A 70,400-nucleotide genomic window follows, 5' to 3' on the forward strand; every position below is an offset into this window, starting at 1 on the left:
TCCACAGACGCGAGCACCCCCACCGAGCTCTTCTCTGAGTTCCGCAGAGATAAGCATGTTTACAAGCTTTTGAAAAGAGTGTCGCTGCGCGCGCATTGGTTGAATCATCAGTTCAACGAACATGACTGGTAGAAAACACAATATATAATAAGCCAAAATTAAGCCGTCAAATTAAAAAGAGAAGCTCATGTATATGCTCAGATGTAAATATTAATTATGCAAGAACCTTACCTTAGTGTGTGTGTCTTTCTTTAATCAAGAATATATAGGAATTCGCGTAAAAATTTTGCTTCCTTGCATGCAAACATGTCTAGAGAATGGGAGTGTCTCCCACAATTAACAATAATTTTTAATCAATAAATTATTAATGATTATTAGTTTACATGGACTAAGATGGGCACAGGGGAGAATCCCCCGATGCTGATTCCTCACCCTTTAAATAAGGACCTTGCTGTAAGCATTAGCTATTCTTGCAATTAATTGGGTAGGTAATGGGTATACTTGCATGATTTCCATTTTAATTTCTTGGGTCGCCATGTTCTTTACACATCCCTTAATTATTGAGCTATTTCCTTTTTGTTTATTCCGGTGGGACTTGGAGTTTTGATTATGAATTTGATTGGATTTTGAGAGACTAGGTTGTTAGGAATGGATATAATTGTGACGGCAAATAATTCATTTATGTTAAAAAAATTAAATTAATTTTAAATTTTAAATTATTAGATAAAGTTATAAAATATAATTTATATTATTTTTTAATATATTTTTTTAATGGAAGGATCTTTAAGCTTGAAATTTATATACATACATAATATTATATATTTAAATTTTATCAAATAAATAAAAATAGTGAGATGTTAACTATTGATCACTTGATTATTAAGATTTTGATTTCTTGTTAAAAAATTAATTTAATTTTAAATTATCAAATAAAATTTTAAAATATAATTTATATTTTTTTATGGTATAATAATAATAGCAGGACTTATTTTTATTTTTTAAGAAAAAAAATACGAGAGAGGCACCTAATTAAATTGCTTATGACTGTACGTGGAACTGATAGATCATCCAGGTGAGTGCCCATGATTGCCACAGCTGTGAGTCCCAATCTTGAAATCAAGGCTTTGCCGAATTATTCATCCGATATTTATAAATAAAAATGACAGGACAAAAAATTAGGTCAGGTGTTATAAGAACTCGCTAGGAAAAAAAATTAAAACATTGATCAACAACTAATTTCTAGATGTCTTGAATTATTAATCTCATAAACTCTGCTAAATTCTGTTCGACTCGCCTAATACGTTTGGCACAACCAGAACATTATTCATGGTAGCTACATTTAATTAATACCTGAAGAATAACATCAAAATAAATAAATAAAAATTATCAATAAGTAATTATTAAAAAATAATATAAATTATATTTTAAAACTCTGTCTAATAATTTAAGTTATTGGATTAAGATGATTATTTGATATAATATTAAAGTCTTGATGACTGAGTAATTACGAGTTCGAATTTCACTATCTTTATTTATTTAATAAAAAAATCAAACACAAAATAATATAAATTTGATCAAGTTTTAAGTTTAAAAAACTTTCACCTGAGGAGGTGTGTTAAAAAATAATATAAATCATATATTCGGAACTTACCTAACAACTTAAGTTATTGAGTTGAGATAATTTATTGAAGGATGAGAAAAAACTCAAAAACCAATTAGATTGAGAAGACAAAAAAAAATAAGAAAACTGAACCATAAAAAAAAATTTGATTAAACCGATTAAAATATTTTAAAAAATATCTAGTTTGGTTTCGGCTTCCTAAACCAATAACCGAAATACTGGAACGAACCTGAAAAATAAACCATACCAAAAAAAATCTAACAAAACTAGAAAAAAAAATAAACCAAACTAAAACCAAATTTATTAAAAAAATCCAAAAACACCAAAAAAATAATATAATTTTTTGTTTATAATATAAAATAATAGAATCAAACCAGTTGCTTTGAACCAGTTATTGTTTTTTTATATTTTATAAAATTTTGGTTTAGTTGGTTTTTATAGCTAAAAATCAAACCAAACCGAAAATGATTATTCATGAGTTATTTGACAATAAAAATATATTTTAATATTTTTATATTATTTTAATACATTAATATCAAAAATATATTATTAAAAATAAAAAATTATTTTAATATATTTTTAAATAAAAATACTTTAAAAATTAACTATACACGGGAGATGCTCAACTCTCCCTTGTTAATAACCCTTCTAATTAATTAGTTTCGTTAGCTGTGGCAAAGAAGAAGAAGGAGGAGGAGGAGGAGGAGGTGGTGTAAACCAGGTGATGGATTCTTTCAATTAATCGAACCTCCCAATTATACGAAGAAAATAAACATAAACATAAAAATAATGATTTGTTAGTTGTTGATGCTGTTTCCGCAATCTAAACACTAACAACTACTATATGCAAATAAATTAATAACTGCCAATTATAAGGAATGACAGCCTATGGTGGTTATGTGTGGTGGAGTCCAAAGAATTTAAAGAAGAAAACAGGACGAGTTATAAAAGTAACTTCAATGCCCTATATATGTACGGACGCGTATACATGGCATGTGTTCACGTGCTTTACACATATGTTCTTCAAGTTGAATCTGTAGCTGGACAGCCAATCCCATCAGTTTTAGCTATTCCTGGCCCCTTCTCGTTCAAAATAAAAACAAGCATCGACTCCAGTCCTCACAAGACACCTGTCCTGGCCAGGAAAAAAAAACTAAATAATAAAAAGAAATGATTGGAAGAAAATGAGTTTAGATGGAATGGAATTGATCGTGAACTGTATGGCAGCTAAAATGTTGTTTTTAAAAAATTTAAAATTGTTTGTTTAAAATTATTTTTTTAATATTTTTATATTATGCTAATATCCAAAGATAAATTTTAAAACTAATAATAAGATATTATTTTTTTGTATCTCTAAACACATATATTTTTAAACACTTCTTTTTTTTTCCTTGACGAATATCTCCTCTACCTAGAATTTGGATAATCTTCATTTGGAATAGCTCTACAACTTGGAATCTTTAGTTGTATAAGTGTCAATGAATTATTCCAATTTACTAATTTAAGATATTAAATAAAATATTAAGATATAATTAATATTATTTTCTAACATACTCTTTTAAATAAAAAATCTTTAAATTTAAAAATTATACAAACTCATACTATTTTGTGTTTAATTTTTATTAAATGAATAAAAATTATAAAATTTAAATTTATAGTCACTTAATTATCAAGATTTTAATACTATATAAAAAATTTATATTAATTCAATAATTTAAATTATTATTCAAAAATTTAAAATATAATTTATATTATTACATCACAATGATGCTGCAATGTCAACGTTGGTGGAAAAACCCAACCCTTGTCGACACCAACATGACACCGGGTGTCCCAATTAACATTTGTAGGTCCTAAATGACATGAGCGGAGAATAGCTTCTTTTTTTTTTCGGCCGTTGTTCTGACATAGATTAGTATGTTCATGGTAAACATTAAAATTGTATATTTTGAGTTTTTTTTTGGTACTTTATATACACAAAAATAGCAATTGACGTGTTATTTATCTTGTATATGTTTTAGTGACAAGAGATCGTTGAGAGGCTAACTGTGATGTTTTAAATAAAAAAAAAATTAATCATATTTTAACCTGAAAAAAAAAACCTTGAATATTTTATAAAACACATTCATGGCCTCACGCAATCAAAAAATCAATCCAAAATCTCACAATTAACTTGAAATCAAACTATTTTTAGGCTTAGCTTTGCCAAACTAGATAAGGTAAAGAGAAAAATAAATAGGATAAACTTTACCATTAAAAGAAATTTATTGATACTAAAATTATTTTTTTTCATCGTTAAAATTAGTATAAACAATTGATTTTTTATTTTTAATATTAGAATTAAAAAACATTTACCCCATTTTTCTTGTAGATGATTATTAGAAACAAAGAAATTGTATTAAAAGGCTTGGAGTGTTACAAAATTTCTTCTTATTTTATATGGTGGTTCTACTTTGCTTTTTTTTTTTTTTCTTTCCTTCGCAGATGCTAACGAGTTTATCATGAAAATGGGTACAGAATGTTGCAATTGGAAAAAAAAAAAAAAGGTGAAAGAAATTTATAATTATTGTAAATTAAATTTTTTTTTTCATCGCTAAAATTAGTGTAAATAATTGATTTTTTCTTTTTAATATTAGAATTAAAAAATATTTACCCCATTTTTCTTGTAGATGATTATTAGAAACAAAGAAATTGTATTAAAAGGCTCAAAGTGTTACAAAATTTCTTCTTATTTTATACGGTGGTTCTACTTTGCTTTTTTTTTTCTTTCCTTCACAAATGCTAACAAGTTTATCATGAAAATGGGTACAGAAGGTGAAAGAAATTTATAATTATTGTAAATTGCTACAGTGAAATACCTAATATTTTAATGTATATATAGTTATAATCATATTTAGAAGCTTGTGTGTCTTTTATTATTTCTAGTTAAATACCGTTTTTTTTTTTGCTAACATGTTTTAAAGTTCATATAGCCTCAAATGCACCTCAAATAAGTTTCCTTGGATAAACATAAAGCTATTAAAATAAAATTGAATAAAGAAGCCAATAAATAAATAAAACATGGTCAACTAGACTTGCTAGTAAAAATCAACAAATTAGAAAAAGAAAACTAATATAGATTGAAAAAAAATCTTTTGGAAACTCTAATTCAAAAATTTTGTGCCGAATTTTTTCACAGCCCTTTAACATGTTGTCTGAAACCAATTCTTTAAATTAATTAAATCTAATTATAATGTTTAATTTGAATTCAATTATTAAATAAATTGAATTCAAATATTTAAAAATGATATAATTTATTTTTTTATATTACCCTCATCACACCGATCATATTCTTTCAAAGGTCCCTTGGAATAAGAGATGAGTAGACGAGTGTTTTAAAAAAAAAAATTAATTTTTTTTATTTGGTGTAGTCAATCAAAGATGCTAGCATTTGATTTACTTCTGTATTGTTTTTAGAGATTAAGTTTGATTTAGAATTCGATTCTCAATGCTCAAAACAACTTCAAACATGAGGTTTTATTTTTAAAAAATAAATTTGATTATATTTAGAGGGTTTCAAATAGGCTATAAATAAATCTAAACAAACCAGAAAACCTATGCTTTATCATCTCTGTTTTTTTTTTTCCTGTCGACATTTAAGATAGGAATTCTGTCCTGTGAAACTTAATTGAAAGAATTTAACAATGGAAGTAAAATATAATTTTAATTATATTCTATAATAGATTTCTAAACAATTAAGGGATGACTCAACATTGGATCCATTTTTTCTTGCCTTTTGTTTTTTGGTATTGATCTTTTAAAACAAAAGAAGCTTATATATCAAGGAAACCTTTTGACACGGGCTATCAAGTCTCAATTGGTTGGAGCAGACACAAGTTGTATGAATTCTCACTCAAACTTTGTCTTTTATGTAAATGTGTGTTTAGAAATTTAATGATAATTACTTTTTTAAAAATTATTTTGATATTAGTATATTAAAAAAATATTTAAATATTTATTTAAAAAAATTATTTTTTTAAAAATGTTTTTAAAATACAAAAATTAAAAACTCCCACACATGTTTCAAGTAAATATCCGTATATTCGATGATTACGAATAATTCGAGGTCTCGAAAGCAAAAGTACAGGACAATGTCATCGTCTGCAACATCTAGCTGAATCTGGAAAACGAAGGTGTCCACTTGCTCGGTGGGACCTGACATCAAGGTAAGCCACGTGGAGACAGGCGATGGATCATGGTGACGTGTGACGAGAAATGGGGAAGGCGCCGAGCTTGTAGGAAGTAGGACCAGTCCTCCACCAGGAGGGATTGGGGGCCTGATGCGGCGGGGTCCAAGGGGAAGAGCCTTTAAGACAAACCCATCTGGCTGCTATCCATATTCATGTGCATTCATTAATCAATGTGAGTGCAATAAAAAGCAAAGCGAAGCCCGTAAAGAAGAGCATTATTCCCGTGCCTTGCGAGAGAAGAGTCACTTTCTCCTCCTTACAAGTACGCTTCAGCAACTCCTCCTCGCTCTCCATATAATTACCATCAAACATCTGCCATCTTTCTTATCACTTTTGGTTTGATTATGTGATACGTTGTTGTAAAATATTTTTTATTTAAAAATATATTTAAATAATATTTTTTAATTTCTTAAAATATTTTTAATATCGGTGCACAAAAATAATTTAAAAATATAAAAAAAATACTATTTTAAAAAAAATTAAACAAATTAATTTTTTTTTCAAAAATACTTTTAGAATTTAAAAACAAATAAAGATACATGTGATCCCATCTGTAAACAGGACATATTATATCAAACACAAATTATCATGTTTACCTATCACGTGTATATATGGATTTAGATGATGTTTTTTTTTTTTTTCATACGATGAAAGTGATTTAAGTAAATCGAGATACTTTGAAGGAGTAAAACCAAAAACAATAACGTTTGGTGGCAAGAAAAATGTAAGTGGCTTCCTCATATTCAATTAAACATGGCTGAAAATTATCATAAATGATGGATTGATGTCGCGGAGAGGGAAATTATCACAAGTGCAGCAACGAACTAGTGCTCCGATCATTATTTTTGCATTACAGAAACAAGAAACGAACCAAATACTGAGTATTGAGCGTTCTAATATGAACATAGAGGACAGAGAGAGATGAAGATTGGAAGAGCCAGGAAGCTCCGGCATGGTCGATCTTGCCGATTGCTCTGTAACCACTGCAACTGACCACTTTCTCAGGCATTAGTTAAAAGAATCCTATGGTAAGTCTGCAATATGGTACCGCTGTAGATACTGTGAAGACCGACACCTATTTGGTCCATTTTGGCAGGTACAAAATAAAGTCATTGAACCGGAAAATAAAAATAATAATAAAAAAGCTCTTCCTGAGTTTTCTTCAGGACAAGAGGGCAAATGGGTACATCGAAGGAGAACAAAAATAAATAACTGTAGAGTTTTTACACCATCTTTTACTTTACTTGCTTACCTTTCGGGGCAATTTGCTGGCTTCTTATCCTTTCTTTCAACGCCCCTGTAGTCGAACCCGAGGACCCGTGATGGGTGACCGTCTATACCCTGTAACAATCATGAACATCACCGTCTACACCCAGTTGACAATTTTCCTTTATAGGATTATCGGTGTGAATTATAATTTTACACAGTAATTTTTTTAAAACATATTTAAATATTACATCATAATCATATAAAATCACTATTTAATATTAATTTAATATTTTAATTAAACTAAACATAATTTAGAAAATCCAAACATAACAATAAACACACTATGCTTAACAAATATTTAAAACTTGTTTTATATTGTAGTAATGTTATTTTTTAAAGTATTTTTTTGTTAATAATATTTTTTTTATTTTAAAATTTATTTTAATATTAATATATTAAAAATAATTTAAAAATAAAAAAAATAATTTTAAAAAATAGAAGATAAAATAATTTTTTTCATGAATAATTTTTTTTTAAAACTATTAAAGTACGAGAGCCTTGTGTGGGATAAAATAATTTTTTTCATGAATACTTTTTTTTTTTAAACTATTAAAGTACGAGAGCCTTGTGTGGTACGCTGAGATCTTTCTGTATTGGATTTAAATAAATTTCATATTTATAATTTTATTAAAAATTAAGTTCATGATTTCTTTGATAATATTAAAAAGACCACAACTATTTAAGCTAAAAATCCATTGAAGTGACATTAATGGTTGACAAATTTCAGATTAAAAATTCGTTATAAAGTTGTTTTTTTTTTTAAATAAATAGGGTAATGCATAGAGTGTTACAGGCCACATAGCCATAATGAAGAGAGAGAGAATGTAATGGTGGGGTGCCAGCTATGAAGTTGAAGGATCAAAGCTTTCTCTGAGGTCAAAGCTGGCAAAATATTTTTTTCTTTTCCTTGAAGGACAGGCCAGGGCCTCTCCCTCTCCCTCTCTCTCTATCTCTCAGCTATAAACCAGCTGAGCTTCTCTATCTTATTTTACAATACTCTTGATTCTTGAAACACAAAAAAGATTTTAAATCCAAAGATCAACCCTCCCTCTCTCTCTCCACTTTGTTCCCATTTTCCCTCTCTATTTCTTTCCCTTGCTATATATATCTCCTCTTCTTATTTCACAACCAAAAAAAAAATATTTGTGCTTTGAGAGAGAGAGCCTGAGTTAGAAAGAGAGAGGGAGTTGTTGATGGCTGATTCTTCTTCTTCAGCTAGAAAAATAACGACCATGACCACGTCTACTTCTCCTTGTCTTAGTGGGAATGAAAAGAAGCACTGGTGGCTTAGCAACCGAAAGGTAATGGTTAACATCCTGACTCTTGATCAAGAGGATCTCTGTTTGACATTGTAATTGGATTTACATTTCATTTATTTCGCTTCATTTGATCTCTTTCCCATATGGGTTCTTCTCATTTGAGGTCTTTTTTCCCCCTTCATCGTATATATTCCTCATGTGAAAGTTAATGTTGTAATGCGTGTACTTTGGTGTGGTAATACAGATTGTGGACAAGTACGTTAAGGATGCAAGAAACCTGATTGCAAGCCAAGAAAAGAGCGAGATTGCGTCCGCTCTTAACCTTCTAGACGCGGCACTTGCACTGTCTCCTCGCTTTGAAGTGGCTCTAGAGCTCAAAGCAAGATCTTTGCTTTATCTTGGGCGATTCAAGGACGTGGCTGATATGCTTCAGGACTACATTCCTAGCCTTAAAACGGCAAACGACGATTCGGGCTCAATTTCTGCTTCTGATAGCTCTTCCCAACAGCTTTCAAGAGAGCGAGTTAACTTGTTGCCTTCTGAGAAAACTGATCCAAGTTTCAAGTGTTTTTCTGTTTCCGACTTGAAGAAGAAAGTGATGGCCGGACTCTGTAAAAACTGCGATAAAGAAGGGCAGTGGAGGTAAATTCCTCGGTTTCTGTTTCGTTTTTAACATTGCGGTGTCCGGTTCAACTCTTAATGACGTTATTTATTGTCTAGATCGGTGAATGTGTTTCTATTTGGTTCGAGTAAATGCACAGGCAGCCATGTTTTTGTCTTCCCTATCTTTGTTTCTTCCAGGACACGGAGGTGGTAGCCATAATTGAACTTGTTTTAACTTTTAACCTCCTTAACAAAGGTGTTTTCTTTTTCTCGGAACTTGACTGATTCTCCAAGAAAATGCTATCTTTTTTCATAAAGGCTAATGTAATGAATAGCACACGGCTTGCCATGTTTTAACATGATTTGGTCATCTTGTGAGGTCAAAAGTAGAAAGAAATAGCTGTGCATTTGCCTAAATCATTATAGTATTTTATTCTATTCTATTTTACTAGGTTGTAGTCGATTGCAATTAATTAGTATTTTCTTTTATAATTGACTGATTAAAAAGCCAGAGTTTAATTATAACTTGAGGTCTGGGTTAGTTTGGTAAAAAACTCCAAAATCTATCTGTCAAACAGGTTAATAACCGGAAAATGAAAAAAAATACTAACTCGATCATTATCCAATATTGTTACAGGTACTCGGTTTTAGGTCAAGCTTGTTGCCATCTAGGTCTAATGGAGGATGCCATGGTGCTACTCCAGACCGGAAAACGCCTGACAACTGCTGCATTCCGCCGTGAAAGCATTTCCTGGTCAGAGGACAGCTTCTCTTTCTCCAACTTCCCAGTCTCTAGTGATATATCCACATCCACAGGCCCACCGACCCCACCGAGAAATTTAACCGAATCCGAAAGCATCCCACAACTCCTTGCCCACATTAAGCTCCTCCTTCGCCGCCGCACAGCCGCTTTGGCAGCCCTGCGCGCTGGCCTTTTCTCTGAGGCTATCCGCCACTTCACCAAGATCGTGGAAGGCCGACGTGTGGCTCCACAGGGATTCCTTGCTGAATGCTATATGCATAGAGCTTTTGCATATAAAGCATCAGGAAGAATTGCAGAGTCCATTGCTGATTGCAACAAGACTTTAGCTTTAGACCCCACCTGCATTCATGCACTTGATACAAGAGCTTCTCTTCTAGAAACAATACGCTGCTTGCCTGATTGTTTACATGATCTGGAGCACTTGAAACTATTGTATAATTCAATCCTGCGGGACAGGAAGCTACCAGGTCCTGCTTGGAAGCGGCATAATGTTGGATACAGGGAGATTCCAGGGAAACTTTGTGTATTGTCTACCAAGATTCAAGAATTGAAGCAGAGAGTTGCTTCTGGGGAGACTGGAAATGTTGATTATTATGCTTTGATTGGATTGAGGCGTGGGTGTTCAAGATCCGAATTAGAGAGAGCTCATTTATTATTGAGTTTGAGGCACAAGCCTGACAAATCTATAAATTTTATTGAGAGGTGCGAGTTTGCAGATGATAGGGATCTTGATTCAGTAAAAGACCGTGCAAAAATGTCTGCCTTGTTGCTCTATAGATTGCTTCAAAGGGGTTATTCTAACGTGATGTCGACAATCATGGATGAAGAGGTTGGAGAGAAGCAAAGAAAGAAAGCTGCAGCTGCTTTGCAAGCAGCTCAAGCAGCAGCAATTCAAGCCCAACAAACAACACAAAATGCCAAAATGCAATCGAACCCATCTGCAGTGGAGATTTCTGGTTCTGATAGGATCAATTGGAATGACAATATAGTGTCATCTGCATCTGCAGGGAGCACCGCTGCACCTGTCTTTCAAGGGGTGTTTTGCCGCGACCTTGCGGCAGTTGGGAATTTGCTATCACAAGCTGGGTTTAGCCGTCCAATCCCAATGAAATTCGAGGCATTGAGCTGCTAAATAATTGGTTTCTATAAACAAGTTTCTTGAGATGTTACCGGTGGTGGAAATCTCTGGTTCGTTTTGTACAAACATATATAAATTTAGGCTGCCGGAAAATTTTGTCCCCCTTGTATTCGTTCTTAATTTCGCCCTCTTCTACTACCTCTACTTGTACAGAATTTCCAGTACCGAATTTTCTATTTATGGATCTAAATGCTTTACTGCTTAGGTTAAGTTTGGAATTGCATTAGTACTGGTGTTTTCTCATTCACTCTTGTTTCAACTCTTTTGAATGCGGAAAAGATGGGTTTGGTACCCACGTGTAGCCTTGGATGCTGAGAAGCTGGCTTTGGCTTCTCTCTGGTGTCTGATCTGTTGCATTTAATTTTCCCTTGTTAGTTTATCCATAAACTGACACCTCTGACATTGCACTAGATTTCATTAACTTGCTAATGCCACAAAAGGTTTTCCTTTATCCATTGGGTTGGTGAAAAAAAAAAAACCCTGTAACCAAGGAGTGTGTGCTATAATCCTATTGGTTTTGGAGCACCCTTTGTGAGTTTTATGGCTTTTAATGCTTCTTATTATAAAGTCATGGCCCTATCCTGATGGTGGAAACTGCAGCAGAAAAGGGGCCATGTCAAGTATCTCCTAACGGAAAAGGGTCTGTCAGGTTTTTTTCAGGACTGGCTGACGCAACAAAAGAGAGGGCTCATCAACACTCAAGGGAAGAAAAACAAGTTGGCTTGGAAAGGATATGTCAATTCAACGTACACTTTGCATAATTCCTGCCTTGGGCTCTGGTTTCCACGCATTTGTATCAAAAGTATACAAATAATGACTGGCTGAAGCAAAATGTGGAGCGATGATGGTGATTCGCCCTTTATGTCTCTGCGAGGTGTGGACTTTTAAGATGGTTGCTGTCAGTTAAATTTAAGGCATGTTGGCTAAGCTCTTTTCAATTATAAAAAAATATCAAATTAATAATTTTTATGTTTCGATTATATGCTATGAACAAGCCTTGGATCATGTCAAGAGTAACTTGTTGATCTGCTGAAATGGCTTGAGATTTATGTTACATGAAAATGGGGCATCATTATGTTTGGATTCCTATTTCGTCCAAAGAAATACAGTAATTTCTCGCCATACCAGCTCAATAACTGTTTTTTTCTTACTAAACTAGCGCATGAGGGAAGAAAATTCCCAAAGAAATACTGGGTTAAAACATTTCTCGTAGCTGTTACTGCCATTCAAGTACTTATTGCCACTACTATAGGTTGTTCTTAAAGTGGGAAATATTTAAGATTAAGAAAACAGATTAGCAATATTATTATTTGAACTGACAACTAAATAATCAAATATCTTTCTAATCTCGTTCATACCAAAGATGAGTGAAGTTTAAGATTAGGAAAGACTGTCCGCTCTAAATTTGAACGACGATTGCCCTAAATTATTGACGAAGAAATATTTCATGGCCAAATCATGACCAAGAAAAGAGAGAGGAACAAAATTAAACATCATATTAGCTGGATGACCATATTAATTTAATGTCTGCCTTGTTAACCATGAACACAAATGGCAGAAGTCAGCGCATTATATCTGTGATATTCCCTCTGTTCACTTTCTAGCAGAAGAAAAAAAGAGCTCCCAAACCTGCCAAAGCACTCAAATAGTCTAACTTGTTAAAAGTGCTCTCTGTCTTTCCTTGCAAGTGATCTGAGAACTTCTTTTATCCTGACAAATTGGCTTTGCCCTTTCGTCCTTCCACGCTACTCAACAACTTTAATCCTCCCACCCTTACAAAGTTAACCCCTCGTCCAAAATAATCGCTATGATTTCAACCACTGCAATATGTAATCAATTAGTCAAATCCGATTTAAATCCAGCATTGCTGGCTACTTCTCTTTCGCTCATAAACTCTTAGTGAAGTCTCAATTATTTCATGCATGTTATTGCATGGGATGTGCAGAACGTGCTCTGAACCTACAGTATATGATGTATCCAAATGAATTTCATGACACTTCTTCTACCTGTAATTAAAATGGATGATAGCAAAAAGGGTGTGATTATTCAGTATCAGTAAAGCTCCTTCGCGTGACTTACACATAAACGCCATGTGTACAAATGGTGGCTAGAACTATGAAGGTAGCTAGGGCAGCGAAGGCAGGGAAATGGCCATTAATTGGCAGGTTCTTTTTTTTTTTTTTTTTTTTTTTTTTTGCATTAGCACGGTTCTCAGAAATTTGGCAGAAAACCATGTTCCAAAAAAGTATCTAGGTAAGTCGCAAACCTTATCTTCCACTCATAAAAAAAATGGTGGTGATAGTGTTTTCCACTCTCTCACAAAGAAAACCAACTTAACAATAATCACAATTTATAAACATAATTTACTATTTATCTTTTCAACACAATTCATATTTTATAATTAAATATAATAAAAACTAACCTAACATTTTATTAAATTTGTAATTTTGTCTAAAACATTAAAGTATACAATTTAACAATATCTAAAAATCATCACATCTCCTAAAAATATCTGAGCACTCATAAACGAGATTGCACTACCCTAACATGTCTAACTTAAAAACAAGCATGCATCACATATATAATAGTCAGCATCAGAACTGCCCTAGCTTGTAAACGAGTTTAAAATACTATTGGATGAGTTTATCTCTCTAACTTTATATCTTTATTCATTATAAATGATCTCATCGTTCGCTAACGCTCTTTACAAATGACCGATCTTCTAAAGCTTAACACGACACGAATCTAGCTTATTAATGGTTAGGATATATGTTATTTCATCAACACCTTCACAAGATAACAGATATTGCTCCCCGAGCTTCCCGTAATAAAAAATAAATCTAACAAATTTTTAGTAGTACTCATCATTTATAATAAAACAATTGTTATTTAATGAATGTTATATATTAAAAAATATTACATAGTATTTAATTCTGCCTCGGGTATAGAGTATAGCAATGCATAATAAACCTTTTAGCAAGCCATGCTTTTTTTTATAAAAAACAATTCCTTGCAATTCTCGGATGCTCCTCTGACATGTTATCTGCAATATTCAATTTTTGTTTCTATTATGCAAAATATACAATTCTTTTCTAACTCATTTCAAACATTATTTATTTGCTTATGGCGAAAGAAAGGGGTTCTGCACGAATCCGCACAAGGTGCCCATTCCATCTTTTATTTTTTTTAAAATGTATTTTAATGATTAAATAATTAAAGTCGTCAGAGACAGTGGTGCGTCTCTCTAGTCTCTGGCATGAGATGTTTTTCTAAACCTTAACCCCCCACAAGCTGTACACAAGTAGTACAAATTAAATTCATGATATCTTGTATAAAGACTACAGCGCCCTCTCATGTCGGGTGTCTTTGGGGGCAAAGGAGGGGAATGTCTTGAGGGTAAAAGGGAGAGTATGAAGAGTGAGTGGGTTGAATATGGGATTAGCCTGGAAAAGGAAGGGTTTAGCTAGAATAAACACGTGATGTTTGAATGCTGGGAACATTGGAAAGAGGAGAGGTCGTGGCCAGATATGATGATGTCAGGGGCGCCATGTGATACTATCATGTGCAATGATCTCCCCTCTTCTCTTTTTTCCTTCTCTTCCCTGTCAGAGTGGGAAACCAAGGCTTGTTTGTTTATAGATATTTGGAGTGCTGTTTTTTAAATTTTGATTTTTTTATTTTAAATTCAAATTTTTATTATTTTTGTATTATTTTTGTTGTTTTAAAAGTAAATTTTAAAAAATAAATTTTAATTGAGTTATCCAAAAAATCTATAGAATACATATTAAGATTGAATGATTTTGTTCGCACCCAGGCTCTCTTGCTCCTATATATAACTTTTACTTGTAATTTTTTAGGTTTGATTGAGATATTTGGTAATGCATTTTATTATGTTAAATAAATCTTAAAGTCTTCAACAACTTTATTTTATAAATTCAGTCTTTTGTTTTTTTATACTAATCTTATTTTCATTGGATTTTAAAAAAATTGTCCTCAAATCTTTGTTTTTTTTTTTTTTAAAAAAAGTTATCTCAGCGCGCGCTAACTAATGATAGCCATGACATGGGCTTCATAAAACAAGCAAAGTAGCCACATTTTATGAATATGCGTTCATGTAGCAACTTTTTCAATACATAGGAAGATGGCACGAGGCATGAAACAATAGATTGTTTTACTTTAAAGTGTTATTTAGAATTGTATTAAAAGTAATTTTTTAAAATAATTTTTATTTAAAATAAAAATAATATTTTAAATATTAGTACATCAAAATAATTTAAAAATATTAAAAGATTAATTTAAAACATAAAAAAATATTTAAAAAAACACTTTTAAAGAAATATTAAATTTTCTAGTTATATTAATGTAGTAACGTTTTTCTCTTCTTTCCATTATTATTTTTAGTGTGGTATTAAATGTCTAATCACCTGCAACAAATTCTAGTCTAATCATGATTTATCAATCAACTACCATACAACAACACATTGTGTGGTGAAACTAGCGTTTGACCTCCACTATAAGAACACCTTTATTATCGATAGAGTGTGTTTTAAGCCAAGTATAAAACTTTTGTTCGATTTTTATTTTTTTAATACTATTTTTCTCTTTGTAGCGTGCGGTTCCAAAAATTAGCAAAGCTTGAAGTCACAGCAAAGGTTTATGGCGAAGTACTACTCTGCTTTTCAAATGACATGTCCCCAATTAGGCGCAGCCCAAATCCCAATCAAGGTGCAGTGTCTTTTAATTCTCAAATTTCCCTTTCCCTTTTCCCACTTTTTTAAGAAGAATTTTGCAGGGAATGGTGGATGAAGGGATTTAACTCTCTAAGCAATATAGCATAATAGGCCCAGCAAACTTCCCTAGATGGGCCAGATATGTGGCTAAATTTAGATCACAGTAAGACCCAAGCCCATAAAAAATAATGGTTCTGCACGTTAAGAGTTATGGGCGCTTCTATCAAAGCAAAGGGCTTTGGAATTGATTCGTGGAGTTCAAAGCTTGACATGGAAAAGAACTTGAACAAAAAAGGGGGCAGAGCTTGAAACAGGCCTCTTGTCATGGTGAAATCGAGAAAGATGAACTTGCAACCCTCAAGTACATGTACGAAGACTGTCATTTGGCAGTTCAACAAGATGACAAAAACTCAGAAATCAAAATGCATGTCAATTGAAAGAGAAGATACAGGATCACAGTGATGCGTCCATTAATAGCAAATGATGCGTATCTCCGCACAGTTTGCAATGTCTTGCCCAAACTCCTTTACCAATTACAGGATCAATCTTGTAGATATCCTGATCACCAACAGGGATTACTCATGAAATTTGTTTGCATCAAGAATAATATCTAGACGAATATAAAATAAAACATGTCTTGCGACCTACAAAGAATCAATTTCTTAATAAATACATCATGTCTTGAACGGAAGTTCGATATGTCCTCTAGTCACCTTGCCATTCTAAGAAGGTTGTTATACAAATCTACTACGTTAAATGCTGACATCTTCTATGTTAAAGAACAATTGGCCTTTAGTGAAGTGCCTTTTTCATCCTTCTCTTCCTAGTGCTGGTGCTCTTACTGCTTCCGCTACACTTCGGACAAAACCAATCCTCCTCTGGTATACCTTCAAGTGGAGGATCGCAGCAGTCTATATGCATCCCAATCCCACATCCAACAGAACCACTTTCATCGCTGCATATCAGCATAACTTCTCCTCTATCTCGAGAACCACAAACTTCACAGGCTATATCATCACCACTATCACAATCCTCAACAATCTCTTCCGCCTTGCTTGAAAGGTTGGAAAATGACTTCTCCGCCCAGTCATTGGTATTGTACAGTACATGTCTCTCAAGGGAGTACCCAGGCTTGCAGACATACTCCACCAAGTAATCAGCAACAATGCAGGGTATCTTATGTCTTAAGAACTCTTGAACCCACATATCTACACGTGTTATGCCAGGGCTGACAATAGCATAGTCAACTCCAGATGTAAGAAAGCGGGTGTAAGGAGGAGAGGTTGCTAAGATGGTACCATCCCCCGCCTTCACTACTCGTTTCAGAGTATCCTGTTTGTTGAACAGGAAGATGCAAACCGTGTCAAATCATAGACATTAGATAATTGATCAACTAAAAATTATAAACAGCCGATCAGTATCGTTCAGGGAAATCCAAGACCCTAAGAAAGAAAGCTTATGCAGCATGTGTTGGAAAAAGAGCAGTTAAGAAAACATACCAAAGGTGGTGTAATGCATTCTCCGTAAATGATAATATGCATTCCATAGAAGGCTCCATGACCTGTTCTCTCCCTTAACAGCCGCCACTTCCTTGGAGCTTCTAAATTAATTGTTCCATCTTCGCTAAGGCTATTCTTGTGCCATTCATAAGATTCCTCTGCCAAGAACCTCCCTGCCTGACTACAAGCAGTTAGATAATCCGACCTAAGAATCCACCTGCATTAAATGGATATCTATCAGTTTGGACAGATGGCTCATACAATTATAGATAGTCCATAACAAAACTCATTCAGCGACTTTTCATCTTAACAGGAAAAAAAAATATATGCATATATAAAAAAAATTGTCAGAAGAAAAGAGAGGAATTACATAGTTTAGAACCAGAAAAATGGATCGCATATGTCAGAGATAAGAATCTTGATAGAGGTTTTCTTAAATATTAGTTTCAAAACTCAAACTTCAGGCATTAAGCACAATGAACTGCACCTTCCAGATGCTGCAGCAGCAAAAAATTTCTCTGTCCTGCGAATTGGGTCTGGAGCTATGAAGTGTGTTGCCTGATATGACCATTGATGAGAATCTCTGCAGAATTTTCCTTTCAAAAGCCTAATAACTTGCTGGTGCTCTTTTCTTTGCATCCTATTCCCACTCAATATAAACCATCGCGGTTCAGTTTTCAGTTGCTTTGTAACTTCTCTTCCTGGTGTAGAACCAGGATTACTTTTACTAACCTTATGATTAAACTTCATTGATGTTTTACTAGCATTAGCAGCTGTTTCCCCAACATGTTTATCATCTAGACTTGCATGTTGATCTCCATCAACAGCAGGCTTATTCTCCTTCTTAGCTTCAACGGGGTTCTTGGACTTTTTCCTAGATACAATTTTACTTTTAGCTTGACCTGCAGGACATGGCTCAGTGCTTTCCTTTTCTGCAGCATTCTTCTCAATGTTCTTTCCATTAAGATTCTCTTCCACGTCTAGAACTTTCTTAGACTCAGCTTTTTTAACAACCGAAGTAACAGTCTTGGTCTTCGTCTTACCAGAAGGCTGTTTCTTGCTTCTGCTTCCTTTTCCTTTTACAAAACCTTCTTTCAAGGTTGATCCATCTCTCTTTTGTATTTCAATTGCATTATTTCCTTCTGCTGGACCATCACACATGTTAGCTGCAGAATTATCTGCTTCCAATTTCATTCCTGTCTTGTTATCTGCTTTATTTGACAAATCAATCTGCTCATCATTGTGCAAAATTTCACATTCATCTTCCTCCTCTGGAGCCTCAGTTTCATCATCCGCAAAACCAATCTTATCCACAGCATTATCTCCCAACCTATTCCCCAATTTTGTGGCACATTCTGTCTCCATCACTCGTGCTTCTGCAGCATTGACAGTTGCAGGGGATATCTCTAGCTCGGTGGCATCAGTGGGACTCCTGCTCTCCACTCTCCCCTTAGCCATTCCAACTGTAGGATCATTTTGAGCAGCGGTTACATTTAAGTATATGGAACCTTTCTGGCTCACATTGCTTGTCAGTTTTGGTCTAGAACCCAAAGTCTTCTTGGCAATCATCTTCTTCCTAGCTGCCTTGGTAATGGAGTTATCATTTCCTGCCTGAGGCACGTTCAAATTAGAAAGCATGTCAGATTTATCTGTCTCTAATCCCTTATTATGTGTAAACGGACCCCCTCCATCCTGTTGCCAATTTTGTGGTTCCCCTGCTTCTGCAATCACCTGTTCAGATCTTTCAACAACAAAACCTCCACTATCATGCCCACTGACCAAGATGTCCTTTGTCAAGTCCCTGAAGGATGGTTGTGGTGTATTCTTATTTGTGTTCTCATTTTCTCCAGTTTCCAAGATCATATTTTCAAGGAAAGCATGATCTGTGAACGGGTTCCTTCTAAATTTTGATGACTTGGCTGTTGAAAAATTGGTATGTGGGTTCCGCTGTGCATTCATACCAATCATATCATGCACAGAGTGACCATCATTGCTGAGGGGAGAACGTTTATTAATCCTAGACGGACCATCCACCAAAGATGTTGGTTCTATACCTTGACTTGTGTAAGCAGCTGATGGACTCCCTGTGACATATGCCTGTGCATCATGATTCATCTTCTGTGATTTAGAGCTAGAACACGAAACATCTGTCTTTTGCTTCTTACTTCCTGGTGCTTCTTCATAAAGTAATTCAATTTCTTTTCGAGGAATTTCAGCACAAGAAGGGCTTGTTATGTCCTTTGCATATTCTGCTTTGGCAGAAGACATGTTGATGGATTCACCTAAGAGAACTTTAGGAGAGCCTCTGATATTACCCGAGTTCCCATAGAAGATTGATGATGGGGATATTTGTGGAGTTCTCCTTGTGTAGCTTGTAGTGCTATACTTCGCATCAGAGTGAGTAGGCCTTTCAACACTTCTAGAAATAAACTCCAAGTCTTTACTTCTTGTAGAAATAGGAGTTCTCGCTTGTGCATCAGGTAAGTCATTGGAAGTGGCACCTTTGAAGCCACCAACATCCAGATGGACAGGCACCTCAGAAATGCAAATATTATCAAAGCCTGAAGCATGATCATCTCTGCTCCTTTTGCCCGGAGTTACTAAGATATCTTTAGCATTGACAACGCTTGATAGACCTTCAGGCTCACTCAAATCATGTGATATTTTCTGCACTTCCCCAGTTTTGGGCATTTCACAAGCCTTAAATGTTCCAGCTTTTAAATTCTGAGGACTCTTATCCACATTTTCATAAGTTGGTTGCTTCACACTGGTGCCTTCAGCTTCATCCTCAGAGTCTTTTGCCTCAGCTTCCAGCATTTCCAACTCATAGCCACTATTCAAACAGAGCAATAGTTAAGCAGGATGTACACTAGATCCAAGTGTTTGTATATGAAACAATAGTTAAGCAAACCACCAAAGATTAGAAAACCTCAGCTTCCTAATGAATGCATCACCTATCTATTTCTTGCTTTCTTTCTTTCTTTTGGAAACAGAAAGGTAATAAATCTATTTGTTTCTACTAATGCAATTCATTGAGATGCTTATTTTGTGCAAACATATAACGAGTGAAAGATCTCAACCGATGAATAGCCAGCCATTCAATATTGGAAACAATATAGTCATAAGGTACAAGCATTGATATGTGATAAGTAACTCCAAACTCAACATCCTGGGATGTAGGGAGCACTTAAAGGTCAAGTAACAGTGTCCATAAAATGAAACAAAGAATCATGCCATCACTTTCTACTCGTAATTCTGAAGTTAAGAAATATCTGATCAAAGAAACAAAGTACATCAGACAATCTCAATGCATCATCCATGTCACTCAATAGAATTCAAACTCCATAAGATGGGCTAAAACAATACAAGGTTTCTTCTCTCTCGATATGCAGTTATGCACCAGTTATTGTTAAGGAGTAAATAGTGATGTTGAATTTATCACGTCGAATGCTTCTAACCCAACAAGTTAGAATGCCTCACCTCTTGCTATAATTGTCTTCTGGAAGAAGCTCCCAATTTCTTAAGCTGCAGAAGGATATTCATTCAATATGTGAGATACTTATCTATTTCAAAGTGTAAAGAACAAAAAAACCAACTCAGAGGTTTATCCTTGAGAAAACATATATATATATATATATATATATATATATAAAGAACACTCACCTTTCTTCCAACCAACGATGATTAACAAGCTTTATCTTCTTCATTTTACTGGCAAGCAGATACTTTTCACCTAGACAAAGTGAGAATCTAATTAAAAATCTAGTCTAGCTAGGCACTCGCACTATGCCAGAACAAGTTATGAAAAGCTCCATAGGAGCAAATGATAAAATAACAGCAAGTGGTAGTAAGATTATGTTCTCCACACAAATGCAAGCACACAACCCCCCCCCCCCTTCCCCCACCCCCCACGCCCCAGGAAAAAAAGAAAAAAAAAAACTATCGTCCACTGCTCAAGAAAAATGTAACTTTCTTGGCAAAAAAACTACCTTGGTAGATTAAGTTGCTGCAGATTTGATCAACATCAAATATGAACAGAAGGTAGAAAAATAAATCAACAGCACGGATGGGACATGAGGGAAAAAATTCAATATTGTTAAGAGCACAATATCCAATGTATTGAAGAGAGAAATTTCATAAAGCTAAGTTTAACCAAAATTTCATAGGCAAAATATTTTCATTTTGACAGTTTAATGATTTTGCCATCCAGTGTACCTTTGTAGAGGTAATATCTTTCGTCTGCTATGGGAAGATGATAATGTGCATATCTGGCCAGTCCATGATGACTGCATATTCAACTCACCTAAGCCTCAGTCCAAAACTATTTTGCCTTTAAAACATACGTCCAACAACCAGCAGAAAAAACATGCTATATGCTATGCAGTGAGTACAGCAAGCTTGTCATGCTTGGTTTGCTTTTGGTATTAAACAAAAGCAGACTAAAACAAGTAAAAGAGGAACTGCTTATAGACATGCAACAAGAACCGTAGTCCAAGTTCATTCATAATGGTGTTCACTGTGCGAAGATAAAAAAGCACACCTTCAAATTTGTAGCAGATGAGATGAGTAACTTTGTTAGCCACCAGTGGCTTGGAAAACTGTGCCCCCATCAAACCAACCATAGTCTGAGAACGAAAAACCGAGAACCCGTAAAGATTTCATTTCATTCCCAAATGCTCATGAAAGCTAACAAAATGAGCAACGCATACCATAATGTCATCTCGATCTTGGCGTTGGTACCCAGTCAAGCACATAATTAAATTCTTGGCACCCGGAATTCCATTCAAATCTCTAAGCGGTCGATACATAATCTATTGTGAAAAAAGTTAATCATTAATATCACAGGGTGAAAAAAAAGGTACTAAGAAAATCGAAGACATGCAGCTTTAATTTTGGGCCTTGATTGAAAACAAAATTATAGGAAAAAAAAACTCACAGAAGTGGTATCAACAGGCATCCCAATATCAAAACTATGATCAACCCATAATCCTGTCACAACTGTCTTTCCATCATTTCTTGCACCAACACATACAGGATCATCCTACGACACATTTAAACAATATAAAAATAAATAAAGAAATACATTTTTTTAAAATGAGATAAAGAAAACAGTGAAAATGTTCTTGGCTGGATAAAAATTCTAGTAACTAATTTAGCAGTTAAAAAAAAAATCGAAAATAACAATTATTAAGGACTCACATAAACAATTTTATCGACAATGACGTGAGTGCAATTCTCGCCATGCTGAACAGCATCGATGCCGCCGCCGCCAACAAGCTTTGATTTAACCTGCAACACATTTCAAATATTACAAATTACTCTCTTCTATTTTCCTTTGAATCAGTTAAAAGAAGTAACCATAATTTCAAAGAGTGAGAGAGAGAGGAAGAACCTTGGATTTGTTGACGGGATCAAAACCAACGAGAACGAAACGAACTCCGAGAAACGTTTTGGAAGGAGAATCTGTTTCCAGCATTGAATCCAGTTGAATTCGATTCGATTCGATTTTTATTTAATAAAATTAGGGGAAATGAAGATTTTATTGTACAAGGAGAGAGGAAAGAAGAGCGTGTTATCATAAGACTAGGAAGTGACTCTCAGGTCAAAAGAGAAGAGAGGAAAATAGAGATAGAGATAGAGACAGGTTTCTGTACTGTGTGAATTGTAGGCAAAGCTTGTTGAGGAAGAAGAGTGGAGAAATATTATCAAGTGGGGGTGGGGGCTGTTTTAGGGAGGGAATTTTAGATTTCATTTTTTTGTTTAATTCTGGTGCCCTGGCGGGAGCGGGGGAATTTGTGGGAGCCTCCACGTGAAGAACACGTGTTCCATCGCCCTGATCGAGATTGGACCGTCTAGAGTTTGAGTAACCGGTTTTATCAATTTTATTAAAAGAAATCTTAAAATATATATATAGATAGAAGGGTGTTATCAATTCTGATGTGACTTCTACACGGTAATTCCATTGTAATTTGGATATAAACCGGTGCCCGGTGTCCGTGACTCGGTCATGTCACAGTTAATTTTAACGTGAAAAAAAAGGGTAGATGAGCGTTGTTAAGTATTCTTTTTTAATTATGAGAGATTTTAAATATAATTTGTAAACTTGACTCCTGTGTTTAACGAAATTATTTGATAATTATATACACCAATAAATATTAAAAAAGTGATTGATGAATATAAAAAATTAAATCATTAAATTAAAAAATAAATAAAAAATATATATATAATTATATTATTATTGGCCCAAAAAAATAAATGGTATTATAGCGAACTATAATCACACTTATAAAATATTATTCACTATAATAATATTTTTTTAGTTTTTATTTAATTCATCATTTAATAATTTAATTTTTATTTTATTTTTATAATTTCATCATTTAATATTTAATTATTTTATAAATTATGTTTTGTAATTATTTTTTTGCTAGGTTATATATTAATATTGTGAGTTTAGTTTTTTTCTTTTTTAATTTAAATTTTAATATTAGATTTTTTAAAAGTAGAGTTTTTTAATTTTTTTTTATAAATTTATCTTGATCTTATAACTTAAGACGAGGTTTATCGAGTTAACTCAAGTTAAATTATTTTTATTTTATTTTATGCTTTAAATTTGGATGGTTGGAAATTAAGATTTGTTATTTTTGTATTTATTTATTATTCTAATTTATTATCCAAGTTATGGATTTGACATATATATTCGAATTGATCTTATTTTTTTTATTTTTTTTATCCTTTTTATATTTTTAAATTGAGCTTTGTAAATTTTTTAATATTTTTTATAGCACTATCACAATTTTGTGATCTTATTTATGCGTTTGATAAATTAATCCAAGTTAATTCAATTTGTTTAATAAGATTATTATATAAGTATTGCTTACTATACAATGTAAAATGAAATAATATTTATATGTATTATAAATACTACACACATTGAGAACAATGTAAATATTAATATACATAATATCTAATTTCAGATAAAATTTAATAACATCTATAGTTCGATACCATACTCAATATTCAATGTCCATCGAATAAACTACCTATAAAAAAAACCCATTCATATGGTTCGAATGGATATATATTTGGTTAGTAATAAATTACCATCCCAGTATATGACAATTCTAGTAGCCTTGAGGTTTTTTTTTTTTTTTTCACTGCCATTAATTAGGTGGACCCATACAAACTGTTTACTGATAAAAATTCGTCATTCCTATCCTCTTTCGTTTTCTCCTATCTGGCTCCACACTTGGTTAGCAGCTGTCGTCTCGGACCTCAAAATCTCTCCGTTATAATCTTGTTTTTTCTCGAGAGGGTTTCTTTTAAGATCTTTGAAAATCCCATTTTGTTGAGGTATACTTTCTTCATTAAAAAGTAATTAATAAGTTTAATCTTGTGTTATCCTAGTTTGATATTTGGGGTTTATGTGCAGTGTTTGATTGAGGCTTTTCTAAGTTTAAAATAAATTTAATTAGCCTGATTCATATATCTGTGAATGGATAGATGGGTCACTCTTTTCTACCTTAACTATTGCTGTTCAGGTCCGATCTTTGTTTTCTGTTTTTTCTAATAGGGTTGCAATGCAATATTGATTTAAACCTTGCTTCTTAAAAAGCCCTTTAAGTGTTCGATCATATGCTTAAACTAGTTCATGAGGGGAGATTCTGCAGCTGGAGGTGAAAGTTTGCTGCTCTTTGTATTCTCACTGGTTCTACAAGTTTTTAAAGCAATCACTAAGATTTCACTATTCAAAAATGGAACCAAAAAAAGGCCACTACAACTGGGTTCTGAGCGTCGCAAGCTGGTTCCCAGTGAAATTGTTGTCGATGAGTTTTTTTATTCTTAAAGCGAGTGATACTAGCGGTTGTCCTAATCACTGCCCCTAGCGTTCCTCTTTCAACAACGTTAAATTAGGTTATATTATGTTAGACGGCGACATGTCTCTCGTGTGCCTATGCCTTATTGTTTTTGCATACTTGCAGCATAAATCTGATTGGTCATTGAAGATAAACTCTGAGACATTTGATAGGAAATTACTTGGATAGAAGATGAACAGCTCCTCTACCGGATCCTCATCGAAATCGAAAGCTGGGTCTTCTTCACAGCCTTCGGAAACTTCATTTAAGAGAAAGCGGGGGGTGTTTCAGAAAGACTGTAAGCGAGTGAAATGACTTCCTTGATGCAAGTTTTCTCATGGATTTTTTGTTAATTTTCTATACTCTTTTTCTCACAGTGCAGCACATGATGTATGGTTTTGGCGATGATCCAAATGTAAGTGTTGCTATCTTATCACCGTAATATAGTTTTCATTGATGGAATGAGGTTTTCTCCAGGTAACAACAGAGCGATAACTGTTTAGTATTGTTCTGCATTTTGCTAAAATTGTTCAGTGATGATCTACTGGCTATATAACTTGCAATGCACTCTCCTGAATCTAACATGACAAGTTTGTAAAAGTACTCCATCCTCTCTCAAATTACCATATGGTAGCACACAACATTTTGGAAGAAAAGTGTTTTAAACCAACCTGGACCTTTGAAGGCAATGTACTCGAACGTATGAGTTGCAGCATAATCAATCTGTCACTTAAAGGAGTGGGGGATCTGGTTAAAATAACTTTCTTAGAGGCTTTTTGTAATTGCTTGATAGGCTCACGAATCCATTGCATTAAATAGTAATAACTTAAAATAACCATTTTCGAGAGATTATTTATTAGGGGCAGGACTTTTCCGTACTTGCTGCAAGTAGATAACAGTCTCATCAATAATAGTGGGATAACTGCTGAGGAACTCTCTTGTCATTGATATCAAACATCTTTGAGTAAAAATCAGTTAGTTTGGTCTGCAATTGAATATACTTACATATCTTCTGCTGCCTAAGCAGCCGCTCCCAGAGACAGTGGCACTTGTGGAGGATATTGTTGTGGAATATGTTACGGATATGGTAAGCATCTGTTTAGGTTAGAAATTTTGCCCCCCTTTAGCAAGATGCTATCGTAATATCATGTCCACATGTAACTTCTTTTTTGCAGGCACATAAAGCCCAAGAAATCGGATCAAAGAGGGGAAAGCTATCAGTTGAGGATTTTTTGTTTCTAATTCGCAAGGTACTTTCAGCAAAGAATTTTGCATCTGTCATGTTTTAGGAAAGTCTGTGAATCATATTTTTTCCTTGTTCTTTTGCCTGTCAAGAGTTAACTGGGCGCAAGTTGTTAACGGGTACACACCAAGAGTTACCTAGTTCCGTGTCACCGAAATAAAAAGGGAAAACCATGCTATATATATAAATAGCAGGATGGGCAGTGGCGGAGGAGAACATCTCCCATGATCAAACCCTGCAGGACTTGGTGGATTTTAACTGTTATAACACATGTACATAATAGCACAACATACTGGTGATTTATCACTGCTTGTATGTAGTAGTTGACCTCTGCTATTCCTATTAACGCCTGGCTTTCAAGAGCAACTTTATTGATCTCTCGGAAAGCCATCTCTGCCATGCTTTTCCTGCCCTATATGTCCTACAAACTTCATATGCAGTCATAATAGTTCTAGCTTTAATATGTTTGTACTTGGACCAAACCAAATCTTTGACCTGCAGGATCCTCCGAAGCTCAACCGTTGTACAGAGTTGCTGTCTATGCAAGAGGAGCTAAAGCAAGCAAGGAAGGCTTTTGAGGTAGACGAAGAGAAGCTAGCGTCAACAGAGTGACATGGGATAGGAATAATTGACGGGTAGCTGTTTGTAAATAGTGGAACTGGATAAATCAATCTGAGTTTAAAAAGTTTCTCCGAACAAAGGTGGTGCAGACCCATTTGAAAGGATGGAATCCATCATTTCATGTTGGAACAATCGTCAAAGCATCTGCGAGAAGGATTGCTGCAAACTTCAGGAATGCCTTCCCAAGTTTTAATAGTTGACACACGAAGTGGACTTTGAGTTGTAAACTAGCCTTGTGGCCGCATTCTTAATTATGGATCAAGAATCTTAACTAGTGATCCATGCAGATTGTTATGCAAGTGCATAGACTGTGCTCCCCCGAGTTACTTTGGACAGAAAACAGTATCTTTGTTCATTTCCCAGCGTATATGAATCTCCTTGGGTCTAGTATTCTTGGTTGAAATTTATATTATCTTATATATGCGTTGAAGATTGAATGTCATTTGGTTGATTTATATATGCGCACTTCAAAATCAAATTCACAATATATTCAGCAACAAGTAACTCCACAGGTTAAGAACTAGATGGTGGAAACGTCAATCCTCTCCAACACGCTTACAGGCACTGTTTTCCAAGGCACATCTCATATGCATGGTGAAAAGTTCAAAGAGTCTGCAGGGGAATAAATGCCATGTCAGCATGCTACAATTTCGACCCTAGCCAGGATCGCCATGGCCTTCAACTTCTGGCATGTCATAAATCTATTCCTTTTCTCTGTGATAGAATTCTTGCAAGGCGGTGAGAGCATGACAAGGACGAGAGCTAGGCCTTCACGCTCTAGTCAGAAACTACGTCCTGAACTTTAAATATTACTCGTTCCCTACCACAAAAAAAGAACTAAGAAAGGGACTGTTAAATCCTCTTCGCATTAGTTATTACTCATTCTGGCTACGATTTGATTCGGAAAAATGCTTACTCCAAGTTGTTTTCTTTCTTTGGGCACAGAAAAAAAGTCATCTACGCTTCCATAAATCCATTTCGAGCCTTAAATTCATTTTAATTGATATTTCAACGGCTAAAATTCAAAGATTATTTTATACTCGATTAAATTTTTTGTTCATAATAACACTATTTGAAAGAATCAAGGCTTAGCACCTGCACAATTCAACTCCCGTCAGTCACCATCTATAGGCATCTTTTATTTGCTGGAAAAATTAGTTTTTTTTTAAAAAAATAAATTTATGGATAATAAATCATTTTTTAATATTTAATAATATATGAAAAATGAGTTATTTTTTTTTTAATATTTGGGTATATAATGAAAAATAAGCTCAAATAACTTACTAATTTTTAATTTTTTTTCAAGTCTATTAAATGAACAAGGATGGCATTTTATTGATATAAAAGTTGGAGGATGAAATTGGAAAAATATTTTATAAATTATTTTAAATAAAATAAATAAATAATAAAATAATAAAGAACAAATTTGACAGATAAAAAATTTAAAAGAAGATGAAATTAAAATAAAAACTAAAATAAAAAAGAATAAATTTAACAGATAAAAAAGTTGAAAGAAGATGAAATTAAAAAAAACTATAATTTCATAAATTATTTCAAATAAAAATAAATAGAAATCAAAAGAATGAGGATTAAATATGATAGATAAAAAATTTCAATTAAAAAAATAAAAAGAGAAAAGCAATAATAATGAAAAAAATCAGGGTTGATATAAAAATTAAATTAAATCAAATTTTAAGGGATGAAATTGAAAAACAATTCAAAACAAAATATATAACAATAAAAAGATTGAGAATCAAATTTGATATAATCAATAAATAACAAGATATTTTTAATTTTTCCATAACTTCTAAAAAATATTTTCCATTCAAATTAAAAAGAAAATATTTTTTGAAAACCAAGCTAAATTTTTCTAAAAATATATTTTTCATTGATCCATTTTTTTAATGGTAAATAAACACTTAAAAATTTAAAAAGTAATTTTTACAAAATTACTTCCCATAAAATAAATAGAGGACAAATATTTTCAATTTCCTCCCTCTCTTTCTCTTCAGTTTTCTTGGGTCAAAGCACAAATATGTAACATGGAAAAGTTAATCACGATTCATTGGAGAAAGAGTTAACGTGTTTGGAGCATTTTGAATTCAATTTAATTCAAAGATTTTAATGAAATTTTATATTTGAAATCCTTTGGAGTATTACAAATTTAATTACAAATCAAATTCAATCTTTAAAAATCTACAAAAATAAACTAGAGATCAACCCTTTTAATTTATAATTCTAAGGAGAAGAAATTTAATGTTAAAACTAATTTTTTCGAAAAACTTATCCACCTTTAAAAAAAACATTTGAAGAAATGAGATGAAGGCAGTGAAGTAATATAGAAAAAAAATGAATTGAATTTTATTTCATAAACATGAAGAATAAATGAAGGGTGAGATTAAAAACAACAGTTTTTATAAAAGGATCAAAATAAAAAAAAAAAAAATAATGATCAAAATAAAAACATCAATACCTGATAAAAAAAAGTTGAGTATGTAGAATTTTTTAATGTGTGTTTTTTCATAAAATAATTTCTAAATATAAATCAGAAAACTTATATACTCAACTAATTAAATAAAACAAGAACCATTGCATCTAAAAAAAAAAACACTAATGATAATTAAAAATAAAATTGAAAAAAACTAAGAGGTAAATATGAATTAATATATCTAATACTACAACATGGATCATTTATCAAGTTATGTTTAATGAAATTATTTTATTAAAATAAATTAATGTTAATAAAAATCAAAAAACACATAAAATTCATTGAATAAAATAAAAAATAAAAAAACTTATACAAGGCGGCATATATTAAAATATTTTTAAAAATAAATATTTTTATTTTTAAAATAAATTTAATCTATATAAAATATATATAAAAAAATTACAGATGAATTATCCTAACCTTTACAAAACTTAAATACATCAATTCTAATTAGAAATAATTTTTATTTTAAAAAGGTTAAATAAACAAATACAAATAACAAAGAATGAGTATTAATTAAAATATAAATTTAAAAATTGTTATAAAAAAGACATATAAAAAGTATTTATAAAAACACAAAAACAAGAACAAGGCCAAACTCTACAGGTCTATTAAGTCAAGCCATTCACCTAACCTTTGAAGAAAGTTCTTGAGTGCAGGTCTTTAGGTTTTTTTAAGTTAATGGGAGTGAATGACAATTTTTTTTTAAAAAAAATAGATGGAACGCCGTCTAAAATTATCTAAGTTATAATTATTATGATAGTTAGAAAAATAAAGTTTCTATTTTTTTAAGTTAAAATTTATTTTTAACATATTTTTTAATAAAAATGCATAGAAAACACCCTAAAAATCTTATTAAATTAATTTATAATCTTTATAAACATAAAAAACTGCCTTAAAATAAAATCTCCTTGAGTTCAAATTTATTGTTTTAGGCACTTTTAAGATAAAAAAAAAACACATAATTTAAAATTCCTTTATGAAACTATTTGATATAAAAAAAATAATTGTGTTAATGATCAAAATCATTGCCAACGATAACTTTTATCTCAACACTAGAATCTGATAGCCCTTATCTTTTTTTAAAAAAAATAACTGAAAAATAAAAAAAATAAAATTTGATATTAAAATTGAATTTTCTAAAATTAATGGTACTGATCACCTAATAACTAAAAATACAAAGAACTAAAATAAACTTTTTAAATAATTTTCAAAGCCACTATCTAGTTTACTTGCTTTTTTTTTTACTTTAGTTCTATGTTTTTCAACTCAACTTTCCCTCTTATTTTACTTGTTTTTTTCTCACTTTAGTCCTATGTCTTTCAACTCAACTTTCCCTCTCAAAAGAATATATAATGATTGCTAATTTGGGCTCAAAATGGATGAATTGTGCAAAATAAAAGTTCAAAGTTTAAATTAATTTTTTTTTAAATTTATTATTTAAATTCATAAGAGAATGAATAGTAAGTGAGGTTACATTAAAACCATGACCTTTTTAGTTTCTTTTAATGTGAAATTTATTTTTCAAGAGTCTCTGTTGAACCTCGGTAACAAATCATTAAACAAACAGGAGACAGGTTGTAGCTCTGATACATTCCTCAAGGCCAACTTCAGGACGGCCTTGAAGCATGGGGACATAACACGGGCTAGGGACTCCATTGATAGCAGAATGCCATTCTTAGCAGTGCAGAACGAATTGTGTAAAATCGTAAATCACTCGCAATTAGCAAAATCAGGCAAATGAAGCAGTCATTTCCAATAAAAGTGGAGCACATGAACACCTAGAGCAATTAATTCCTCTTTAATTTTTGCTTCTATTGCAGTTCTCAGTGACAATTCTTAAGAAGCAGGGGCAATTTTAGCTTAGATGGGCAAAATCTTACTAATTTGTATGCTACTCCGCAACAAGGGATAAAAAACAAAATCCTTGGCAAGCTTTCAGATTTTCTATATAATGCCATGTTACAATTTGAAGAACTCAGGACGTGAAAGAAATTAATTTCTACACCCTAGCCAAGAACTTCCTCGATCCTTTTCTTCTGGTCTTCAGTTAGTGATGTGGGGAAAAGAACCTCAAACGTGACATAAAGATTACCCTTCTTTGTGCTGAAATGCAAAGGCATTCCCTCCCCCTTGAACCTTCTTACTTCTTTGGGTTTGGTGATTCCCTGAACACAATTTACATGTCATTGTCGCTTCATAACCTTCTCATGCACGGAATCAAATAAATAAACACTGAAAAAAGCCCTAAAGAATAAGTGCAGCTTACCTTCGAGCTAATGTCCACCAAATGCTCATCTAGATGCTCAATGTTCTTCTCAAAACCAACAAGCGCTTGAAACTGGTGAAAAATAAAGGTTAAAAAAAATCAACTCCACATTAAAAGCAGAAATTGTGTCTCATAACCTTTAAAGCAAATGAGAAAAAGGGCGGAAAATTTACCAGTGTTATGGTGACAGTTGTATGCAAGTCATTGCCTTCTCTTCTGAAGATGTCATGTGGTGCTGTACGAATTCGGAACTGCCAAAGGCATGATAAATTATTTATTTTTTGTTTTTCTCGCAAAAACAAAATAGCAGTGGTAATAAAACCGTATCACAAGTGTAGTTAAAACTAACCTTCAAATCTCCAGGTTCTCCATCAATTATAGGCTCACCATCTTCATAGAAAACCACCTCCTGTAGAATGCACGGTAACATTATGCTAAAAATGCTAGACAATACCACAAATAAGGATGCCACACAACCATACCAAATAATAAGTGCTATTTCTGCTGTAAATTATTTTGGAAAAACCAAAAGGCTCCACGATTTATAATATAAATTCCATAGGGTCAAAACCAAACATTTGATACTAGATTTTAATAATTAATAAAAAATATGGCAAGGAACATAATTGCAGATCTAACAACGAAAATTGTAGTTTGCCAACCAAATCATGAGTATAATTTTCCATAGATTTTGAAATTGCATAGCATATGACATGTAGATAAACAGTTCCGGGCACTATGATAAATCTGCAGATTGTTCACAAGTGAAGTGCATTTTCACATGGCAAGTAGGACAATGGCACATGGTCCCACCATTCCATGTTTGATCACATTCCAAACAACAGTTGAGAGTTGTAATTGCTTATCATTGTCATCCAAATAGGCAAAGCATTTAAGGAAGTTAAAAAACTGCAGATATGAAAGCACAAAAACAAGAAGCCTTTTTTAAAATCTAACTAAAACAGAATATGAATAGCCAAAACAAAGGACCGATTAAAGGCTCATTGCAAGCAGCTTGTAGCTAAGACTTCCATTAGTAATTTCGAGCGAAGGACCCTTTACTATCACCATATACACAGCTTTCATAAGTGATAGGCAAAAAGCATTTGCCAAAGGAAAGAGAAGAAGTCAATGACGACTTTCATATGGATGCAGCAAAGGAAAAAAAAAAGTACGTCCAAAAGTAATCTTCAAAAATCTTAAACATAATGGTGCAAAGAGCTTACTTGTCCATCTTGCATGCCTTTCTCAATATCAACTGTGACAAAATATCCCTCCCTTTCATATTTGACATTTTGACATTGCTCACAGACCTGGAAAAAAAAAATAGAAAATGTAATAAAGCTAAAGAGTAACCTTGTAGTGCTGAAGTTGGCACAATGATGGACATTTGAACTTACAAGGGGTCAATATACTCTCACTACTACATTACTTATAATTGAGAGCAAGATTCACTGGAACTTCCATAACAGGATTGTTAAGCCATATTATACCTGCTCTGTCATCTGCTGAAACATGCCAGGACCAATTTGCTTGTGGTAAACTTCATTTCTGCAGTTGCAGCGTCTTTTGCCAGGGGCTGGCTTAATAACATTTTTTTCCCTCCAGACCTGATGAGTAAAAAAACAGTCAGGCTCGATAGCAAACCAAACCAAAATCTTATTTCAATAAATTCCTATTTTCTTCACATGTTATTGAACATGTAATGTTGGGTACCATGTACATATTTACACCTGCATGTTTGACCCATTATATCATCTTTTACCTGCTAGCTTCTGAGAAAAACACAGGACACCAACAAGATAATACAACTGCCACAACTTAAAGTTAATTCTGGCTCCTCCTAACTATGTTTGTACAACAACATTCCTATGTCACAAATTCATTAAGAGAAGTGCTAGCATCAGCCAGGACTGTCGCACTTAAACTGTGCATGCAATATAGACTACTCACATCAGCATGTTAAACTAGCCATATGTGTATTGCAGGAAAGGTCCAGAACATGCATCAATCACCACTAATGCTAACAGTCCCCGTACACTAAAAAACAAGCAAGCAAAAAAACCAACTAAGTCTGGCAGCATGATTTGTAATGTAAGAAAGACTCTAGTGCTTTTCTTCTGCCGCTACATTTTCTTATGTTTTACCAAACATATCATAAAATCCTAAGTTTGGTAACATATAATGTAATGTAAAGGATCCTTCTTTGACTACATTTGCTTACATAGCATATTGACAATGTTCTGAAAATGCGTAGAGGGTATGGAATTTATCTCAAAGACTGCTGCTTAAGTTTGTAATTTGATAGTTACTAGCTCAACTCAATGCAACTAAGCCTTATCCCATTGAAATAACATTGCATCTACACGCAACTTCCCATAAGAAAGGCTAAAAGCAAACGCAATCTATTGCATCACATACGGTTTACAGGAATCCAAAAGGAATTGTTCATCCTGCACCAACTGAATTCAATTTCTATAACAAGAATGGTCGGTTACAGATTTGAATTTAAATGTCCTCCTCACCTTCAGTGAACCACCCATATACAGGTCTTCCAGTGTTGCATCCAATTCTACAATTACATCATCACCCCTCACGATTTTCTCTTCCTCTTCCATCGAGCCTCCACCAAAAAATCTTAAAGAACCATTTGGTCAGCAACATGAGGTTATGAAATTAGGATTTAAAAAGGGAAAAAATGATGGTTAGGCACATACAAATGTTCAACACAACCAAATTCTTACATTAGCAGGAATGTTGTTATCCACTAAAGGTCAAGTGAAATGCAATTTATGTATGCATAATAGACCCACTAACTTCAAAGACAAACATTCAGTACTAATACTCTCCACTTATGCACGAGTCTGACAGTAGCCCTTGGATCTGGGACAGCAAGAGCTGATCAGCACAGCTAAATAGCAGTCTATGCAGGCATTAAGCGGGGGCGAGCAATAGAGCATGCTACAGATTAGGGGTGTATTAAGAATAGACCAAAACGGAATCATTAAATCAGAGATCCTAACTCCATAACAAAACTAAAACGCAACACAATGTCTATTGAGTTGGTTTAAGCTGAACGAAATGCATAAGCTTCATACTTTTTTTGAGTTGAATACTACTTAAGAATAAACATCAAAGAAGAAATGAACAAGCAGAAATTGCATAATAAAAAAAATAAGAAAAAAGGAGAACATACTGGCTAAAAATGTCTTGAAAATTCATTCCTCCACCACCACCTCTGCCTCCACTGGCCATATGCTGCTTAAGTCCCTCCTCTCCATACCTATCGTAAATATTCCTCTTCTCACTATCCGATAACACCTCATACGCTGAGTATTTCATTTACCGACCCAAAAATCAATCAATTAATCAAAAAGCATAAAACATTAGTTCGCAAATTAATTAAAACAAGAAGAAGAAATACACCATTGTTAATCTCGGCAAAACGCAAATTAGCCTCTTCATTTCCCTGATTCTTATCAGGATGATACTTCAAAGCTAGCTTTCTATACGCTCTTTTGATCTGCTCGTCTGATGCACCTTTAGGCACTTGCAAAACTTCGTAATAGCTCTTCCTGCATCACCATTATTTATTAGATAAATTAACTCTGTAAAATAATATTTAAGCGTCAAGGAGTGAAAGATTGAGAGAGGCGCACCCTGCAATGGCGATGATAGCGTAGTATGATAGAGCCACGCATAATAACAATAAGAGCTTTGATCTTCCATGCTGATGCGCCATTTTTTAGATTACAAAATACCAGGAGGAGAGAATTGGTGGATCTCCCCGAAAATAATGAGCTCTAGGGTTTGTAATTGCCAGGCCTGTTAATGATTTATTCCAATGCTGAATGACTAGTCGTCTCTGAAACTCTCTCTCTCAAATTGTTAAAAGAATGATCTCTTGCTATAACGTTTGTGTTCCAAACTTCCAGGGAGAGTCTTAAACCCAGGCTGTCTGGAGTGGATGGAAGTATAACCAAAAACACAAGGCAGCGATGACTTGAATTTTTTTTTTTTTTTTTCTTTGGAACAAAACGATGACTTGACTTTGCGACGTGTTCTTTCTTCAAGCTAACCAATGAGAGGGGACTCTAAGTTATTCTGATCAATCATGTTATGCCACGTAATTATTTTGCTTTTCGTTCTGTTCCTTTGGTCACGGTGCAGCAACATCAAGTACAACAAACGCTTGGTGAGAGCTGATTGAAGGTTTAATTATAAACGACGTCGCAATTCTAGTTAAGAAATGCGTCACGGAAGTGGTGCCCAGATCCATAATGGCTTCAAGCCTTGGCCTGTTAACTGTTGGACTAACCATTATGGAACGAAAAGATAAGAGGAAAAAAAAGCAAGAATAAAACATACTGGCGTCGCTGAACTTGCTGCCCTGTCTATTATTTATAGGTTCAGGTTCATTTGTTTGGTGTAAAATATTTAGAAATTTTATTTTATTTTTTTCTCATAAAAATATTAGTTAATAAAAAAATATTTTACAATTAATTTTTAGACTTAATTTATTTATTTAAAAATATTTCTAACTCTTGAAATTCTAAAAATTATTTTATAAATAATAATTTTACAGTATCATTTAATTATTTCAATTTTCATCACCATCTTTTTTTTTATTACTTCTTTTTTCACCACAACCTCACTATCAATACAAATTTAATGAATTATAATAAATGATAGATAATAAGGTGGAATTATCTCAAAAAAAAAAAATAGAGCCCTGAAGAGATTGTATTAATTTACAAATTTAATAAATTATAAAAAAAAAGATAATAAGATGGAATCATCTCTAAAATTTCGAGAGCCCTGGAGAGGTCGAATTAATTTACATGTGTAATTTTAATGTGGTTTTCAAAGTTTTTGCACTTGTAGTTTCCAAAATTAACATATTTTAAGTTTGGTTAGGCGTTATGTGTTCAGCCATGCAAATACTTCAAGAATCATACTAGGACTACCACAAATAAATTTATATGATTTTTTCGGGCTTCAAAAAATAATTGGATCATTCCAAATTATTATTTTTCAATTTTACTAATGTTTAATATTTAAAAAGATAAAAATACTCCTTAGTCTTAAAAAAATTAAATTATCTTCAAGAATAAATTAAATATTTATTAGCATATATAGTTTTTTTAACTCAGGATAGCGAAAAATAAATTATTTTTTAATAGATTTGTCTTCAATAATAATGGCTAAATAAAAGAGATGAGTATGATTTGATAGAGATATGATAATCAAGATAAAATTGATTAAATAAAAAATATATACCTCATTTTATCACAACTCACCTAACCTATACGGAAAATATCATTGAATCATTATCTATCCATTTCAGTCCTGAGGCATGAACCCATGAACCACTCTCTGCCACTTTCACAGATCTAATATTTATAAGTTGTCAGTTCATGAAAAAGGCAGTGACAATTTACAGTCATCATTGAATAAACACAATTCTTAAACTAGAAATTACTCAACAGACTCTCATTTATATTCTTGTATTTCTCATCAAAGTAATATCTATTAATATTTTTATAGTGAGACTTGCATTTATATGAGATAAAAATATAATTCCAAGTGTTTTTAATAATAAAATTTAAATAATAAGTTAAGTTAATCATACATATGTCCTCTTGTGTATTAATCTGACGAGATGAATAATGAATCTCCTTTTTATTTTTAATTATGATCATTTACTATATTTTTCAATCATTAAATAAATAACCAAAACTATTGTTTTGTTTTCCAAGAGATTATCATACAAACAAGATATGATGACTGTATAAGAGCAGATCAAACTATTTGGTGGATAGAGATAGCAGTATCTCACCGGCCCCTGAAGACAAGAATGGAGTCCATCTTGGATGTTGTGCAGGCGCAAGAACAAAAACTAAGTTGTTTGGAGCAAACAATAAAAACAATATCATATAACTTGGAACGTCTGGTTCAGCTGAGAGGCACAAACAAGAATTACTAAGGGATTTCCTCGATTTTTTCTATTAAAGTTGAAACTTTAACAAGCTAAGCCTTGCAGAAACTTTCTTGGCCCCAATAACTCACTCTCGGGCGCTAACATCGACCAATAACAAATATGGCATCCAAAACAATAGCTCATTTAAAAAAAAAAAACTGATATTCCTTATTATTTTTCTCTCTCCGCCATAGGACATGCCTAGACATGCTCAAGCATGCTTGACTAACATTATTCACATGTCCAGCAGACACTCACTCTCTTGTTCGACATCCTTTCTCTTTACATACATTTGACCCTTTCAATATTTACTAATTTAATCATTGAAGACCCCTCCCCTGTTCCAGTAAAAAAAATTGTTTTCAGGTGAAAATCCACCGAAAATATCAGAACAAGTCGCTTTTGTCGAGAATACAACTGAGAAAAGTCTAAAAGTTTTTCACAAATTCATCAAGACTAAAAAATTAAAACGGGGTATTGGTGGACTTTTAATCGAGGGTCACGGTGGACTGCCTATTGGCGGTTCTACGGATGCAACGCGGGGCATCAACGTGGAGATGCATGCCTCGTCACGAGGCCCTAGACGGTGGAGATGCCACGACTGTGTTGTTGTTTTTTGTCTCGTGGCACGAATAAATACCACAGATCCATGTTCATCACTAGCCCCACGCACGATGTCCCCCTTCTAGAAAGGGCCGCTATAAATTTTACATTTCACACTCAAGTAGACAATCCACACAGTCACACTTTGCCCTCCAGGCTACAATCCAAAGTTTTACCTTTTTTTCAGGCTAGTTCCAAAGTAGTCTACTGTCTGGCAAGTAGCAGCGTCGGTTTCTCACTGAAGACAAATGGGAAGGGCACCTTGTTGTGAAAAGGTGGGCTTGAAGAAAGGGAGATGGACTGCAGAAGAGGATGAGAAGCTGACAAAGTATATTCAAGCTAACGGAGAAGGGTCTTGGCGGTCATTGCCCAAGAATGCAGGTACTTGTTTCTTTCTTTCTTTGTTTTTTTTTTTTTTTAAGGAAAAAAAAAGACGCTTATTACGGGTTGCTCATAGAGCATATTAAAGGAAAAAAAAAGACACTTATTACGGGTTGCTCATAGAGCATATTATTTACTTTTTTATTTTTATTTTTTGCATTTTGAAGGGTTGCTTAGGTGTGGAAAGAGTTGCAGATTGAGATGGATTAACTATTTGGCAGCTGACTTGAAGAGGGGAAACATATCAGCTGAGGAGGAAGAGATCATCATAAATTTACATGCTTCTCTGGGCAATAGGTAAGTGCATCGGAGCAGCATTTTCATTCGTTGGTTGGTTACTCCTACCCTCCCTTTTTTCTTTTCTTTGCTTCCCCTTTCTTTTCAGTCCCTCCTCTCCTGACATTCTTGAATTATTCCTTCATAATATTGTTTGAGTAAATTAATTGGTATAGAACTGGAATGGCGACCGCTAAGACAACATCATTTTTTCAACAATCACGATTATGTGATTGCATGTAAGTGGGAGCAACTCTAAAATTGTTCGGCTAAAAGCAGAAGGAAAAAGGAAAAAACTTCTCCGGGAAAAAGTCATATATTCTGTCTTTCCGGCTACAGAGAAATGGCTGCGCTGGCCTTGATGTTGCGAGCTAGAAAAACCTTGTTCTAGATCCCTAATTAGGTGACTCGAATCACCACAGCCTTTCTACGAATTTCTTTGAAAGTTTTCAACTCTGTGAAATATGTTTCTACGATGTTTATTTTACTCAAGGATTTAAGATTTTGTTATATGTGTGTTTAATTACTGTTTCATAGTTCTGTAAGCGTTCCAGTAATGACCATAGCTTTATATCCATTGGTTAAAAAAATTCAAGATCATAAGTCGCCAACATGAACGACTGGGTGGGATATAATTTAGTGTCATCTTAAAAATTATAATTTCTTTCGACGGTAGGAGGTTTTCTAAAACCTTTTTCCGTGTTAATTAAAATATTTATTTTTTTCCAGATCGATCTTAAAGAAACACTTTTGTTTTCAAGGATACTCAAGTTAAAACTAAAACATGTTTGAAAGTACAAGTTAAAACTAAAACATGTTTGAAAGTACAGGTTAAAGTTATTTTTTAAATAATTTTTTATATTAAAATATATGTTAATAATATCTGTTTATTTTTTAAAAATTATTTTTTATATCAATATATTAAAATTATTAAAAATATATTAATTTAAAATAAATAAATAAATAAATTTTTTTAAAATTTTTTTAAAATAGAGAAATAAACAGGAGAATAACAGATCGGAGACTACACTGTAGGCTACTAAATTAGTTGGTTACTGATTTACTGGTGCTTAGTTCGGATTCAAAGGGGTGATTCATTAACCTCATCTGCCCAATCCAATCACATGTTCGTTATTAATCTTGTCCCTATAAGTGTACGGAAATCTCAGTTTTCTCGTTGGTAATGAACAAGGGCTCGGGGGTGGTCTGGATGGATACTAAATTACCTCTCGGCTCCCAATACCCCAAAGGAAAGGAAGTAACGAATCGCCGACTATAACTAGCTTTGCAGGGAGGGCTTGTTATGGCTGTTTAATTAATTAAACTTCAAATCTCTCCTGGTTTACCTTGTTCTGCGCTTACTGACTAGCCGATATTGTTCTTCACGGGTCATTGTCTCATAGTTGTCTTTAATTGGTTAGGAACCTTCCAGCTAGGGCGTGATGTGAAAAATCACTATGTTTTAGGTATATTTCGAGAAATTGATATATATATATATTGATCTGCTAACTGGTTCATATGGAGAGAGATACCGGTCAATCGAGTCATGGAGATGACTTGCTTTTAGGTTTATTAGGAGGAGATGGCCAGCGTAACTAGGGACGTTTCTTATCTTCTCTGGTTACAATATGGATTTGAGTTCCCAGCTATAACTTTTGGATGTTCCCTTATCACACAGTTCGATACTTTGATAACGTTGTATTCATTTCATTCCCACCATAAAGATGCAGAAGTAAGGATGAGTCGTCACTTTAGGCCATGCATAATTTTTTATCAATTCAATTCTATTTTATTTTTGGCATAGCATGTATTAAAAGTTCATTGTTTTTTGATGGCTCAGGTGGTCTTTGATAGCCAGTCATTTACCAGGAAGAACAGACAATGAGATAAAGAACTACTGGAACTCTCATTTGAGCAGAAGAATTTACAGCTTTAGAAGACCTGTAAATGAAAGACAACCATTGATCATCGAAACAGCCAAGGAGGGCATGTTAGCCAAAAGTGGAGCAGGTAGATTTGCAATAAAGAAAAAATTAATTAGCCACCCTCAAAAAGATGCCATCAGGGTGCCAACAAAGAGACCACGAAAGGAAAATAATACTGGTGATTTCTCTAATTCAAATGTTGAAGGCATCCAATTGCCACAGACACCAGCAGCAGAGAAAAATACCTTGTCAAGTACAATCAATGATACGGTGATTTGGGATCCATGTGCAGAGGACAAGGACCTAATGGACCTTGTCGTAACAACTCCCTGTCCAGAAACTGGAGGAGTAATGTTGGGTTCAAGAGGGGAGAAAGCAAACCTGGTCATATGCCCTAGTGAAGAGAGAAGAAGACCGAATTCACTTTTGAACCCTAGTGGAGGTGAGAAAGAAAATGATAGCTTCGGACAATTCTGTGAAGGCATTGAAAATGAGATGCTGAGTTTTAATGAGGTGATGATGGACAAGGAGTTGCTGGATCCAGACGGTGATTCGAGTTTAAATGATGAGGGGCAAAATGGTCTCCTGGTTCACAGTGGTGAGAGGCAGAGTGGGGTTTCGAGTCCTGACAAAACGGTAAACGTTTTTGAGTCCATTGGTGATTTGAGCTCGAATGGAGAGAGTGGTGACTGGCACTCGTTTTCTTCAATAAGCACGTCAGGTTTTGACTATGGTGGCGTTGATTGGAACTGGGATGATGTGATGGGAGGACACCTTGAGATAGGAGATGAGACCAAAGAAGAGAATATGCTATCCTGGTTGTGGGAGAGCGAGAAGGAGGAAGAGGAAACTCAGAGACTAGAAGATGTAGCGAACTGTGACAAGCAAAATGCCATGCTGTGGCTTCTTTCTTGATTTGCCTCGATAAATAGCCTCTTCTTGTCGAGTGTTCTCCCAAAAAGTTAGTGTTATAGCTAGAAGTAGAGGATAACATCAAAAAGTTTATGGTTGACTCGATTTCCTCCTCCTTTTCCTGTTTGTAGAAATTCAAGATTCAAAAGCAGTATTAGTAAATCAAGCTCTTGTTCTGTTAGCTATTAGCTAGACTTTAATGCATTTGATTGATACTTAGAAGGTTTCTTTCAATTCTTACGTCATTTTTACATCAAGGCCCTCATTTTAAAAGGTTACAAGATGAAAAAAATAAATTAGCACCTATATAAACAAAAAAGCAATTAATAAAACAAGAACTAGCTAACTAGTATTCTGCTGCAAATTTCTACCAAATATTTTTTTACACGAAAAAATATTAAGAGTAAATTGAAATTTGAAATTATCGACACATATAATTAAACAAATAAAAAATTATAAGTGTCAATAAAAAAATCATTAATAATAATTAAATATATATTTTAAAAAAATTAAAAAACAGGTGTAAATGAAAATATTTGATCTTGTAACACAGATTATTTACACGATTGTATTCTATAACTTATTAAAATAATTTTTTTATTTTATTAAATAATAGTAGAAACGAGATGGTATGCATGTGCGTTGCTGCGAGCTTATAAAATAAATGTATTTTATAGTGTTATAATTGTAAATTAGCACTAGATATTTGTAGCAATCCACGGTATCTTGTGAGGAAAAATACAATACTTTCATCACATGATTTAGCTTTTCTATTAATAAAAAATAAAAAAAAATACAAAGCTAAATTCTCTACCAACTTAATATTAAAAAAATCAACAAAGATAATTTTAGAAGAAAGAAATCCATGAGAAAAAAATATTATATCAATTGATAATGTTTTGTAAGGAAAACTACAGTGTTTTTTCCAATACAATCGACAAAGAATATTTTAGAAAGAATTATAAAAACTCATTTAAAGAAATATTGTAGCAATCTATAGTGTTTCATGAGAAAATAACAACGCTTTCCTCATTATGATTTAGTTTTATTATAATTATAATTTTTAACCAACTCAATGTTAAAAAAAAATCAACAAGGATAATTTTAGAAAAAATCATAAAAAAATGATATGGGAAAACACCATAGCACTTCATCGTGTTTTAATGAAAAAAATTATAAAGCTAAATTCTTAATCAACTCAATATTAAAAAAATAAAATCGACAGAGATAATTTTTTTAAAATAAACACCAAAAAAGGGAGGAAAAAATCAGCTAGAAATACTATAGCAATTCACAGTTTTTTGTGATGAAAGCTACAGTACTTCCTCACATGATTTAGTCTTAATTGTAATGACTTGTAATTATAATTTTGAATTAGCTCAATATTAAAAAAATAACATTGATAAAGATAATTTTAAAAAAAATCATAGAAAAATAAAAGTTACATGGAGAGACATTATAACAATTCACTATATTTTCTAAGAAAAACTATAGCACTTTCCTCACATAATTATGTTTTATTGCAAAGTTAAATTATAATCGGCTCAATATTAAAAAAAACATCGATAAAGATAATTTTAGAAAAAAATATTAAAAGAAAAACATGAAAAAATGGAAAAAGAACCATACGAGAAAAAATGTATCAACCATAATGTTTTGTGAAGAAAGTTACAGTGTTTTTCTCACATGATTTAGCTTTACTTGTATTTATTTATAATTGTAATTCTTAACCAGTTTAATATTAAAAAAATAAAATTCAAAAAAATAATTTTAGAAAAAAACATTAAAAAACTATATTAGAAAAAACACTATAACAATCCAAGATAATTTGCGAGGACAGCTACAATGTTTCCCTCGCATATTGTAACTGTAATTTTTAATCAACTTAATATTAAAAAATAAAATAAAAAAAGAAGAAGATAATTTTGGATAAATACATAAAAAAAAAACAAAAACAAAAAAAACCATGTAGAGAAACATTGTAACAATCAACAATGTTTTAAAAAAAAATTACAAAACTAAATTTTCAATAAACTCAATATTAAAAAAATATAGTTGAAAAATAAAAAATAAAATAGAAAAGTCACATGGGAAAATAATCCATGGTATTTAAAAAAAATTATAAAGTAAAAATTTTAATCAGCTTAATAATAAAAAAATAAAATTAACAAAGATAATTTAAAAAATAAAAAAAATAGTAAAAAAATAAAAAATGACAAAAAAAAGTACAAAAAAGTGAAAAATAAAAGAAAAATAAAAAAAGAAATACACTGTTAATTATTTTTGTAATCTACAATGTATTGGGTGTGGATGAATAATGAATTCTCCACAAGTTTTAGTTTATTACTTAATCAACACATGCATAAAGTTAATTAAATAAAATTAAAGAAAAAATATAATAAAGGAACTTATTCAAAATATTATTTAAAAATAAATATTTTATTCAATAATCTTAAATTATATAAGACATAAAAGAATAAATAAATTAAAATAATCTCTTTAAAAATTAAATAGATATAAAATGATTAAAAAATGATAATTTTTTTAAAAGGAAAGCTAAATAAAAATAAATAAAAATTAAGAGAAATAATATTAATTTAAATGTAAATTTTTTTTTAAATAATTAAAAAAACCAAGTCAAGTATTATTATATCTAGCAAGTCAGCTAACAGCTAATCTATTTAGAACTATTTAGAACATAAAAGTCTTATTTAAAAAAAAAAAATTAAGGTGAGCAATGTATATGTTTTAAAAAGAAATTTACATGATATATTGTTTGATTTTTTCTAGATTTTTATCATCATGATAACTAGAAAAGGATGTCTATATACTACAATGTTTCCCTCGCATATTATAACTGTAATTTTTAATCAACTTAATATTAAAAAAAAAAAAAGATAATTTTGGATAAATACATAAAAAACAAAATCAAAAATGTAAAAAAATAAAAAATGACAAAAAAAAGTACAAAAAAGTGAAAAATAAAAGAAAAATAAAAAAAGAAATACACTGTTAATTATTTTTGTAATCTACAATGTATTGGGTGTGGATGAATAATGAATTCTCCACAAGTTTTAGTTTATTACTTAATCAACACATGCATAAAGTTAATTAAATAAAATTAAAGAAAAAATATAATAAAGGAACTTATTCAAAATATTATTTAAAAATAAATATTTTATTCAATAATCTTAAATTATATAAGACATAAAAGAATAAATAAATTAAAATAATCTCTTTAAAAATTAAATAGATATAAAATGATTAAAAAATGATAATTTTTTTAAAAGGAAAGCTAAATAAAAATAAATAAAAATTAAGAGAAATAATATTAATTTAAATGTAAATTTTTTTTTAAATAATTAAAAAAACCAGGTCAAGTATTATTATATCTAGCAAGTCAGCTAACAGCTAATCTATTTAGAACTATTTAGAACATAAAAGTCTTATTTAAAAAAAAAAAATTAAGGTGAGCAATGTATATGTTTTAAAAAGAAATTTACATGATATATTGTTTGATTTTTTCTAGATTATTATATCATGATAACTAGAAAAGGATGTCTATATTTACTTTTGAACTTATTTTTAAAACAAAACATATAAAAAAATAGTATAAACATCTTGACAAACTTATAATTGAATTTAAAAAAATCAAGAAAAATAGATGAAAATTCAAAATTAACCAAGAACCAACATTTTTCTTGAATTTAAATCTAATTTTTTAAATAATTTTTAAATAAAAAAAATCTAAATAGAACTCACTTCATTAAATAAAAACTGATAACAATTGACAATTTTATTCATCTTTATTCGAACAAGCTTCTTTTCTTCGTCAATTTACGAGTACGTATGTTGTAGATGTAGCCACATAGTTAGGTAAAATGCCATCCATACTAATATCCTGTTAGTGAGTACGAATTTAGTCAGGAACTCAATTTACTACTTGCGCAGTCAAATTAAAAAAAAAAGGGTAGGGAATTTATTGTGCAGTATACATACTCATTGGTGTGTATTCACCCCAGTGTTTATAGTTTTTTTTTTTTCCTTTTTTTGTTATTTTTGAAATTTTCCATGTTTTCGCATGTGGTCATTTAATCTTATTTCTTTGTTTTATCGTTCTTAGAAGTCATGATGGTTCAGTTTTATAACTTGGAGTCTATTTTGCTTTGTATAGTCACACGTAGTATTTACTATGAAAAATTATTTCTACACTACATGAAAAATCATTATTGAAAAATATAATTATCGGATTTAATTAAAAAATAATTGAAAGAACAAGGAGCATGATTGAAATAAAAATAATAATTTTATCCATATTTATTGTTCAAGAGGCATATGTTTCTATACTTTGATCCTTAATTTTTTAAAATTTACATTTTAGTATAATTTTATATATATATATATATATATATATATATATTTTAGTCATTGATGATTGAGAGAGAAGGGGAAAAGATGTTAAAAAAGGAAGGGAGAGAAATCTTTCAACCAAATAGATTTCAGAAAAGAAAAAAAATCAATTTTAATACTAATAAGTTAGTTTTAGCGATGAAGGTTTAATAGAGGTAATTTAAATATATAATTATCTAAAAAAAATTAAAATTTGATTTGATTTTAAGTTTTTAGACTAATTAATGTATGTTTTCACCTTTAAAATGGGGTTATCAATGTTCTAAAGATTTGTTTTGGTATTTTAGGTTAGAATTTTTTTAAAAAAATATTAAACTAGTAATAAAGAAAGTGTAAAGGATATTGTACCAAAAAATGGATCATTATGGGCGTTTCAATTTAATTTTTAATTTTCAATTTTAATTTTTTACGGCAAAGCATTCCCGGGAAAACTTGTATGTTAACCAATACTAAGTTTATTGCAAAATAATTTTAAGAATGCTTCATCCATAACTAGTGTCCGATGCACCAACCTCCATTTCATGGACACCGACAGGACAGCGGGGCAAATATAATACTTTTATATCATTTTCTTTTTGTTTCCTGATTGATGAATCTTAAAAGAACTTGAGCTGAATCTGAGTTTTCTTCACGGGTTATAGTGAGTTGGATGAATGTTTTACCTGTGACCACCCTCTGATGTCAGAATTAATTTAAGATTTTTAAGTAAATATTATATAAAAATAGTGAATAAATATAAAATTAGATTTTTTTTATATGCTGTGTTGAGAAAATCTCCTCCTCTCTTGCTAGAACCTGGGATTTATATATGAAAACATTAAAAAATCTAAATAATACCTAGAAAAAATATTGCAGTTGAAAAGGTGTGAGCCTTATTTGTTTTTTTTCTCCTAGAGCCATATTGTCAACGTCACATGTAATAAAGTAAATTATATTTTAGAATTTTTTAATGTATTAAATTGAGATAATTTTTTTATATATAATTATATTTTTATTTTTATTTAATATTAAATAAGTTGAAAAATAAAGTTTATGATTTTATTTTTTTATTTTTAATAAAATTATTATAATCTGAAATCAATATTTTTTGAGGATTAACATTCATTTTTAAAAGTATATAATGTTACTATAAAATTAAACAAAAAATTATTTATAAAAATAGTAAAATTATTAAATGTATTAAAATCTATGACTCAAGTGGCAGGATAACTAGGATGGATCTAATTTGATATCCTTTCAATATAAAAAAAAATTATTGTTTTTAAATTTTTTAAAAAGTTATATTATATTTTTGTAGATCATCCAAATTATCTTTAAACATATTAAATTAAATAATTAATTTTAAATTAATTTTTATACAATTTAATTTAAAACTTGGATTAAATAAAAAATTAAATTGATACATTTTAAAATTTAATTATTTAATTAGATTTAATAATATTATAAAAAAACTTAAAAGCCAAGAAAAAATATCAATCAAGAAATCTGAAAGCAAGATCCTGCACTAAAAGCCTCCAGAGACGGGGCCTATCTTTGGACGTTTGTTAAATTCATTGAAACCGAAAAAATAGGATCAAGGAAGATCCGCATATGACGGTCCATATATGAAGCCGCCAGTGTCATGCCCCATCTCTCGACATTTATTGAATTCGTTGGGTACATGATGTGCAGTTCTCATTCCACCAAGCATGCTCGCAATTGCTACTCTTGCATTTTTGTCTTTATAGCGTGGACCCGACGAGAGTACAACACTTTCGATGGCGTCATGGTTGTTTTATATTTTAAAAATATTTTAAAATATTTTATTTTTTATTTTTTAAATTAATATTTTTTAATATTTAAAAATTATTTTAATGATTAATATTAAAAATATTTTTAAAAATAATAAAAAATATTATTTTGATATCATTTCAAATAAAAAATATTTTTAAAAATAATCGTAGCCACAATTCCGATTATGTTATTAGTAAGTTGTTTCTTAATTATATTTCAAAAAATTAAAAAAATTTATATTTTTTAAATTTTATTTTGTATTGATATTAAAACTATTTATTTAAAAAATAAAAATAATATTATTTTAATTTATTTAAAAAAAAAATATTAATAAGTAACCATTACTATACTTTTAAACATTCTTTAAATACAACAACACATAAATTATTACCAAGACTCTAAGGTAGTATTTAGTTACTATTTATGAATAGAAAAACATAGACAATTGAGGTAGGGAAGACAAAACATAAAAGGAAATAAAGATGAAATTGCATTTAATAGTGATATATAAGAGAAAAATGATTTTTTTTTATATCTTGTTTAGTTACGTAGACAAGGTAAAATAAAATATAAAAAAGTTTATTTTATCCATAATATGTATTATTATCAAACTTATATATTAATTATTTTATCCAGAATATGTATTATTATCAAATTTATATATTTTTTTAATTAGATATTATTTTTTTAATTTACTTTATATTAAGTGTTGAAATTAATAATAGTATAGTAACTCCAATTATAAAACCATGATTAATCTAACAAGTTGACATGGAACCCGGCTTACACTGGGCTTGGGCTTATCCGACTTTTTATAAAAAATAAAAGAATAATTAACTTGACTTGATGCGGTAAAAAAAGGGGTTAAATCGAGATAAAACACAAGTAAAAAACCTATTAATATTTTTTAAAAAAAATAGTTAAACAAGTTTGCTTTGATTATTTTTTAAAAAAAATGGGTCAACTAGGTTAGCCCTCTTGACTCGTGATTTGAATCTTATCATGGGTAGACTCTTTAATTGAGTTTTAAAATTATAATAATAATCACTTTTATTTTTATGTTCACTCGAATCATCCCTAGGTTGACCTTTCATATATATGATCGAGCATTGCCGGAAGCTGATTTTCAAATTTAATTTTAAAATTATGATAATAATAATTTTAAACAACCCAAACTCATTTGTAACTCGGGCCTTATTTCTGGTAAACCCCTCAATTGAGCTTTGAAAATATACTGATATTCATTTTTTTCCTTGTGTTTGCTGAGGTCAACCTAACCCGTGACACAAATTTTGTCCCAGATCGATCCCCGAGATAAGTTTTGAAATTGTGATAATAATAATTTTTATCGTTGCATGTTTTAATTTGATAAATTTGAAATTGAGAGTTTTGCACAATAATATTTTATGAATAAAATAATAAATATTATTTCTGGAGACACGCCCCTTTGTACTTTCTATTTTAAAAGTAAGAAAATTTACTCTTTTTTTAACCAAATATATTTTTGTTTCCATTGTCTTTGTGTGTTCTGTTCAGGACAATAATTAAATGCTACTTAAAACACATGGCAAAATAACTATATATTAAGACATAAAAATACTAGATGAAATTATTTTATTGTCTTTCAAAGAAAAAATGATAAGCCAAGGGGTTAGGTTAATTTGGTATTTTCTCATGGTCCATTGATCATTAAAACATTGCATGGGTACATGTATTTTTTTTAAAAATAAAAAATAAAATAACTACAATACCCCAAAAGTTAAAAAATTAAAGTCATTGATTGAGTGTTTATGTTTTTTTTTTATATATATAATAAAACGAGGTCTTTATCATTGAAATCAAGAAAAAAAAATACATGCATAGAAGTAATTTTCATCATTTCAGAAAGTTTTTTTTTTGTTATTTTTAAATTCATGGATGACATTTTGATTTTTTTACGTTGTATAATTGGTTTTTTAATTTGAAAGGATGATTGCATGGGCTCACACAAGTCAGTGTGTGTAAGGTATCTGCTTTCTTTAAACAACGTGTGACACCTCTCAGTTATAAGACATGCTTTTCTACCATGTCGTTGGAAATATCACCAAATTTTCTTCATCTTAATACGATGCTTAACAGTAAAATATATATAGTTTGTTGCCAATTATGTTTTTTCTTCGTTTATCTCTATTGGCAAAAAAGTGCATCCATGTACTCTTTGCTTTTTTATATTTTAATTTTAGTTATTATTCTTTTGATTTTTAATTTTTGTTTTTGACTCTTTTATAAAATTTTTGTCTATTTTTAATTTATCCCTTCAATTATAATTTGTCATATATTTTTTTTCAATGTTCTTATTCATTTGATTTCTAGTTTTTGTTTTTTTTTTTATAAAAATTTTATGCAGTTTTAATTTAGCCATTCAATTACAATTTGTCATGTATTATTTTTTTCAATTTAATCCTCATTTTTTTATTTTTATTTATTTTCTTGGAATTTTTATTGAGATTTTATTAGTTTTTAATTTCGTTATTCAGTCAAATTTTATGGTGTATTATTTTTTTAATCTACTCCTCTTTTTTTTATTTCTTCCCTTTTGTTAAAGATTTTTTCTTTTCAATGTAACCCTCTAATCAAGAATTTTTTGTTGCTCTCTAATTTATTTTTTATTTTGATTTTTACCCTTATTCTTTTAATTATAATTTTTTATTTTAAATCATTTTATATAATTGATTTTTTTTTCTAATTTCATCCTTCAACCTTAATTTGTTGGGGATTTGACTTTATAATTTTTTTTATTTATGGTGTTTTGGTTTGATGATAAAAGTTATGAGTTTAAAAAGTTAACACGAATCAATATTTTCTGGCTCATTTTCTTTTCTACTTTCATCATTGGATATTTTTTTTAACAAAATTGACATTATGGTGTTTTTCAATTAATTTTTTATTAGATTATCTCAATCTCAAGACTCGAGTCACATATCTTGCAACTTAATCTGGGTTGGCTCGCTCTTTATTACCCATGTTTCATGCCTATCACATTGACTTAGGCCGACTCAGATTGTTTTTTATTCATTTTTATTCAATTTTGTATTTTCAAGGTTTTGTTTTTCAAAATATTTTTTTTTAATATAGAAGTCTTGTCTCATAATCATTTATTTAAAACATTGTTCTTTTTTTGATATAAAAGTCTTGTCTCATAATCATTTATTTAAAATAGAATCAAATTATTAAACATGGTCACTTGTAACACAAGTCATTTATTTCTCTTATTTATTTTAAAAGTGTATTTGATATCAAGACCATCACTGCCATCTTATTTTTTTATTCTTATTTTGATTTTTTTACCTTTTTTTAGTATTTTTTTTTAATTTCAGATTGATATTTTAATTAATATCCATCCTCTGTGATTTTTTTATTTTGCTTGTTTAGCATTGTTTTTACAATTTTTTTTAAAAAAAACATTATTTTATATGTATCATATTCTTAAATTATTATTCAGGTTCATCTTTATTTTTTTTAATATTTTATATCGATGAACTTTATTTTTAAAAATAAAATAAAAATATATATTCTTAGATAGTATGTCTAATATGTGTAACCTTGCATAATATTATTTTTCCTTTTATTTTACTTAGTCAATTTAATGTGTTTGTTTATTTGTATTAGCTTTTGATTGAATAAAAAATAATTTTAATTAAAAATAATTCAGTAAACGCAATTGAGTAAATATCCAAAGTTGTAGTTGCGGGATCAATTATCCTGATCTAGATCTATCTCTTGTTTTTTTCTTTTTTCAATTTTTCTTATGTTAATTACTTTTATTTTTCATTCATTTACATTGTTTATTGTTGATTTATTTAACTATATGCTTGCATAAGCATTTGATTTATACTTGAAATTTCTTTATGTAAAAAAACACAAAACCCTATATATCTAAAAAAAACATAACCCGTGACTGAAAATGAGTCAAATAGCTAGTGTTATGCTATGAATAGGACTTATTAGTTCTCATTACAAAGGCTTTAACTCCAAGGATAGATTATATTGGTTAAGGAGTTTTTTTCATTCTAATTTTAAAATCAATATTTGGAATAAGTTTTTCAATGCATAAATGTTACATAATACATGTCTTTGTTAACGCAAGCTCTTTTTCCCACGCTACATTATGGGGCAAATGATTTTTTTTCTAACCATAAAATATTTAAATATGTCAGGAAATCTAAAATTTGATGCATACTAAATAACACACTTTTAAAATATTAAGATTGTAACATGCCAAATACCATATCTAAAAACAATTAAGATGATGACAAATTAGATCAACACGGGCCAACCCATCACTCGAGTCACAAGATTATGATGACCCTGTAAAACACAAATAAAACCAAATTAGATAGTTAAATTTCAATCAATCAAGTATTGAATGATTAAAATAAAAAAAAAATATTTATTTCAAGGAAAAAAACTAAAAAAGTGACTGAGTAAAACTAAAAAAAAAAATCAAATTTGTGACTTGAATCATGAAAATAGGATCTTCCCATGGAGAAAAGATATAAAGGTCAGCTCCTAGCTAACTCATTGTTGAAGTACAAAATTAAAAAATAAAATAAAAAGTAACGAGAAAAAAAATCAATTTAACTCTGGTTAACCTATCAAATCTACAACTTAAATCATAAAATTAAGATAGCTTCATAGAAAAAATCACACTTTAAAAAATATAATTAAAAAATATCAATTCTACCATAATCTAAAGATAAATATTGATGTATGATTTTATGAAAAAAAAATTATTTGATTTTGATTTTATTTGAATGAAATCAAAACAAATTGAAAAGGAGCACTTTAAGAAGGAGCCCTAGAATCTGGGCTAATGGACTGGTTTTCGAGCCTAAAGTAAAGGTAAGATCACCTGCATGCCTGTCTATTTAATTTTATGCATTGTATACTAAATTAGATTATTTGTCATTCGCATCTTCAATTTTTAACGACCCTCAAATCACTGAAATTTTTAAGTTTATGTTTTTCAACCAGAAAAAAATCTTATGTTTTAGCAATTCTGATCCAAAAACACCCACAGAATAACTTAGAGACCCATACAAACTCCTCAACACCTTAAAACAACTAAAATATTGATTCAAAAATAAAAAATTAACCTAAAACCCAAAGATTTTTCAATGTTAGATATGCCTTTTTAGAGAATTTTAAGGTGAAATAATACTCAAGTTAAATTTTTCTCATCAAATAAAACCTGTGAACATTAATATCAATGTTTTTCATGGTTATGATCATGCTAATAAGAACTTTCTCTTTCTTTCTTTTTTAGAATTCGACCAACCTTTTTCTCTGTTTTATATAGCTAAGAATAAAAAAAGAAAAAGAACAATAAGTTTTGTACTAAAATTAAATAATATAAAAAATTAGGGATTGAAAAGGTATCATTTGAAAAGTAAAAGGATGAAAATGAACTTTTTTGTACAAACTTTGAAACCACCACCTATTTCACCTGTCTTTTTCATCTTAGTCTTCTGTTTTTTAATTTTTCATTCTTTAACAATCTAGCTTAAAGTAACCTTAAATTTTGTTTTGAAATGGCGAAGTTAAAAGAATAAAAAAAAAACCAATGCGAAAAAGAGTCCACAATGCACCAAATGTGTCTAGAATGAAGTTGCTACAAATAAAACACCACACCATAGGACTTCGTGTTTCACCTGTGTATTTTTTTGGTTTTATATTAATTCTATTTTTAAAGTGATATTTTTATTTAATTCTATTTTAGTATTTGATAATAAATTAATTTTTATATTTTTTGTCATTTAATAAAAACTAAAAATTTATTTTGTGAAGTTTATAACCATGATTATGGATTTGATGAAGCTAACAAAAGTTGACCTGATTTTTTTTTATTTTTTTAAGAATATCTAATCAGTAAAATTATATTATAATAACCTCGTACGATATAATTTAAAATACAATCTATACAAAGATTCAGGTTAAGAGTTTTTAAGTTTAAATTGATATACCAAGTTTAATTATAACATTAAAAATTTTCTATGGTCTAAATTATTAAAAAAAAAATTTTTGGTCCAACCTGATATTTAGTCTAATATTTATTCTCCGATAAATGCAAACACTCACAATTGAAAGCTAGGTGCTGGAACGCGTAATTACTCGAGTAAAGCCAACTAAATGGCGCTCCTGAACAAGGATCGAGGTTCCCTTGGGTCTGAAGAACAATCAAAGAGGAGCATGTTGTTGGGCCTACTTTAACGTGTAATTACTTACGAAGTGCACCCTTCAAGCCATTTAAGTCATGCGCAGGCTTCCCTAGGACGATGCGTATATCGTCATCTGTGCTGTAACAAAATCATGGTTGGATTTGAACTTCTTTTTCCCCATACAAAATTCTTACTTTTCTTTTATGCTTTTTTGATTCAGAGGAAGGACTAATGAATCTGGAGCCAGTCTTTTTTAATTAAATATAATAATTTAAAAGATTGCTGTCATTAGGTTTCAACTTTTCTTTTTTAATTAAATATAATAATTTTAAAGATTGCTGTCATTAGGTTTCAACTTTTCTTTTTTAATTAAATATAATAATTTTAAAGATTGCTGTCATTAGGTTTCAACTTTTCTTTTTTAATTAAATATAATAATTTTAAAGATTGCTGTCATTAGGTTTCAACTTTTACTTCATCAATATTGTATGAAATCTTCACTTTCATATCATAAAATACTAATTCAAATAGGTAAATTGACATGTAATTAGTAAATTATTCGTTTGTTAAATATAGCTGAACTCGCATGCATAGAGGCTTATTGACACCGTTATTAAATCAACGAAGGAATGAATTTGTTTCTCAAACATTATTATTAGCAAACAAAGACATGGGCTTCTGGACAAAAATAAAAAACGTATGGGCTTAGGATGAAGTTTCACACTAGCCTGCCTCTCGCTGATTCCACCTCTAATCTTGGATAAACGGACGTTAAATCATTAATTGACCTGGTTGGGTCAAAAACGTTGTCGTTCCCTTCATCTTATAAGGCCTTTACCTCCGGATTCTCTCGGTGCTCTCACAAGGCAGTGAAGAACGGTGTAGATTCCTTTTATAGTTTTATTCGCTGATTATACTCTATGCTAGATGCATCGGCCCATCGTTGTTCAAATTCACACCGTGAAAGGCGAATGCCTTTAAGATATATATTTTTTTGGAACTTTTTTTTTAATTTAATTTTTAAATATTAATTTTTTATCTATTTAATTATTATATTTTTATGGTATAAAATCTTATATTTGACAGATTAATCTAGTTTGACGGATTTCATTGTTTAAATTTGACAGATTAATCTAGTTTGACGGATTAATTTAGTTAATTTAATTTTTTTAATTAGTTTTTTCTTTTAATTTCATTATTTAATATTTATTTGATTAAAAATTAAACTTCATAATTTATTTTATTTATTTTTTATTAGATTATTATAATTTTATAAGAAGGTTTAACTATATCTTTTCTCTCAAAATACTATTTATTAAAATAATATTTTATTTTTTAACTAATTTTCGAATTAACTCGAGTTGTTTTTTGTATATTCTATTTATTTAATTTATTTAATTTTATTATTTAATATTGAGTCGGTTTGGGATTGAGTTTCATAATCTATTTTGATTTACTTTTTATAAAAATATCTTAGTCTTAAGATCAAGATCATGAGTTTTAACATTTTAACCCTAATTAAATTAGATCATTTTTAATTTTTTTAAAGAGGTTATATTGATCTTATTATCATTTAATATTGGGTCGGTTTAGAATTGAGCTTCATGATCTATTTTTAACCTAATTGACTCACTCTCTCTCTCTCTCTCTCTCTCTAATTGATTTTTTTTCTTCAATTTCATCAATTAATATTGTGTGCAATTGAGAATTAGATTTCATGATTTTTTTTTGGTTTATTTTTCACTAGGTTATCATAGTCTAATGACTCGGTAATGGTGCTTAACGATTAATTTGGGTTAACTTGGCTTATTTTTTATGTCTATTTTTAATTAAGATTTTTATAATTTTTATCATTCAACATTAGATCTGATAAGGATGATTGTGAATCAAGCTTTGTAATTTGTTTTCACTTTCTTTCTATGGAGTTATCTTAGTCTCAAGATCAAAGTCGTGGATTTGATAGGTTAAATCGAGTTAAATCATGATATTTGTTTTTATTTTTTCTATAACGTTATCTCAATTTGATGACCCGGGTTTAGTTTGGTGGATTGAATCAAGTTGTTTTTATGTTATTTTTTTAATTGGTTTCTTTTGTTAATCTCATCCTTCAATATTGAGTTGCTTAGGGATTGAAATTTGTAATTTTTTTTAATTTGATTTTCATGAGGTTGTCTCAGTTTTATGATCCGAGTTGCAAGTTTTCATGAGGTTATCTCAGTTTTATGATCCGAGTTGCAAGTTTGATATGAAACCCGAATTATTTTTTAGGTCCTTTCTAATTAATTATTTTTCAATTTTATTTTTTAAAATTGGATTGATTGAGAATTAGGTTTAATAATTTATTTTGATTTACTTTCTATAGAGTTATCATAGTCACATAACATAGGTCATGAATTTGACACGTTAACTCGGGTTGTCTAATGTTAATCCAATATATTGTTATTTTAATAGTAAGAAAAGATATCATCTTAAAATTTTATTTATTCACATTTTTTTTTTACAAGAAAAGATATCATCTTATTTGATAGGTCTCAGTCGAGTTATATCGGGTAAACCTTCATACGATTTATTTTTTTTGTTAAAAAAATGGCAATATTTGAATATATTTTTTAATGTTCAATATCAACCATCTAGTAATAACCATTCCATAAAAAACAAATTCAATAATAGATCAACTAATTTAATATCTTATTAAACTATCCAACATCCAATGAACTAGTTAAACTTTCAATTAAAAGAGAAAATAAAAAAAATGAGCTGGACAACCTAACCTAACTTCTCCTAGCTAATTGAAGGTATAAATAGAGGACGGGGGGAGAAAATTCAAGCAAGATTGAATTAAAGCTTTTAAATTCAAGCTAATTTAAGACAAGCTCAACCAAACCCTTTCTAATTTTGGGATAACAAAATCTTGCACCTAAGCCTCTTTTGTCAACTTTTCTATCAAAAGTCATCCCTAAGCATGATTTAATCATTCTTTTCATCAGTGACTACATATTTTGCATCAACTTTCTTAGTGTGCCATCATTAATAAAAATAACTTACTCTCAAGTACCAACTTATCCATTAATTAAAAGTGTGGTAAGCCAACTAATGACTTAACTTATTAAAAAAACATATATTTTTCATCATTTTTTTTTCTTTCCACTAAGTAAGCTTATATGAATTATGGTACATATAAATACCATAGGTTACAAGGTAAAAAAAGAGGTTACGAGAGCTCCATTCAAGCTCACACCACACTTTACTTCCCCTACTGCAAACACATTATCTTCACATACTATAATAACAAATAAGAGTTTAAATCTAATTGTAAAGACAATATGAGTTTTGTAGGGTGTAATTGAATTAATTGAAAATTTTTATTGGAAAGAGACTTTGACTTCAAGGATTGAATTGAGATGAAAATAATTAGTTTGATGACCTATTTAAGGTGATTAGGCCTCCCAGGATCCATGTTCAATTTCTAAGAAATTTCATAGTCTTGTACTTGTAAAATAATTTATAGAGTTTATAAACCAAATTTCAAATTTAAACTAAAACTAAAATAAGATCTCTTAAGAAATTGTAGATTGAATCAAAGAAAACCAATTTTTTTTTAATGCACTGTTGTTGTTTTTGTACTTTTAATTATAGATTATAGTTTTGCTTTATATAACAATGTTTCCAAGGCTTTTAGAATATTTGGTTTGTGCGGCAAATAGTCTTGACATGTGGAATTGTAATTGTTGATACAGATTAATAAGATTAAAGTTGCATCATAATCATACATGTTGCCATCACTTTTCTTTTTTAGCAATTTCTAAGACAATGATCATTTGCCTAAAGGAAAAAAAGGATGCGAGAGATAGAAAATGAAAGCTATGAAAGTTAGATCTTCTCTATTAAAAGCAGATCCATTATAGATCTTATTATAATTCTTCCCCCTTTTAAAACACCTTGCCATCAAAATGAGGGTAAGCCTTTTTAAACTATGAATCCTCCACCCATAACATGTCCTCTTAACCTTGGCCCTCTCATATCACCAAAATTTCTTTCTTAGATTTCATTTATATCTTAGTTTTTTTTTCTTCCCAATACCTCAATAGGCTTTAGGTTGGGTTTTTCTTCTCAATAAAAAAGACAACTTTGGTTTTAGTTCTTCCTTCAAACTAATTTTCTTATTCAATAGGGATACATGAAAAGTGGGATGAGTTCGTATCCCTTTAAGTAACTCCAATTAATAAGCTACTTGACTTATTTTTTATTATATTTTGAATAGGCTATAGTATCTAAATGCTATTTTCTAATTCTTTCTCATAAGCAAACCTAATTGTTGGTATAGTTGAAGCTTGAGATAAGCCCAATCTTTTTTTATAAGTTCTCCTTTCCTTTCTTTAGCCATTTAAAGCTTATGTTTTGCTTGTGCCTTATGTAGATTTTTCTTGAGTGTTTGTATTATTTCTGATATCTATTAAATATAAATATATATTCGTTGCTTTGTTATCTATTATTCTTGGAATGTATTTTATTATTCATGGTGGGGTATAATCATGAACTACCTTAAATAGAGTAAATTTTAGAAATGTGTAATAACTGGTGTTGTGCTATTATTGAGTCATTGTGAGTCATTTGATCACTCCTTAGGTTTTTAATTTGCAAAACTCTAAGATAACTTTTTAGGGTTTTATTAGTCATTTCTATCTGGCCATCATTTTTTAGGATGGCAAGCCAAAGATAGATGTAGTTGAACTCTTTGAACCCTAAATAACTCTCCTCAGAATTTACTGGTGATTGTGGGATCTTTATCTATGACAATATTTTCTAGTAGCCCATATAGCTTCATAACATACTATGAGAATAATTTGGCTATTTCAATGACATTGCATGGGTGCATTACAAAACTAAAATGGTCATATTTGGACAACATGTCAATAACCACTAAAATTATAGAATAATGATTAAATTTAAGTGGACATTACATAAAATTCATAAAAATTAAGATCCGAGGATTTTATAGTGTGGGTAAAGGTTATAATAGCCCAAAAGGTTTAATGTTGTTCATTTTAGTTCTTTGACAGATATCACATTGCTTTATATAATTTTTTATATTAGCATTCATCCCCTTAAAAAAAAAAACCTTTTTAGTTCATTTTAAGGTGTTTTTATACTCTAAATGACCACCAACTAGAGTATCATCTATATATTACAAGATAAAGGACTTAAAGGAACACTCATTTTTTAAAAACAATTTTTCCTTTCCTTAAAATGATATCTATAGGAACCAATTGTCTTCTTTTCAATATGTTGAGATACCTATTGAATTTCTTTATTTATGAAGCAACTTGCTTTTAACTCTTTAATTAAGCTGACTAAAGGAGTTGTAATGGCCTACAATTCTTTTTTCTCTTTGACATTTATGGATTGAGCATTTTCCATTAGATTTTGATTTTCAGATTTATATTCCACACATAAGTCATAACTAATGATTTTATTTTAGACAACTATTTTTTTAAGTTCAAGTTCCAATCTTCTAATCTGAAAAAAACTTAAAGCTTTGTTGATTTATCTTAATTTTAAATGGTTGCCCTAATAGGTAGGGCCTCCATTTATATACAACTAGTACTATGGCTAGGAATTAATTTTTATAAGTGAAGAGATACAAGGTTTTCCCCTTAAGTCTTTTTCTTATATAAGATATTATTTTTCTTATTATATTAAAACAATCCTAACTCTTTTCATCGAGGCGTCACACTAAACTAAAAAAGTTAAGTGAAATCTAGTAATGTAAGAACTAGTTGTCTATAAATTACTACCTTTAAGTTATTAAAAGTCAATTATGCTCACTCATCCTAAAAAAACTCTCCTATTTAAAAGTATAGTTAAGGATTATGTTATGGTTTTGTAGCTTCTAATAAATCTTTTATAGTACATTGTCAACTTCAAAAACTCTTTAAGTGATTTTAGATTAGTGTGTCTTGGCCATTTTAGCATGGATTATTAATAAGCCCAAAAAGCATTACTAGAAACGAATAATGTTTTTTATGAGTTCTAAAAGCAGTCTTATAGATGTATTTAGCTTTTGTTATGATCTTATAGAATCCACATCTCAAGTCCAATTTTAAAAAAAAAATCTTATCCATATAACTTATTAAGAATTTCTTCAACCATAAGAATCAAAAACTTGTCTTTAACAATTTACTTATTTAGAGCTTTATAGTCAACATACATCCACCAAGATTTAATAATGTTTTTACTAATAATACTAGTGAAAAGAAAGGACATTGATTGGGTTTAATGATAGTTAGTTAAAATAATTTCTTGACAATTTTGTTTTCATCTTGTCTTTCTAGTAACATGGATACTTATGTAACTTTGGACTAATGATAAAGTGTCTTTTTTAAATACAATTAGATGGTTATGAAATCTTTATAGGGATAACTCTTTAGTTTCTTAAAATATAGCTCCAAAATTTTTAAATAACCTCTTGAATAAATTTATGAATCTCTTCAATTACTGAATTTTTAAAATTTATGCTCTATATCTTTAAAATAAATCATTTAATTGTTCTTTTAATTTTTTTAAAAACCTTAGTATATAATTTACCTAACTCTTTCACCCATTGTATTCCTGTAACGATGTCATGCTCACCTATCTTTAGGTCAGGGATTTGAGTTTAGAACTACTATTTTAGAGTACAAAGTTTAAAACCCCGACAATACTTTTTATTGGTAATTTTTATGTTATCTGTAATTCCAATATAAACTTATTTATTAGGTGATTACAATTTAAATTTTCTTACAACATTAAATTTATTTTCAAACAAAAAAAATAACTATTTTATTTGTTTTAAAAAAATTACAGCAAATAATATAAGTTCCTGTTGGAGAGTGTGATGATTTTTATTTTTATATACATCATATTTTTTTAATATTTTATTATTATTTTAATGTATTAATATAAAAAATAAAAAATTTAAAAAAATATTTTAATATATATTTTTTAAAAATATTTTACTTTACAGCATGCAGCAAACATTTATTAATTTAATTCAAAGTTTATTTATTAGCTTCTCGGTTCAATGCGGCCTCATCTTTTGAGAGAGAAAAAAAAAACTCCTTTTGTGGGTGGGTTTGAACTGTGAACGTAACTTGAAGCCAAGCCATTTTCAGTATTTCACAGGTTTCACCTCTCATATCCTGCCACGTAATCACAAAAACGTCACAGACTAGAAAAAACAAACACAGCTCATCATTTGAACAAATCAAATCACTCCACCTCAGACAGAACACAATGTAAATAAAGCAGGGCCCTTTCCTCTGACAACTTCTCATTTTACATTATTGCTGTCGTGGTTGTTTATTTTTATTAAAAAAAAATATTTAATATTAAAATATTTTAAAAATATATATAAAAAATTTTTAAATAAAAAATTAAATTCTAACTAATTTTTTAATTTAAAATTATATTTTTATGTTTTTGAATAGTATGTATTAATATAAAAAATAATTTTTTTAAAATAAAAAATATTATTCTAATATATTTTTAAATAAAAATAATTTTAAAAAACGATATCCGAAACACCTTGAAACTTTACCGCAGGTCGTGGCATATAAATACGACTCTCTCTTCTAATTCATTTTCGATTATTTAGAAAGCAGAGAAAAAAGGAAAAAAAAAGAAGAAAATGGAGAAGTATCATCAGATCTGGTTTGCCTTTGGTACCTTGGCTTTGTTAGCTGTATCAGCTTTAGCAGACGATGTCGTCGTGTTAACAGAAGATAACTTCGAGAAGGAAGTCGGTCAAGACAGAGGCGCTCTCGTTGAGTTCTATGCCCCTTGGTGACTGCTCTTTACTTACTCTTTTCAATCATCCGAATTTTGATTGAGCTAAGATTAATCGTTTTTTTCTTTTATGCCTATCGTCATTCGTTGATCCATAAATCTGTTATGATTTCCTAATTTTGATTAATTCGTAGATTTTTTTAATGTGATTAACCATTCGTTAAACTCAAAATAGTGTATTTAAGATTCATAGATATGAGTTATTAATAAATTTTATCGGGATCATAGAGGACATAATTGTAATTCTGAACGTGACAGGTGTGGGCACTGTAAGAAGCTTGCTCCTGAATATGAGAAGCTCGGAAGTAGCTTTAGGAAGGCAAAGTCTATTTTGATTGGAAAGGTCAGCCTTAATATTATTGGTATTATTTGGTTCGTTTTTTTTTGTTTTTTTGTAAATTGTTTCCTACGCTCATGTTAATATCCATTATTTTATATCTCATTTTCCCTCCATTTCAACCCAATTAAGTATTTTGATCCTTGCTGGAAAATCGAAGCTGCCGTTTTTGTTAGAGATTTATTGATTCCTCACCTTACCTCGTTGACGGGTGAATTGTTGATGATGTGGTGCAGGTGGACTGTGATGAGCATAAGGGTGTATGCAGCAAATATGGGGTTTCTGGATACCCAACTATTCAATGGTTTCCTAAAGGATCGCTCGAACCTAAAAAGTGAGGATATTGTTAAACTCCACCACTATCTGATGGAATGTCTAAATTTATTGCCTTACCTGAAATGCGATTTTGTACTATATATATATAACAGGTATGAAGGACCACGTACTGCAGAAGCCCTTACTGAGTATGTCAATACTGAAGGAGGTAGTACTTCTAGTCTTTCTTTTAAAGTTGTTTCCTGTTGGTCAACCCAGTGAAAAATTCTATTTACAAGTTTCTTGCTGTTACTTTGACTGGTAACCTGCATATACTGTTGTTTTGTTTGAAAAATGAATTCCCCCTTCTCACCTAAGCATGTGTCTGCAAAAACTGGTCTATGTGCTATAACGTTTGTCTTATTGCATTTTTAAGGATTTGTTTTCGAAAGCAACTCCTGTTAAAAACCGCCAGAGGTTCCTGATTGGCTATGTTATTTACAGGGACTAATGTGAAGATAGCTGCAGTGCCATCCAATGTAGTGGTGCTAACTGCTGATAATTTTAATGATATTGTCTTGGATGAAACCAAGGATGTTTTGGTTGAGTTTTATGCACCATGGTGAGCTATGTTCTTCTGTATGCTGACTCCTGCTATGTTACCTACACTGGCTTTGTTCTTCTTCTTCTTCTTCTTTTTTTAAAAAATCTCCTTTTATCTCAGTCATATGTTATTGATTTACAAACTCTACTTCTTGCAGGTGTGGCCATTGCAAAAACCTTGCTCCTGTATGTATAGCTCCTTCTTCTTCCCATTTCCTTTATAATTTGTGTGTGCAGGGACATGTGATTTTTTAAACTGCTTATTATTTGGGCAGGTTAGCACTGTTCCCATTTTTGTCGGACACAAGTTATCGCTGAAGTCATTTTTAAGGATGCAAGTTGACAAAATGAAATTCAAAACCAACTCTCTCCTTTCCACCTATCTTCTCTCTTGCCTCTCCCCACTGTGTTACTTGTGTCTATTTCTCTGATTCTTTCTCATATTGAAAGGCTTTTGATTTTTACTAAGGTTGTATGTGAAAGCTATAATGTAAGATAGACAATCAACAGAAGGCTGTGGTGGAGAAAGAGAGATAGATATGAGTGAATACTTTACATCCAGGAGAGAGTCGTCTAATGTTTTAGCTTTTAATCATATGACACATATACCTTTAAAGATTTTTAAATTAGAGGATGATTTACATCCAACCAAAAGTGGGCACAATGTTAACTTGCCCAGATACTAGGCAGGTTTGTAAATCACGAGCACTTGTGTGTCTTCTGTAACCATTGGTGTGTCATTGTTCTATCCGTGTCTTTCCTGCACGAGTAATGATCTGGAGTTTGCTTGGTTTGTTCCTTCAGACCTATGAAAAGGTAGCTACTGCGTTTAAATCTGAGGAAGATGTCGTGGTTGCCAATCTAGATGCTGACAAACATAAGGATCTAGCTGAAAAGTAAGGGAAAACTTTACCAGTTACCTAATTATTTTGATGAAAAGGGCTCTCAACATTTGGAGCTGTAATATTAATGGCCTATGCTAAATTCAGGTATGGAGTAAGTGGATACCCTACATTGAAGTTCTTTCCAAAAGGCAACAAAGCTGGGGAAGAGTATGAGGGTGGGAGGGATTTGGATGACTTTGTTGCTTTCATCAATGAAAAGTCTGGATCCAGTCGTGATGGAAAAGGACAACTTACCTCAAAGGTTAGTTACTACATATAAAACGGCAAGTTTAAACCTTTCATTTTTGTTGACTGAGTCATTTGATCATATTATATTTTTATACAAGATAGGCTGGTATTGTTGAAAGTTTGGATGCCTTGGTAAAAGAGTTCGTAGCTGCTGGAGATGACGGGAAGAAAGCAGTCTTTTCCCGAATTGAAGAGGAAGTTGAGAAACTCAAGGGTTCCGCAGCAAGGTACTTAATGGCATGAATGCTAGTGTTTAAATTCCATGTTGGCTTGTTTTGATTTCTTTACAATATTGCTCAAAGCTGTAAAGTCTTTTGAAGACTTCTCTCTATTCTTGTCAAATCTCTATTGAATCAAAGATATAACCTTACAATATTCCATGTTTATAGGTATGGAAAGATTTATTCGAAGGTTGCCAAGAATTGTATGGCTAAAGGTGCTGATTATGCCAAGAATGAGATTGAGCGGCTACAGCGCATGCTTCAAAAGGTAAGATTGATAGATTTTTTCTCTTAGTTGAAGCGTGCCTCCTCGTGTAATAGGAGCCAGGCAGCTGTATTTTGAAATTTTGAGATAGCAATGAGTTGGAACAAGATTCACATATTATGTTCATATTGTGATGTTTTTTAGAATAGATGCGCATCTGATTGTGATGTTTGGATAATAGATCATGAGAACTTTAATTGAGTAGAAAATAAGTTGAGTAAGCATGTGAAAGTTGTGATGGCTGTTAATTGATCTTATATTTTTCCATGGTTGATGGTGCAGACAATCAGCCCAGCAAAGGCAGATGAATTCACCCTGAAGAAGAACATTCTATCTACTTTTGCTTGATCTTCTGATCTTTCGTTTCCTCATCAATATTTTGGAGGCAAACATCATCCAGTTTTTGGGGAATCTTTTTTGCCGTCTCCGATGTTTACTTTGATGTCATCCAGGCAAGGCTTCTCCTGACAGTGAAAACCTGTATCCCATGAACTTTGACTGAGCGAGTTCCCTAATACTAAATGATTTTGAGAACCTCAACTAGCTAGTGCAGTATACTTATATGCCTTATTTTTCCGTCTGTGCTATTGTTTACGGTGGAAAGACGCTTTTAATTTTTGAATGAAACTTGCATCAGACAAATGAATATCCTCTACTTTTGCTTCATCTTCTGATCTCTTAATGATTGAACGTATTTTGTTATGTTGAGCTACCAAATTCGTCGTAACCCAAAAACTAGGGCTCTTAACTTCGTTAAAACTGAGAGATGATAACATGTGCAACTCTCCCATCCCTTTTCTTTCCCCAGCATTTTAGCCGAGACTGTCTCCCAATCTGGGCCGCTGTAAGTTTGTTTATGTCCCCCCTGGGAAGGTTAATATGGTCGGTATTGCCTGTTTGGATCGTTCTTATTTGCTATATGAATCGTGACTGTTCTGGAATAATGGAAGCCCTATCGTATTGTTTGTTTACACCTATAATTACCCGCAACAATTAGAAGTGACAAAACAAGACGAGCCAATTGCCACGAGATGGACATGAATTGGAAGAAAACGGTTGCGATCATTACCATGAAACGTATTTCCTATTAGCTTAATTAGAGTTCTAGTTTACCTAGAAAACACGATTTAACATCTAGCAAAGCTATCTCAGATCAATCAAGAACCATGAGTTATGCTTTGGCCAGGTTTTGCCACTAGCAAATATGTGTGCACCAGTGATCATGCATCAGTGTATGGTTAAATCAGAGACCACCCAGTGGGTGAGGAGAGATGAGGGTAGTGAAACAGCCAGCTGTGAAACCTCTAGTGCTATTCAGCATAGTACTTCGTATGAACTCAAATGCAAACCATGATGATGTTATTAAAAAATATCTGTCGTGGCCAGCCACTCACTGATAAATTACTCTAAGGCACTTCAGTACAGGTGCACAAGATATGGTCAGAGTTGGTTGGTTCTGCAACACTTCCATTAGTACTTAAACTCCAGAACGATCCCCTTTTATATTCATATTCAAAACCCGGCATGCCTTCTCTTCATTAAATCCAGGTTCTGAGATGCTCATTGAAGAACACTCTTCGAGTGGATACTCCCTCTCTTCAACCAAGGACTTCATATACGAGCATGGCTGCTCTTCAGCTTCTATGTTAGATCCAGGCTCGTGTCCTGAACCAAATGGAAGCTCAAAAGATGATGAACCAGGTGGTTGTGTTCTCATCTGCACAGAACGCAGGAGTGCAACCCTCCTCAGGTCAGCTGAGTGGCATATATCACTAGGTGATGATGGGAACCGGCCCTCAGAATCTGAACCTCGTTGACGAGGCTGTGAATAAGTGACACCGGTGACAGAGCAGCCATGTGAAAGGAATGAGCTGCTATAAGAAGCAGACGAGAACCCACCAAGTGGCCTTTGGTACCTACATGGAGAAACTGGACTGCTGGGTAGACTTTCAGATTGAGGTGAGCAAGCATTTGTAGGTGTCTCGCAAAATCTAGAGTCATCAAAGTCTTCTGACATTGGTGAATATTGCAAGGACATTTCATCCCTGAAATAATACATGCAAGGAAACAAAATGAATGAGAATTAAAAACAGAAAATAAAAATAAAAATGATGGTTTTCCTCTTAATTAGCCAGAGCAAAAAATGATGAGAAGCATCCTCATGACGGACCTGAAAGCCAAGGATGAAGGGCAATGTCCCTCTTGCAATCATATAGATTGAATAGTGCATACCCGAGCACCTGATCCCTGGGATTTTATTTTGAATGGGCAAATTAGCGCATAATGTGCTGGCAAATCCCTAGGACTGCAACTTTCAATTACCCAAAATTTCCTACTGATATTCACTTAGAGGAAACTCTTTACTCTAAATCACTGTTTTAAACCACGGTCAAAGAACATCTCTCAGTATAATGATTTGGGGATATAAAAACCCCAGTCTGAGCCCATCACTGATTATGCCACCATCCATAATTCCAAATGGGTAACTATAATTGAGCTCCAAACTATGAAGCTATAAAATGATAACTTCCCATTTGAGGAAATATGATCGGATTAAGTTCCTGGTATTTTCAGTACAATTCTTTATACTAATATCCGAGGAGCAGCACAGAAGTTCCAAAACCAAAATAGCAGTATTTACGAGTTAAAAAAAAAATCACCTGGCAAAAATCATGGTGTCAGACCTGGCAGGAGATTCCATAAGATTGTCCTGGAGTGGGTCTCCAACTGTTAATCCATTCAAACTAGATGCCATTATCTGCACTCAAAAACGTTAACAATTTTTGAGCTCTTAGTAAAATCCAAAAGAAATGAAAAGTATAACAGGAATTAAAGAACAGAAAGAAAGGGACAAACCTCACTGAGGTATCGCTTATGAGAATTGAGATTGTCAAGGTAGACCTCATCTTCAGGATCTCTACTTCGCTTCCCGTTTGGTGTTGACGTTGATGTCGATGCTGATGATGAAGCTGGGTTCGAATCCAACCTCATTAGTAACTGCAATTTTTTCAAAACTCTTAATCTCTAATCTCATTTAAGATGGAAATGTTTCATTCTGTTTTACGTTACCTTTGGGGTTAATGATCAAAAAGAGAAATGAGGAAAGTGAAAAGGTTTGGTGAGGAGAGAACGAAAACCAAGAACAACGTATGGACTGTGCTGAGATGGGCTCTGTGGAAGTGGGCAACCCAACAGGTGAGAGTTTTATAAGATCACTGATGTAGCAGGATACATGTAATTAGAGTCAAATCAGGTCTAGACACCTGTTGATGTTGCCATATTTCTGTTAACTAAGAAATTTAATACAGGACCAAATTAATTTTACTTTTTTATAATATAGATAGCATATAAAAGCATCTTTAATGAGAAATATTATATTAAAAATTTAAATTGATAAAATAATTTTTTAAATAGTATAAATATAATTTTTTATTTATATGTATTTTAATAATACAAAATTATTTAAAAAGCTAATTATATTTTAATATATTTTATATTAAATTAATTTTAATATAATTATACTACATTGACAAACACCAACATATAAAAAAAGAAAAAAAAACTTATTAACAAGTAAAATATACTTGCATTTACTTTTATTTTTTTAAATATAAAAATAACACTTTATGTCTTGAATAACTATTTAAACTATTTATTTGACAGATCATTAAAATATTTAAAAATAAATATAAAAATTTAAAATATAATTATTTTATTTTATTTATTTTTTGAACTGCTCTATTGGAGTTGTTCTTAGGGTTTTGCGGGTAAAGTAAGGTATTCAAATATATTTAATAAAATAATTTATGTTATTATATTTATAAATATATTTTTTAGATCTTCACAGAATAAAAGATTTCATATATTCAACTTGTAAATATATATGACATTCTTAAAAAGAAATTTAGCCAAAATTAATATATCCAAACTGCTCGAAAATTAAATGGATTGGATTGATAATTAGTAAAATATAAAAAGTTAAAAGTTGATTATAACCATGTACACAAACCCGACAGTCGATACCGTCACTTACCCAGTTACCCCAGATTATTAAGGGGGGAAAAAAACGAAACAAATAAACAAACCAAAATCTGAATAGCCTTACCAGAACCTCTGCTTTCCTATTTCCCGCGCCTCCTGCACTTCACATAGCTCCGCCAAATTCAGGCGAGCATCAACCTTCCCAAGGTTAAGTTCTCAATTATCACTCCCCAATTGCCATGGCTACTACTAGCATAGCATCAAACACTGAGCTATCGCGTGTTGTTACAGTTTCCACCAGACCCTGTTCCAATAAACCCCTGGTCACTCATCAATCCATCGGAAGATACTCCTTTAGTCGCTTTTCTAATAGATTTCCTCTTCTATCAGCGAGAGCTACAAGCAATAGTTTGATGTCCAAGGCAAATAGCAGCAAAAGCGGTGACGGGGCTGAGACTTACATATAAGGATGCTGGTGTGGATATAGATGCTGGGTCTGAGCTTATTAGGCGAAATGCAAAGATGGCCCCTGGAAATGGTGGATTTGGTGGTCTTATCCCTCATGGTATGCTTTTTGTTGGATTTTTTTTGCTTCATTTATTGCTCTCCGTTGTTGGTTGTGAACACAATTGAATTATTAAAAATCTTTTAAGCTGCACATTGTTTTCATGTTGTCTGCTATAGTTCGGATTATAATTTTTTTCTATCCTTAATTATGCTAGGCCTATGCGGGTGGGAACTTGGGGAATAGTGTAACGCGAAGTTCATCTGTCGCTGTGTTTGTTAATGTATTTTGTTTTGCTATTGTGCTTATTAAAGTTCTCGCACACAGGTGATTCGTACCTTGTTGCAGGTACGGATGGTGCAGGGACTAAGCTAAAGCTTGCATTTGAAACCGGAATCCATGAAACCATCGGGATTGATCTGGTCAATTCTGGATAAATCTTGTTATATGCATTTTGCTGCTGTAGATTTGCTTCCTAACTCACTTCTCCTGCTGCTGGTTGCTATGAGTGTGATCGATATCGTTACTTCTGGCGAAAAAACCCGTATTTTTCCTTGATTACTATGCTACAAGCCGCCTTAATGTTGACCTTGCTGAAAAGGTATATTAATGTGCATGGTTTACTGAGTTTATATATTATTTGAACAGAAAAACTGCAACTAAACGATATTTTCCTGTTCTTCTTATTTAGGTCATTAAAGGCATAGTTGGTGGTTGTCAACAAGCGGACTGCACTCTATTAGGGGGAGAGGTAGTCTTTTCCTTTCTTTACATTCTACTGGTGAATGTCTACCATTCAGTGCATCGTGTGGTGCAGGATCTGAAGGTTGATGTTGTAATCACCATAGCTTTTACTTTTGCAACGACAAGGTTATTGCAGCCATGATACCCTGCATGGTAGCAATTACCAATGATGGTGTTGCAGGATATGGTCTTGAACTATCACAGGTGTCTGCCTCATGTGAAATGGTTGTGCTCTACAGAGTTCTTGAAATGGTCGTGTGCTAGATTTTAAAACGGGTAGACTTTCATGGACGGTTATTGGGATAATTTTTGTTTGAGGATGGGAGAGAAAAATAAGACGGGGTTAGGCTATGAATGCTTGTAGATTAGATGTATCCGTGTATTGCATTATGTGAGAGGGATATGGCATGTTATCTTATAGAAGTAGATAACTATGGAAATTCTCTATCCATCTCACTTAACGGTCCTCTTATGGGTGCCATGGGGA

The 70,400-nt window shown here is 31.3% G+C and overlaps 7 protein-coding genes and 1 pseudogene across 10 annotated transcripts; 5 read left to right on the forward strand and 3 right to left on the reverse strand.

The window, feature by feature from the left end:
- Window positions 1-8,014: 8,014 nt before the first annotated feature.
- LOC105137405 (uncharacterized) lies at window positions 8,015-11,177 on the forward strand. The gene is made up of 3 exons (XM_011043130.1): window positions 8,015-8,420; window positions 8,623-9,020; window positions 9,619-11,177. Exons 1-3 carry the CDS (start codon window positions 8,313-8,315, stop codon window positions 10,874-10,876), a joined length of 1,764 nt encoding a protein of 587 aa, XP_011041432.1. The 5' UTR covers window positions 8,015-8,312; the 3' UTR covers window positions 10,877-11,177.
- A 5,039-nt stretch (window positions 11,178-16,216) lies between these two features.
- LOC105137413 (BRCT domain-containing protein At4g02110-like) lies at window positions 16,217-22,841 on the reverse strand. The gene is made up of 10 exons (XM_011043139.1): window positions 22,504-22,841; window positions 22,311-22,400; window positions 22,048-22,152; window positions 21,821-21,922; window positions 21,652-21,736; window positions 20,775-20,844; window positions 20,592-20,636; window positions 17,599-19,944; window positions 17,112-17,328; window positions 16,217-16,944 (listed from the first exon to the last, which is right to left on the reverse strand). Exons 1-10 carry the CDS (start codon window positions 22,585-22,587, stop codon window positions 16,405-16,407), a joined length of 3,684 nt encoding a protein of 1,227 aa, XP_011041441.1. The 5' UTR covers window positions 22,588-22,841; the 3' UTR covers window positions 16,217-16,404.
- Window positions 22,842-24,284: 1,443 nt separating this feature from the next.
- On the forward strand, window positions 24,285-27,273 carry TAF13 (TBP-associated factor 13). 4 transcript variants are annotated; one of them, XM_011043159.1, is made up of 7 exons: window positions 24,285-24,464; window positions 24,615-24,652; window positions 25,094-25,265; window positions 25,345-25,382; window positions 25,995-26,054; window positions 26,143-26,217; window positions 26,712-27,273. In XM_011043159.1, the coding sequence occupies exons 3-7, from the start codon at window positions 25,160-25,162 to the stop codon at window positions 26,820-26,822; spliced, it is 390 nt and encodes a 129-aa protein (XP_011041461.1). In that variant the 5' UTR covers window positions 24,285-24,464; window positions 24,615-24,652; window positions 25,094-25,159; the 3' UTR covers window positions 26,823-27,273. The 4 variants fall into 4 exon arrangements, with proteins under 4 accessions (XP_011041461.1, XP_011041469.1, XP_011041477.1 ...); XM_011043167.1 differs by lacking the exon at window positions 24,615-24,652 and adding an exon at window positions 24,685-24,787; XM_011043175.1 differs by lacking the exon at window positions 24,615-24,652 and having other exon boundaries at window positions 25,141-25,265.
- Window positions 27,274-31,042: 3,769 nt separating this feature from the next.
- Window positions 31,043-35,602, reverse strand: LOC105137446 (dnaJ protein ERDJ3B-like). The gene is made up of 10 exons (XM_011043186.1): window positions 35,248-35,602; window positions 35,015-35,163; window positions 34,785-34,917; window positions 34,114-34,225; window positions 33,082-33,198; window positions 32,815-32,901; window positions 31,938-31,997; window positions 31,762-31,839; window positions 31,589-31,660; window positions 31,043-31,487 (listed from the first exon to the last, which is right to left on the reverse strand). The coding sequence occupies exons 1-10, from the start codon at window positions 35,328-35,330 to the stop codon at window positions 31,329-31,331; spliced, it is 1,050 nt and encodes a 349-aa protein (XP_011041488.1). The 5' UTR covers window positions 35,331-35,602; the 3' UTR covers window positions 31,043-31,328.
- Window positions 35,603-38,287: 2,685 nt separating this feature from the next.
- LOC105137455 (protein ODORANT1-like) lies at window positions 38,288-41,903 on the forward strand. Its single transcript, XM_011043197.1, has 3 exons — window positions 38,288-38,552; window positions 38,720-38,849; window positions 40,669-41,903. Exons 1-3 carry the CDS (start codon window positions 38,420-38,422, stop codon window positions 41,666-41,668), a joined length of 1,263 nt encoding a protein of 420 aa, XP_011041499.1. The 5' UTR covers window positions 38,288-38,419; the 3' UTR covers window positions 41,669-41,903.
- A 19,756-nt stretch (window positions 41,904-61,659) lies between these two features.
- On the forward strand, window positions 61,660-65,349 carry LOC105137464 (probable protein disulfide-isomerase A6). The gene is made up of 11 exons (XM_011043209.1): window positions 61,660-61,866; window positions 62,128-62,212; window positions 62,443-62,540; window positions 62,635-62,690; window positions 62,966-63,083; window positions 63,223-63,250; window positions 63,869-63,960; window positions 64,054-64,210; window positions 64,300-64,424; window positions 64,587-64,686; window positions 64,966-65,349. The coding sequence occupies exons 1-11, from the start codon at window positions 61,712-61,714 to the stop codon at window positions 65,029-65,031; spliced, it is 1,080 nt and encodes a 359-aa protein (XP_011041511.1). The 5' UTR covers window positions 61,660-61,711; the 3' UTR covers window positions 65,032-65,349.
- Window positions 65,350-65,971: 622 nt separating this feature from the next.
- Window positions 65,972-67,698, reverse strand: LOC105137498 (uncharacterized). Its single transcript, XM_011043263.1, has 3 exons — window positions 67,540-67,698; window positions 67,344-67,441; window positions 65,972-66,728 (listed from the first exon to the last, which is right to left on the reverse strand). The coding sequence occupies exons 1-3, from the start codon at window positions 67,672-67,674 to the stop codon at window positions 66,161-66,163; spliced, it is 801 nt and encodes a 266-aa protein (XP_011041565.1). The 5' UTR covers window positions 67,675-67,698; the 3' UTR covers window positions 65,972-66,160.
- Window positions 67,699-67,831: 133 nt separating this feature from the next.
- Window positions 67,832-70,400, forward strand: part of LOC105137491 (phosphoribosylformylglycinamidine cyclo-ligase, chloroplastic-like) — a 3,919-nt pseudogene continuing 1,350 nt past the window's right edge.

The sequence above is a fragment of the Populus euphratica genome, unplaced genomic scaffold, assembly GCF_000495115.2.
Source record: "Populus euphratica unplaced genomic scaffold, PopEup_1.0 scaffold2.1, whole genome shotgun sequence".
Taxonomy (NCBI): domain Eukaryota; kingdom Viridiplantae; phylum Streptophyta; class Magnoliopsida; order Malpighiales; family Salicaceae; genus Populus; species Populus euphratica.

Excerpts from the sequence above, each read along its gene's own strand:
- LOC105137405 (XM_011043130.1), top strand. The coding sequence starts at position 8,313 with ATGGCTGATTCTTCTTCTTCAGCTAGAAAAATAACGACCATGACCACG. Across the intron at positions 8,421-8,622 it reads GGTGGCTTAGCAACCGAAAG|ATTGTGGACAAGTACGTTAA; the intron begins GTAATGGTTAAC and ends GTGGTAATACAG. Across the intron at positions 9,021-9,618 it reads GATAAAGAAGGGCAGTGGAG|GTACTCGGTTTTAGGTCAAG; the intron begins GTAAATTCCTCG and ends ATATTGTTACAG.
- LOC105137413 (XM_011043139.1), bottom strand. The coding sequence starts at position 22,587 with ATGCTGGAAACAGATTCTCCTTCCAAAACGTTTCTCGGAGTTCGTTTC. Across the intron at positions 20,845-21,651 it reads CATCTGCTACAAATTTGAAG|GTGAAAAGTATCTGCTTGCC; the intron begins GTGTGCTTTTTT and ends CACTTTGTCTAG. Across the intron at positions 16,945-17,111 it reads AATGCATTACACCACCTTTG|GATACTCTGAAACGAGTAGT; the intron begins GTATGTTTTCTT and ends TTCAACAAACAG.
- TAF13 (XM_011043159.1), top strand. The coding sequence starts at position 25,160 with ATGAACAGCTCCTCTACCGGATCCTCATCGAAATCGAAAGCTGGGTCT. Across the intron at positions 25,266-25,344 it reads GGGGGTGTTTCAGAAAGACT|TGCAGCACATGATGTATGGT; the intron begins GTAAGCGAGTGA and ends TTTTTCTCACAG. Across the intron at positions 26,218-26,711 it reads TTTTGTTTCTAATTCGCAAG|GATCCTCCGAAGCTCAACCG; the intron begins GTACTTTCAGCA and ends TTTGACCTGCAG.
- LOC105137446 (XM_011043186.1), bottom strand. The coding sequence starts at position 35,330 with ATGGCGCATCAGCATGGAAGATCAAAGCTCTTATTGTTATTATGCGTG. Across the intron at positions 34,226-34,784 it reads TTTCAAGACATTTTTAGCCA|ATTTTTTGGTGGAGGCTCGA; the intron begins GTATGTTCTCCT and ends TGGTTCTTTAAG. Across the intron at positions 31,661-31,761 it reads CAACTGTCACCATAACACTG|TTTCAAGCGCTTGTTGGTTT; the intron begins GTAAATTTTCCG and ends ATTTTTCACCAG.
- LOC105137455 (XM_011043197.1), top strand. The coding sequence starts at position 38,420 with ATGGGAAGGGCACCTTGTTGTGAAAAGGTGGGCTTGAAGAAAGGGAGA. Across the intron at positions 38,553-38,719 it reads GTCATTGCCCAAGAATGCAG|GGTTGCTTAGGTGTGGAAAG; the intron begins GTACTTGTTTCT and ends TGCATTTTGAAG. Across the intron at positions 38,850-40,668 it reads CATGCTTCTCTGGGCAATAG|GTGGTCTTTGATAGCCAGTC; the intron begins GTAAGTGCATCG and ends TTGATGGCTCAG.
- LOC105137464 (XM_011043209.1), top strand. The coding sequence starts at position 61,712 with ATGGAGAAGTATCATCAGATCTGGTTTGCCTTTGGTACCTTGGCTTTG. Across the intron at positions 63,961-64,053 it reads CATAAGGATCTAGCTGAAAA|GTATGGAGTAAGTGGATACC; the intron begins GTAAGGGAAAAC and ends TGCTAAATTCAG. Across the intron at positions 64,425-64,586 it reads CTCAAGGGTTCCGCAGCAAG|GTATGGAAAGATTTATTCGA; the intron begins GTACTTAATGGC and ends CCATGTTTATAG.
- LOC105137498 (XM_011043263.1), bottom strand. The coding sequence starts at position 67,674 with ATGAGGTTGGATTCGAACCCAGCTTCATCATCAGCATCGACATCAACG. Across the intron at positions 67,442-67,539 it reads ATAAGCGATACCTCAGTGAG|ATAATGGCATCTAGTTTGAA; the intron begins GTTTGTCCCTTT and ends TTTTGAGTGCAG. Across the intron at positions 66,729-67,343 it reads GACACCATGATTTTTGCCAG|GGATGAAATGTCCTTGCAAT; the intron begins GTGATTTTTTTT and ends GTATTATTTCAG.